This window comes from Corylus avellana, chromosome ca7, assembly GCF_901000735.1.
Source record: "Corylus avellana chromosome ca7, CavTom2PMs-1.0".
Taxonomy (NCBI): Eukaryota; Viridiplantae; Streptophyta; class Magnoliopsida; order Fagales; family Betulaceae; genus Corylus; species Corylus avellana.
In genome coordinates, this window is record NC_081547.1 from 6014625 (window position 1) to 6084460 (window position 69836).

Genomic DNA, 69836 nt, shown 5'->3' on the forward strand with positions numbered 1-69836 from the left:
AATAATATCTAAAATCCTGTTTATAGCCTGACCAAGGATACCACAACATCATCGCAATTCACAAGCAAAGGCTTGACTCTTCAACCCACCTAACCCAACAAAAAATTATCTAAACTGCCTGGAAGCTAGATAAATTCGCAATGCCAATCTTCTGTGTAAAACGCTCAAAGAATCTTAAGGACTAAAGTTCATAACCAAATGACTAGTGGTCTCACACCACCAATCTACCAGACTTTCTCAGATTTCAAAAGGATTACATTTAAACATAAGCAAAATAATGGCTCCACAACATGTTACTTCAATCCTCATCATGTGTGGCAATAAAACAGGCATTCCCCATTTCCTTCACTTTTCCCCTACAAATTTCCTGTCGCATTTTAGCGCTTCTTAGTTCTCACAGCATTTATCCCTCTAATATTCTATTTCATGACGAATCTTAATGTGCAAACAAGTGATCACACACCAGTTCTATCAGCCAGCAAACAAAACAACTGCCAATCCTGTCAATGCTCTTGAACTAGCATTGCGAAGTCAACCGAGAAAATATGAAATTAAAAAAAATAAAATTATAGTTTCATACAACAAAATTTATGACTCAACCAGGCAAACCAACATAAGCCATACTACCCAAGACTTTATTTTCTTCCCTTTAGTGGCATTCAGGAAAAGTAATACATTTCAAGTTGAAGGCACTGAAAATTCAAAATCTCTTCAAGGAGTAGCCAAGGATAATTGTGAATATGAGTTGAATTCAACCAAATAGTAGAACAGAATCAAGGCAGCCAAACCAAAGAGCAGAAATTAGGGCTTTGTTATCTTGAACATTTTTTTTTTCATCAGTATTCTCAGGAATCAAACATAGGGTAATAAAACAAACTCAAACACAAATCAATGCAAAATGATTGTCTGGAAAATCCAAATTCCAACTAGAATCAAATTCCAATGCAAAGCTTAATTATCGGCAAAAACATAGAATTAAACCCTGTACTTATCCACACAACAATATCCATCGAAACTCATAACGGAAAAAAGAAAAACAGAAAGGCGGGATTATTATGAAACAATTAAGCGAACAACAACTAAAGAGACAAAACGAATCCAAAAAATGAGGACCTGAGAGTGATCGCGCTTCATAAGGTCCATAAGGGTCTGGGCGGCGAGTCGGAGCTCCCGATCCGAATAGCGGACCACCGATTTGATGGCCTTGAGGAGGCGAGGGTCCACCTCCGGAGCCGTGGAGTTTGTCGCCTTCTCTATCAAAGCCCTTACCTTCCCTCCCTCTTCTCTCTCCTCCTCCATTTGCCACCAATTACTCTGATTATTCCAAAACAAAGAGGGATCGACTTTTATTTGAAAATCCCCAATTTATATGGCTCTAAACCTTTGGGGGGTTAGATGGTAAATTTAATTACATGAGTAATTCTAATTGCATGTAACTATGTAAGACACGTAGCATATAAATGTAAATCTGTTTTACGGCTGAATAAGCCGAAAGTTATTAACTGTTATTCTCATAATTGTACGAGAATGGGGTTAGCAAAATTACTTTAACTATATATATATATATATATTTGAAGAGAAATTCATTCTGATTTCATTAATGAATAATCAAGAGCATAAAAAGCTCTTACAATTATAGAGTATAAAGCTCTAAAATTCTTAACCGAAGCTAAAGGAGTATACGACATAAATGTCAAAAATAAACAAATCTTATAATGAAATCCTATGCCGTCTATACATCTGCTAACCCATGCCCAATCTTTGGCTTATAGAACAAATCTGCTCGGTGCGGACTTAATCCAGGACATAGATAGCCATTTTCTAGGCATGAGCAAAAGCGCCACACCAAAACAAGTCCTTCTCAACCCGAAAGGTCAGAGAATTATTCACGTCTTAAGCACAAACATCAAGGCAACAAAACAAGCAAGGAAATACAGGGAAAAAACAAAACAACAGAGAAACCCACAAATACAGCAGCAACCATCAGAGCAAGGAGCGGAGGACTCTACCGATAGTGCGAAAAAAGGGCAATGAAGAGATGCGGTGGAGATCGGTAGCATAGTGGAAATGGCAGGGCAGAGTCACGACAACCGATGTGCTATGGGGCACCAAGAGAGAAAAAAAAACTCTAAGCAAAAACAAAACAAAAGGGAAAGCCGCACAAGCGGGTAGGCTTCCTCCCTCCCCCAAGCAGGGACCTACTATTTTCCTTTCCTTGATTTATTTGTGATTTCAAAATTACTTTAACTATATCTACATTAAGAGAAATGATTTTTTGCATTTTCCTAGTATTCTTCAAGGTTATTTAGTTGATGTGGTATACTCAATCCATTTTTAAATCAATCTTAATTAAAAATAAATAAAAAATCAAAGCTGAATTGAGCATGCGAAGTTAACTGAATATGCTGAAAAAATATGAGATAAGGGAAAATAGTATTTTTAGTAATAAAATTGAGAAATAACAATAATAAGGTGGCAAAACTATCCTTATTGTGCTTAAATAGAAGTTAGAGATGCAACTTTGAAAAAAAAAAGAAAATTACAACACTAACCTTTATTGAAACAATCACAAACTCGCTCGAGTTAAGTTTCTATTCCACGATTATCGCAATCTCACTTGATGTTCCTTCACTCGATTGAACATCGAGCAAACTTAATGTTTTTAATCTCGCTTGAGACCAACAAAAAAAAAAAACCCAAAAAATACAAAAACAAAAACCAAAAAGGATAGTTGTCAAACCACCTCTAAAATTGGCCGTCAAGGAGAGCGTAATAAAAAAAGAGGTGGCTAAGCCAACCCAGGCATATTCATGCATGGTGGGGCTTTATTTATTTGTCGATCCAAGATCTCATTCGCAAGTCATAAAGGCCAAAATAAGGATTTCTCTGTAGATTTGGGCAGCATACGATGATTCAGCTAGCCCACGTTCCAATGTGACATTTTGAGCCTGTTATGATATCCATCTTAATTACGCCATTCCTTGAGCTGGGCCCTAATTCTTCAGCCGTCAAAGTTGATCTAATTCATGTTATAATATTATTGTCCTATTGTCATACGTTACGGTATTAACTATTACAAATATATTCGGAATATTTTATAATTTTATAATTATTATATTTTCTTTCTTTTTCTGTCCTCATTCCACTGTAACTATTCTATTTTCTTCTTTTTCGTTTCCACAGTGATTTCTGTTGTCTTTTTCATCAATTTAGATATCACGGCTACATGGGCCAACCAGCGTCAATTATTGGATAAAAAAATAGGATGTAGGTTCCTGCCTACCCAAAATAATAAATTATTCAGAACATATGTAAAATAATGGGTAGCTTATACTCCTCTATGATATTTATAAAGACAGATCTTCTTTTGGTCCAACTTGTCACGGTCACAATAGGACAGCCCATGTTACATATATTTGTACGTTGTCGTTTAAGATTGCAACATTCTGTGTAACACACAAGTTATATATATATATATATATATATAATAATTTAATTATATTTTTACAGCTAGAGTCCACCCAACATGTGGGTAAAGAAGACACCTGCTTTGCAGTTTCCCAGGTTAACGCTACCGAGACAATTCTCACTGTGCTGCATTGGGATGGTGGGAGCCCAGTTTTTTTGACTTGGCGCTCCTGACATGTGCGTTGTTTCTTTTAATTGTGGTCACAGTGGTCACCGCCATGCGCCATCTGGGCTTCCTGCTTTCTGATGATTGATTCAAAGTATTTGGTAAATTGCAATTAACTGAAATTTTTATTTTTATTTTTAGTTTTTGGTAAATTGCAATTAATCAATTTGGGCATTTAGTTGGAAAAAGAAAGAAAGAAAGAAAGAAAGAAAGGGCAAGTGGGCAGTGCGCTTACACATCAAAAACAAAAGGTGGAAAGACTGCAAACAATGCATCATTGTCATCGACAAAACAACGTAATGATTTCCTTCGGCCCTACTATGCCATCGTCCTTGCATTTCCCAGTTAAATGTAAAGTTAATAGGTAAAAAAGTTGCATATTGTTCAACAGAATTAACTTAAAAGTGAATAAAAATTACCCCTGTATTAGAGTAATAATTATGATGAGATACCGACAACAAAGACCACGTGAACCCTGTAGCAGTCTCCCATGTCCTATCCTCTCTCTTTTACTAGGATTAAAAAAATCCAAGAAAGATTTTTCTTTTTCAACTAAACAAAAACCCAAAAAAGAAAAAAAAAAAAACAAATGGGAGGGGAAAAGCTTTCATATTTCCCACTACCGTCGCGCACGCCGCTCAGCTCACGCGCACCCACGCGGGGCAAACCCGATCCGAGAACCCGCCAAATCGTACACGACCCGGAACCCCTGCTGCTGGATATTCCCAAGAATCGACAATCCGCTCAACGTACCGGCAAACGCAAAGCAGAAGGTACCATCAGTATCCACCGGGATCAGATAATTTGTCGCCGGCAAAGACAAGTCAGCGCCTCTAAAATGCAACACCACCGTCGGTACCTTCACCTCCGTCATCCCGGACAGGTCAAAGCACGTGTCGAACAATGAAAACTCGGGTCCCCGCTTCAGATTCGATGCTCCGGCCCGGAACGCATCTCTTAAGGCTATATAAGCGGGTCGGGTTAGGCGAGTAACGGATGTGCCCGAGTCGATGATTACCCCGCCGTTTCCAGAGGGGTCGAGTTTGAACAACGAAGCGCTGATGCCAGGGATGCGTTTCCCGCCGACGCTGATCCCGAGCAGTTCGAGGTAGTAAAAGGTGTCGAGCTTGGGGTTGACGAGCAAGGAAGTAAACCGGGCGGTCCGAGAAACCGCCGAATCGCCGAACACGACTGAGGACGGCCTGGATGAGGCGGAGCGGTCCACCAAACAGTACGAGAACTTCCGGTTAAACCGGCGACCGGTCTGCGAGGGGAATGACAACTTCCCCCGGCCGAGTCCCAACAGCCCCGCAGCACCGACGAACAAGCCCTCGTTGTCGTGGCCACAACCGACCGCCACGCGCGCCACCCGGGTACGACGGAACGTCAGCGTTTCGGTGGAGAAATCGCCGAAAGTGAATGATCCATCGCCGTAGGAGACTTGATACATACAAGTCTTGCGAGAATTGCAGCCCGCAGAGTCGAGCTTGCGGCACAGTGGGGACGCACAGGAGATCCCGGCGTAGGATCTGGATTTGGTCGGATCGAAGACCGGGTCGGCCTGGGAGTAGCATTTCTTACACGGAGCGCACTGGAGCCAAACGATGTCGCTCCCAGTGTCGAGCACCATGTACATGTACTTCGGGGGTGTCCCGACGCCGATGCGCGTGAAGTACTCGCCGCTGCCCTGGGAGAGCCCGGAGATGACAGAGCTGCTAAAGCCGCCGCCCGGAAGAGGCACGCGACTCCGGTTCACGGCGGATGCGAGGGAAACCAGGTCCTTCACTCTGACAGCGTCACGTTGGAGCCTGAGGTTGAAGAGTTGCTCCGGCGTTTTGTCGAAGGACAAGGAGTCTATGTGGTGCAACTGGAGGGTCGTGGTGGATGAATCCGGGTCGGTTTCGGTGAAGTCCGGCATGAAGGAGGCCGACTCGGCCCATGAGAGGGTGTGCTGGGTGCTAAGGAGCGGGTTGAGGACAAGGGTTTGGTACTGAAGTGGTGAGGCTGAGGAAGAAGCGGAAAGAAAGATGAGAATGGTGAGGAGAGAGAAGGCAGCATTTCTTGGTGGGGGTTCCATTGGAGAGAGAGAGAGTGAGGGTCTGAGAAAGAGTAGGGGGTGAGGGCGGCTTAAATAAATAATGGAAAAGAGCGAGCGACAGTGGTGAGTGTGGAGAAAGGCGGTTCTGGAGTGGAGTTAACAGATTCATTTTAGCATCGCAGTTGTCGTTTTGGGTTTGGCTGTGATTGTGTACGGTTCTACCGGTTATCGTGCTTCCGTGGGTGGGGATCCACTCTACTCTCTTGTGAATCCTCCATGCCACTTCACGTTTTGCCCAATTCCCAAATGACCAACTAGGCGGCCAGTAAGTGATTGAATCATAACCGTCCGATTTTTGTATATTTGTCTCTTGCTTTTTTTTTTTTCTCGAAATGTTTGTAGTTGGATACAAGGAAAAGGAAAGAATCTTATAATTTCACGATAAATCACGACTATGCGATTTTTATTTGTTAGAATATATATATATATATATATATATATATATATATATATATATATTACTCACTATGTTAAAAATAATAAAGATAATGTAATTTTATAAGAGTAGTGAATGTAAATGTTTAATGCCAAATTACTCATAATTTTTTGGGTTAAATACCTAATACCCCATGGAGTTTAGGAACTTTATTTTTACTTCCTTAGGATTTTATTTTTATCACAGGACCTCCTGGGGTTTTGATAAAGGACTAACTTAGTCCATTCGTTAGTTGACTGTTAGTTGATCGTTAAGACTGACACGTGGACCAATCAGATGTTGACATGTGGCACTTATTTAATTTATTTTTTTAAAATTAAAAAAAAAAAAAAAAAAAAATTGGGGTGGCTCGGCCACCCCCTTGGGCTCCAAGGCCACCCCCAAATGGCCAAGAGCCACCCCCAATTTTTTTTCCTTTTCTTTTTTAAATACATTTTTTATTTTTTTTAAAAAAAATTAAATAAATGCCACGTGTCAACATTTGATTGGTTCACGTGCCAGTTTTAACGGTCAACTAACGGATGGACTAAGTTAGTCCTTTATCAAAACCCCAGGGAGATCCTGTGATAAAAATGAAATATCAGAGAGATAAAAATAAAGTTTCTAAACCCCATGGGGTATTAGGTATTTAACCCTATTTTTTTTTTTTCTCTTCCGCTATAATTTTTGTATTTTATATTTTTTCACAAATTTGAATATTGTATCATAGCTTTATTATATTTTGACATGTTCACACAAGGGAAGGAGGAGAAAGAATTCAAACTAATGACCTTCACTTCATAAGGTGTGTTTCACAGTCAATTGAGCTACCCCTTGAAGACTAACTTTATTATATTTCAATATTATTTAAAGGATATGTTTTGAGTAGAAAGTGCATATTTTTAATTAATATTTAACTAGTTATATCAGCTTACTTGATTTTTAGTGAAATTAATGATTTGGCGAAGCCTAGCCGTCATTTAACAAGAGTTTCATCATTATTAACTCATTCTGTTCATATACACTCATATTTGACATTTTTGGATTGACATGCTCTTTGATAAGGGCTTCTGTTCATCATTTTGGAGATTGGACAAGAGAAAATGTCGTTAAAATTTTATTTTATTTATTTTTATTGGGTTAATAATATTTTTGGTATTTGGGTTTTGAAGTTTTTTAACTTTTCTCCCTAGATTTTAAAATATGACAAAATTAATACATTAAATTTTGAGAAAGACCGAAACACTACTTTCAGTTTGAAAAATTATATGGGGGGTGGTTAAATCACCCCAGCCACCCCTAGTTTGACCTTAAGGAGCCACCCCCAAGGCCGGTCTGGGGGGCTCAAGGGCCATGGGGATGGTTTCGGCCACTCCCTTTTTGGCCCTTTTGAGCCACCCCTAAGGTCAAACTAGGGGTGGCTCCTCATAGAATTTTTCAAATTGGTTTTTTTCAAAATCTAAAGTATTAGATTTATATTTTTTAAAATCTAGGAAAAAAAATAAAAACATTAAAATTCAGGTACCAAAAAAAAGTTATTAACCCATTTTTAATATATATACGGTCTAATAAAAGAAAATAAAATCTTTACTATAAGATATCTAATTTTCATTTCAATTAAAATGAAGAATGAATAGACCCTTACCCCCACCTGGATCCTCAATTTCAAATAAAATAGAGAGAAATCAATTGTTTTCAGAGAGACAATTTTGTTATTTTCTTTTTACAAAAATATCTTCTTAAAACAAATAAATTATTTGAAATGGATCTTCCATTTCAAATAAAATGGAGAGAAATCAATTGTTTTTAAAGAGACAATTTTGTCATTTTCTTTTTACAAAAATATCCTCCTAAAACAAATAAATTATTTGAAATTAAGACGATATTTCTCACTTACCCTCGTATCATATCATAATTAGTACCAAAATTGAGCGGCTCAAATTTTTAGGAAAGGGTTGGAAATGGGGGTAGCAGTGGATGACAGAAATGCCCTTGGGCTCATGTGGAAGGACAACTATCCTATTTTCCTATCCTTATTTATTTGCTTTTGTTGGTGAAAGTTGGGTTTGTATTAACTGTAATGAATGCTAAAATCACTTGGAACTCGGGAGTTGAGCTGGCCGCTAAGATCCCGGGAGTGAACGGTGAAGTGATTTCCTGTGTGCCATCTTTGTTAACCATGCTGTTCCTTTATCTATCCTCCGACGGCCAAAAACATTCTCGCGATAGTAACCGTTGATTCAGAATTATGTGACAGAAGATGTGACGTGGACGACAACCAACATGTGTTTGTTAAAAGTATTATCTTATTTGGAGGATATGGAATTTATTATTATTATTACAATAATAATACGAAAACATAATTCTAATATAATATCCACAACCAATGAATGTTGTTAGCACTAAAGCAACTTTGTTCTTTTCCTTCAATCAAGTTTACTTAATTGGTTCGTTTTAAATGCCTTGCAAATAAAGAAAGACTGCTTAAGGACTCAGGAGTGCTCAACTTTATAAAAATTTCCCATCAAATTTTAGGCTGATAAGCCAATACAACCCTATTTAAACATGTACAATGAATAGTTAGACCGGAAGTAGAAGACAAAGACATCAAAGAACATGTAAATTACAAATCCTATGTTTTCCTAAAAAGCCATAACCACTACCTAGTATTTTCCACAATGCCTCTCTTAATTACCAAATTATTAAAATATTAATTTAACTATTTAATTAATATTTTAATACTCTAAAATACTTGACTCTTGAACAAGTTGACTTAAAAAAAAAAAAAAAAAAAAACTTATTCTCGAATCATTATTTATGTTGCCCTTTTTGGATGAATCAATTAACATATATTGATTGCCACTAATCTCGCACGCGTTTATTTGACTTAAAACCATGAGAATTTCCATGTTGCCATTCATTACTACTGTATATTATATGGGGTGTCCAAAAGTGACAGCACAGAAATCAGAATGATAGAAATACGGATGAGTTCAGTGGAAAAGCATGCCCCTTGCAATACTGTTGATGTTTCTCCATGACTCCTGTGTACCATTTGCTATGATTCCTATCTTCCAACCGACCACCCAACTCTTGTGTTCTTTTTTCCTTTTATTTCTTGCTTTTCAAAAAGGTTGTTTTAATGTTCTGTAACATATTTTTTTAGACTAATTATAATTCCTACCTTAATTAACACAATTTAGCACATAGGTTAGTGTAAGGTAATGAGTTTAAGACTTGCTATTCCTTTAACTCTTGTTTATTATTTGTCCAACTCTTTTAAAAATTTACTATTGAATTTGTATGACAGATTCAATAATAAATTTGAATATATATATGGAGTTTGATCGGGGTTGAACTCCATTAGTTAGGCTCAAAGTAGCTTAATAAAATGAATCAAAAGCCCATAAAGGGATACTTAGGGGTTAGGTTTGAATCTTTATAAGTTAAAAAAATCCTATAATTTTGCAATGATTTCGTAAGTGATGATTTTAATTAAGGGAATTTTTAAGAATAAAAACCCTAGTTTCACAAACTCTAACGTGGTTAAGGTGTTATCTGTTTTGGCACGTTGACTCGTGGATTTATCTCAAAAATATTCTTAATTTTTTAGTAAAATATAAAATAATTATAATGGCTAATAAGATAGTGTTGCTAAGTTCAATGGATGGAGTATATGTTGAGCTGCATTAAATTTCCGCAGAATGCGAATTCCTCCGGATTTTGATGTAACTGAGTAGGTAGGACATTAGTGGATGTGGATGTATACAAAAAGAAAGGTAGTACATTTATGTGAAGCAGGTAAAATAATCAATTATACAACCTGTGTTAGGTCCCGATTCTGAAAGTAGATAAGGTAGGTAGCTAAGCATCACTTCACATTATGGACAGAATGAATTTGATAGCATTGGAAAAAATAAATGCAAAACTTCATAAAACTCTACCAAGTTCCACTCTTTGTGATATTATTTTTCTTAAGTTATAACTCTTAATTAAAGGTATTAAATTTTCAATTTTTTTTCAATTACTCTATTTTATTAGGATTTTTCGTTAATTTTTGTCAAAATATTTAAAATACCCATATTTTTTTAATAAAAAAATTGCAAATATGTTTGTTATATATATATATATATATATATATATATATATGAATCTTTACAATTTTTTTATAATAAAAAAACATTGGTATTTTGAGAATTTTGACAAGAGTTTTGACAAGAATTTTGAGAAGTTCGATACCCTTAATTAAGAGTTTTTGAACTTATAAGAGTACTTTCAAAATGCGTAAAAGTTTAAGAGATTTTTGTGAAGTTTTCCCAAAAATAAACAAATAGGGTACAGAAGTGTTGTCTAAAACTCACCATTTGAATAGATGGTTGAACAATTCAAAATTTATTTAAGCCGATAAATCTCATATAGAATCTTTCACACTTTACCAACCCAATTTATTGATAATTAATTTAAACAACAAATTACTTGGATGGAAGTTTGGCGAGCACTAAGTACACTGAACACTCTCCACCATGGAGTAAAAGAGTTAGGTGGAATGGCAAGATTATAATAGAAGCCTGTTTCCTAAACCGTGTGGGGGCAAGCAAGCACTTTCCAAAAGCAACAAAAAGAAGAGAGAAAAAAGAGGATTCATCAACTGGAAAGAGGATTAAAGTAGCATTACAGAAATATAGTTAAGGTAAAAAGAAAAAGTCATAAAGATAGACCCAAATTATAAGCTACAATTGGACAAGAATTACATCATAAGTTCCCCACTCTCATGCCCAAGTCAACATCACCAATTACCAAATTCAATCTCACTCATGCTCTTTACTAGCTTTACATTTTTCTATATATATATATATTTGTTTGTTTTTTCTAATTATAGTAGCTTTACCTTTAAAATGGACTGCAACTATTTACACTTGGTCTGAGTGGGTACAAAATTTTCCTTCTATATGTCTATGGAGTTTTAAAATACAAAGGTTGGAATTTATTGAAGGAAACATACTCCTTTATATGTTCTGGAGTCTATTGATGAGAAGGGGTTGGAAAAAGCTTGAACCAAATTTGGATAGTGATGAATATAAAGGGTAATTGAAATTCTTAGGAAGAATTTTTTTTTTTTTTTGTTGTTGGAAAATTAACTACCAAACTGAAACAGCAACTTTGTTAGGTTCTGAAGGAGAAAACAGATGAAAATCTTTTAGATTTCATCATTGAATACAAATGGTAACAAGTAAATTAAGCATTTAGAGTTTTTCTTTGAAGGAAAAACAACAAAAATGAAACATGGGCATCTGCCAACCCCATGGATAGAAATTTGATTGCGACAGTGAAAGAGCATGTAAGAAGAACTACCGCGCACGCTTTCATCACCAGAACCTTTAAAACATAACGTTAAAAAAATAAAAAATAAATAAACGAAAAAGGAAGCAACAGTTGCGTCACTAAATAAAATCCCAACAAACGAGTATGTGTTGGGTGGAGTTTTAAGACTCATGCCAATTGCCATGAGAAATCAAATTCGACAAGTTCATTAATATTCCACCATACATATGGAGTAGTAATGTGGACTGATGAGAATGATCCATACGTGGGGTCCATCTTTTTTTTTTTTTTAAGCAATACACGGAAAAAGGGTCTAGGGACGGGTCTTTGCTGCTTTTAATTGGACATATACAATTGGAGAAAAATGAGTAAGAATGCTTATGAATATTTGGTTGAAAGTGACCCATTTAATTATTTGGTGTGTCTTAGAATTGGCACATATGTAGATTTTAGTTGCCGTCCAGCTCGAGAAAAGCTAAAGCTGTATGTCAATAATATCCACATAGGATAAGAAGAACACGAGGAGAATACCAGGAGAGCATCTAGCATTTTCCGGAGATAATGAATATATCACTACAAAAATTAGGAAAAATAGTAACATGTAGAAGGTGACATTTTAAGCCCAAACGACCTTTCAGAGGGGTTGTTTACTGTTCAAACGACCCCTCCTTCTGAGGGGAGTCGTTTTACTATTAAAATGACCCTTGATAGAGTTGTTTTGTTAAAACGACCAAATTCAAGAACGTCCCTAGCACAAAGGTTTTCTGTAGTGTATGTACTAGTCCTTTAATGGCGAGAGAGACCACCGTGGAATCCCCTTCAACCTACAGAGGTTTTTTTCTCAATTGAGGCAGCTAGATTAATTGCTAAAAGGGATGCTTGTGCTTCACTTGTGTTTGCATCCACATGTGAGAGCCGCTTAGAGAAGTTAGTCGTTTGGTTAAAAAACTCAAAAAATATTTATTTGAATTTTTGCTATAAAAAAATGCCAAATCATACTTTTGAATATATATATTTTTTTATTTAAAAAAAGTTATATTTTCTAACGCAATTTTAAACCGGCTCATGGTGCAAATCCGTAGTATGTCACTTTGGTCATCACTTATAACAGCAGCTGCAACAGTAAAATTAGGTCTAATAACCACATCATAATTTTGCCTTGAGATGAACAAATGGTCCATCCAGAAGAGTTGACAATTGAATAGCGACCACTTAACCAACTATGAAGTTGAAAAATTTGTTATTAGACATGGCGTGTATGTGTGTGTTTGTTGGAAGACGGAAACAATGGGAATGGCTTTAGTTATGAGGTTGGAGGTGCCCATAGAGGAGAGCATCTTTAATTATGGGTTTAATTTGTCGATCTCAGAGTGCGGTTATGATTGAGGTAACAATCATTGAATCGCCTTGGCACAATAATCTATCCAAGCCCAGAAGAATTGAACTTTTCATAGCCATGAGGACAACTTTAAGAGCTTGTATCTACAAGCAATTCTCTTGTTTACAGGTTAGACATTAGAAAGCTAGCAAACAATCAAGCAAGACTAGAAAATAATAAATTTTGCAGAACAAAAAATTATGTTTTATTTGTATTTTGCAGCTACTTTGCTAGTTCTGAAGTGAATTTTAACTTTATGTTGAGCTCGTAATTAAGAAGTGTACAGAACACCTAAAGGATGCTCTGGCACGGATTAGCAGAACCATGATAACCGTCACTGCCTTGTCTCTTTAATTTTGTCTCAATTTTTTCTAACTCCTGAACAAGCTTAATGTTTAAGATATCCACCAAGTATATTCCAATGCACATAGGTATAAGGTACTCAGAAGATGCAAGCCACTTCGATACATGTTAGGTGAACGAGCAGTTTTAATATGTAACAACTCAATTTGTACATAAATATTGCCTTCAAGTTCTGAAAGTAAAGAAGAAAGGAGTAGCACTTTCATTTGGCTTACATCCTGTAAATTTTTCAATGGAGATCTCCTGTTAAAAAAATGAACGGGCAAGATTGCTTCCGGTGAAAAAATAAGTAGACTTTTTCTCCAATCTTGCAATATTGTCCATTCATTTTTTAACGGGACATCTCCATTGAAAAATTTACAGAATGTAAGCCAATACTCATTTTTCGTTTCCAATTGGATAGGTAAGCATCCACGAAAAACTAAGCTTCAAGACATTTGGAAGAGCATTTTGCACTATAATCTTCTTCAAACACCCTAACCCTATCACTCCTCCCTGGACCAGTCCCCGCTCTTCCCACCAGTTTTGCGCTCAAGTCGTATATCTGTAATCTGGATATCCTTAGAAGCAGCCTTGCACATATCATAAACTGTAAGAGCAGCAATGGTCACAGCAGTCATTGCTTCCATTTCAACCCCAGTTTTTCCGGTAGATGCAGCTTCCCCTTCTATATCCACACTAAAATCCTCAGGGTTCAGTGTCAGATCGACACGAACATGAGTCAAGGTTATGTTGTGGCATAGTGGGATGAGACTGCTAGTTTCCTTTGCTCCACTTATTCCTGCAATTTTCGCCACACTAAGGACATCTCCCTTGGCAATTTGGTTAGCTAAGACCAAATCAAACACCTTCTTGCCAAGAATTACCTTACAACTAGAAATTGCAGTTCTCTTACTACTTTCTTTGGGAGAAACATCTACCATTTGGGCTTCACCCATACTGCCAATGTGGGTCAGGCCAATTGTGCTTTTAACTCCTTTATGAGAAACGAACTGGGTTTCTTCAGCCTTATATTCATTTCTTACAGAACTTGCAGGTCCATCTGATGGAGGTTCACCAAATACAGATTCCATTTCCTGATACGAGGAAGTATGCTTTGATATTTGTTGAGAGAGAAATTTCCAGATGCATACTGAGTTGGGGGAAGGGAAGGAAGTTTTACAGCAATTATGTCATATTTCTTGGAAGTGAAATTAGACTCAACCTTTCCAAATTCTAACATTGGTCTAGCAACCATGAGTCTAATGAAAGATGATGACTTCTAGCATCTGAAATATATGTTTGGAACACTACTTTATAGTATTTAAAATCAATGCTATTGTTAACTTGTACAGTTCACACTTTTTTTGCTAACCTTTTCTTCAATTTTGCATATTATCTTGAGTTCTTATCCTGCATTGTTCTCTCCCCTTTTTGAGTATCGATTTCATTATACAGTATAAAGAAAGAACACTGCCACAATTTTCATGAAAAAATGGCAATGCGCCTTTATACCATGATCTGGCACACTTCATCGTAAGTAGTAAGCATGTTATTGACAATTCCACATACTTAACATTCTGGGGTGATTGTTCAGTCCTACAGAACAGTGGATTTAGCATTTCTAAGCAACAGAATCTTACCTTATTTAGGGCATCAATGGCGCTTGCAAGATCATGGTTGCTGTTACTGCTAAAGAACCTTCTTGAGTGAGGAAGCGCCACTGCAAGTCGCCTGAAAAACATGATCCACAGATCCCAAATTGTGTCCTACAGCTACAAAATATTGGGAAAATATTCATACTCTATTGATTTACTCAGGAACTGTAAGAACATCACTTGGTGAGCATTCTGAAACTACTTTTATCACTTTTGGAAGCAAATTTTGCTACAAGTCTTGCTGAAACAAACAATAACTTTGCTCTCAGATGCTAATAATACAAGTATCTAGCTTGGTTGAAGCAATATTCTCACTTTTTCCAAACTATACAAAAACAAGACTTCAAACTTCACTTTCTTGCTTCTTCCTTCACTTTCTCCGACACCAAAACGGAGAAGCAGACCCTCATAACATGAAATTCAATCCAAATGCGCGAAAAAACCAAAAATAATAAAGAAAAAAGAAAGCACGTGAAGTTAGAAATATTCTCGCAAAAAGAGAGTACTATTCCAAAACCAGTTCTCACAGGCATTTCCGCAAACATGTTGAGGTGATGAATCGAAAAAAGCAAATGAGCAAAATTCATACTTATGCAATGATTCGGCTTCAAACACGGCAAGATAGAGAAGTAACGAAATGAAGTTTTAGTGCTTTTGCAAACCTTCGAAGGGCGAAGATTGCAGTCTCTGAGTTGAAGTTTGAACCTCCGAGGCTGACGTTGAGCGAGGCTGCGAGAGACAGAGAGAGAGAAGAGTTTTGGCTTCAAAAATTAAGAACCCGGAGTCCTTTCCGGAGGGGCAAGAAAATCCTGGGCCTTACCATGTCTTATGGGCTTCAAGATTTTTGGGCAGAATGGGCTTCAAACTCCAAACAAGGACGTTCGATTGTAGTCCCCCAAAAAAGAAAAAATTAGAGAGCAACTATGGCGCTTGGACGTTAGTTTGGTATTGTCACGAATGGCCTACAAGCATCATCGAATCAGGTTAAAGAAAAGCAAATTAGCTGACATTTAATGTCTCATTGGACACTATAACATAAAGAGAAATGATACTCAAGACTCCCAAGTTTTACTTCTTTGTATAACAGTAAAAATTACTATTAAATTTTAAATGAATCACCATTAAATTTTAAATCTAATGATAATTTTTATTTTTACGTAAGCAACATTGGGAAGTATAAACTTAGGCGTCTGCGTAACATTTCTCTAACGTAAAACTGTAAACTCTAACCTAAAACACAGGTACCATAAGAAAGAAGAGGTCAATGAGATGTGAAATTTTACCTGTTGCAAATAAGTAGCAACAAAAGAAATTGAAGAGAGTGCTGATAGTCATAACCAGCAAAAGTCTTTATACAAAATTATGACATAGGTGAGCCACAGTTTTTATTTTATTTTATTTTATTTTTATTTTTTAATTATAAGTAATGCATATCACTAATTAATAAGTGCAAGGGTGCAATCCTAATACACAAGATACATACAAAGGTAAACCCCCTTTAAGAATTAAAAAAAAAGCACAAAATCAGAAAAGTTAGAAAAGTGAGAAATAGTATATGCCCATGTCCATATATATAATATAGCCAATTAACCAATATGTTCTTGAGCTATTTTATTTTAACATTAACTATTTTATTTCCTTAAAAATATTATTGTACAACAGCATAATAATAATACTGTGGTTTTGCATCTTCACAAATAGTGGCAGGAAAACCATCCGGTTTTATTTTTTGGCCCCAACTGGTGCTCCTAGTTTTTCCTGTATCTGGTTTTGGCTCCAACTGGTGGTCTTAGTCTTTCTCTTGGTTCGATTTACTGCAAGAAGCAATTGGGTCAGTTTGATGATTGATGATGACAAAATCAATGAAAACAAAATGCTATATAATTGCCACCGGAATTGTATATGACAATCAGGTGCTACTTGATGACATAACAAACGAGCATGATTTTATTCTGAATCAAATAGCAGCAGTCATATATGAATCGGGGTGTACACATCCCCATCCCATGGCTGGCATTGAGTTGGATCTCATCTTTCAACGGGGGATAAATACCAGTTCTATAAAGGCCAGCGTGATAACATTAACGTTGTGGGTAAATCTACATGACTTTTACTTCAGTCTCTTACTAAATTTATTACATTTTTACAGGACTAGTTGAAACTTTGCACGAGGTAATAACAACAATGGCCGTAGTAGTGTATGATGCATAATGTATCAATTAGCTTCATTTGGAAGTAGTAACTTTGCACACAAAATGTTGAAGATTGAGAATGTAACTCAAAACTAGAAATTAGATTCTCAATCCATGGATGCTTAGCCATGCTAGGCCGATTGTTACCATAGACTGACCCATGCGTAGAACTAGGTGTCATTACCATAGCAACTCTTTGGTGCCATTACCATGGCAACTCCTACTACTTTCTAGCATAAACAAAGTCATAAAAATGGCAGCATATACTTCAAAAGCAGAGACATTTGATAAAACCAATGCAAGAGATGAAGATGCATACATGGATGAAGTCTGTTATAGAGAGGAATGGTTTTGTGACGGTATCTTGAATATCTCCTGCCTTACACAGAGATTAGGGTACAAGAGATGCAGACAGCTCTCTCCGATTGTGTAATCCATTGGGCCAATGAGATTCCAAGGAAAGTAGACAATAATTCCATTTGATACAAATACAAACCTTTCATTTCATATCCATCAAAATTTAAATGTGACACTTTCTAGTACCGGCGATTGTGTTTCAGATCAACAAACAGATCTTCCTTCGCCTCTCCATCAAGAAACTAAATAAATACAACACCTTCTTATTCAAAATACTATCGCCTCAAGTTACCTTACTCTTCTTCTAATCTAAGAGGTAATGGTAGGTACAATAATAGCGAAGAATATATGTTTTGCCATGCAAGAAAGTAGCATACATATATAGATACATACGTGTATATATATATATATGAAATAGGTACTTCTTCTTTTTTGACGTGAATGAAACAGGTACTTATGTATGTGTACATATGCAAAACACAAAACTCCAAGCTGGTACAATTGTGAAAATTTTCAGTAACCAGTGAAGCAATTAGCAAACTGGCAATTCTTTCCTCTAGATCTGTTATATTTACTATTAAATTGTCACTTATTCCAAAAACTTAAGCAAAAAGTAAATTGTGCAGTTAATCATTTTATTATCTTTCAAATACTTGCTAAATATAGAGGTGAGCATGGGATCCTAAAACCCAACCAACCCAATTGAAAACCAATCAACATCGATCAATTTCCAACTTTTGGTGGATAGCTTTTGGTTCCAGGGTTCAAAACTCAAGATTGTCAATTCTGATGTTGGAGGAGGGTATCGGAGATCCTATGAAAACTACCCAATGGTTATCCACTATGTAAAAACCCAGACTTTCTCACACCAAACATAGACCCTCTACTTCTCTCACCTGCTAAACTAACACTAGCCGTTTTCACTCTACATCTCTTACCCATACCCTACACAATCTTTTTCGCCACCCCTCTTGGGCCCTAAATCCCTATCACTCTTCATTTCCCAACGTGCTTGTCTGTTTGCCAACCTCCCTCACCAATCTCAAGTCCGACACCAGATGATATCATGTACCAAATATTTTTTCTTAAAATCAAAGCTTTCTGCAGTGACAGATTGAAAGAGTCAACAATCCAACCGCCATTCTCAGTGTTGGCATTCTGGTTCAGAGAGGACTAAAAGAGCTCGAAGTTTCTCTTGGTGAGTGAGACGCAAGAGGTCAAACCTAGGGTTTGTGATTGTGGGTCTGGTGGTTTGGGACTGCAGAGAAATTGAAGGGGCAGTACAACATCGTAGTAAAAAGCACAATGGACCCAAGTGGCCGAGCCAAAACCAAATAATTTAGGCTAGAAAAACAATGTACCAAAAGGGTCAAGCCAAAACAAACCAGCCAATCAACAACTGGCCGATAGCCATTGGTGCTGGTGCAAATCAGTTACCAGCATTGGTTGGTTTAGTTTGTGGGCAGTTTCTGGCAGCCAACACCATAGGTTCAGTGGCTGAAAACTGACCATTGGGGTCAATGCTCACCCCTAACTAAATGGAGCATTAAAAGGGGGGGAAAAAAAAAAACTATAATTTTTTTTGATAAGTTTTTAAATTGGATTATAGATCCACCCTGAATGGTGGGTAGCCTTAACCGGATGTGTGGATAACTGGAAAGTCCGAAGGCTGTTTCCGTCCCTGTCAGGGGAGATGCCAACCATCTCTCCTTTCTACGAACACAAAAAAAAAAAATTATTAGCCAAACAGCCACGTAATCTTCGCACAATAACCCCCATGAAGTGTTCTACATCACTCTCTCTCATCCAAAGAAAACAAAGACTAGAATACCAAAGTCATAAGGCCTTTTATCTGATAGATATCATATTGGGCTTCAAATATTAGCAGCAAAAACAAAATCATTATAAAGGGATGAATCTTACTCGAGATTTGACATGAGACTTTTGGCTTCTCTCACAGCCCAACTTACAGCATATAGTGTCATCTTTTTAACCTGCAAGTAAAGGAAGAAATTTAATAGAGCCAGAAACATGGATAACATGAATATTTATTATCTATGGCCTATTTGATAGCCATCCCTAAGTAGGTATATTTCAACCTAACATAAATAGTTAAAGCCTCCATTTCATGTTGTAGTCAACATGAAGCACATATCTGCGATGAATTTAGCTGCCAAACTTCTTCCATTATTCAAATTGATCGTGCTATTAATCAAATACCAAATAGATGCCATCCAAAAGTACAATATATAATTTTTCAACTTTTATAGATGTACAATTTTTAAAGCCTAGTTCTGACATTCATAACCCTTATTAAGACACATACAAGTGGTTATGGGTCCATTTGACAACGTTTTTAAAAATGCAGTGCTACAATATTTAATATGCATAAATACTATTTTATTACAGAATGAAGAAAAAAGAAACTTAACATGACAAATAAATGATTATGAGTAACAAAAAGGCAGAAAATACAAAAAAGTACCTCCAACTTGTCTTCCTTAGCTCTATGGTTCTTTGGGAGCAACCGAAACTCTTCAGTTAACCGGACACATTCTTCAACATTTTCGGGAGATACAAAATCAAGTGCGACCTTTATACAAGACTGAAAAAATGACCCGAAATAGAATCAAGATAAATATTGAAAGACTAACAAAGATAGAGTGAAGGTCAAAATTAAGAAAATTAATATTTGTAGATGGGCAACAAAGGCCCAAAATAAGGAAATTATTTGAAAGCAATTCATTTTGGCTGTAGGAAAATCCGTTTTTTTTTTCCTAATTTTTCTTGTGTGTTTATATTACCATAATTCAAACAAACTAGTTCCATGCGTCCATAAAATGTATCAAAGTTACAATGTAATTTAATACACGCTTTTTTGTCGTATTTTCTTTGATAGGTTAATAAAATAAAAATAAAAGGGGTGGTTTCAAAGAGCTCACACGATTTTTAAGCATCAACCAGGGAAATACATATCAACAACTAGAAAAAAGCCCCAAGTATTTTGATAAAGATGTAGATCATTCATGTCTAACTTATGGACAAGCTCGTGATTAGCTGATCAATTACTTGTCTATTTCTAACTTGATGAGGGCATCCTGCTGGAATAAAAACAGCTTCACCAAGGTATTGCTCAAATGTCCAAGGTTCTACATCTGTGTACAAAATAAAACATAATTAGTACTGTAGCGGTATAATGTAACTCTGCAAGACTGACTCGGAGAGATATAGAAAAGATTCTTACTAAACTCCTCCTTCAGTTGTTTCTTATGTCTCTCATTCAAGAAAAAAGTCTGATCATGAATTGGATGAATAACCTGAAACAAGCACATTATAAGCAACTCTATTCTCTTGTACAAGGACATAGTTAATAATTATCAGCAATGATACTCACAGATTTTACACGAATATTGTTGATGTGGCGAAATTCCTTCTTGTGCCTTTCCAAGTATTTAATCAACTTAGGAACATCTTTCCGACGGAAGATGTCCCAAACAGCACCACCATGGCCAATCTCCTGTTGTTCATTATTTTCAAGAGAATCCTTTGATGAGTCTGGACTCGACTCTTTTGATCCTGGATCATTAACTCCATCATTTCCTGGAAAAGAAATCCCTAAAGCTTCTTTCTCATTAAGCTTCCTTGTCACTTTTTCATTAGAAGATTGAACACATTCTTGAACAGTTGTATCAACTACGCCTTCATTCTCAGCTTCAACTCCATTTGCTAGGCACCGAATTTCAGCAGTAGGAGAAGAGCTTGTACTGACCCTATTACCCAAGGGAAAATTCCTTTCAGCAACTTCAAGTTGATAAGATGAGCAGTATTTTTTCTCTTCAGATTGATGTCTGCCTTGTGTCTTTAACTTCCCATTTGTTGTACATTCAGAAATAATCTCATGTTCACGAGTTCGGTTAAGCAGCTGTCCTTTAATTCCATCCCCAGCCTCATCTATTTCACCATGAAGTTCATGAAAGTCCTCAACTGCATGTTTCTTCCGTGTGTTCTTAACATATTTGAGTTTCCAGGAATCAATAATCACCTTAGTTGTGTGTGTCAGTACATTAACCTAAACCCAATCAAATGCCCATCAGGCAACATTGTCAAAGTCATGATATAGAATATCGTCAATAGAATCAAGCGAAATTAAAGAAAATCGTTAACTTTAACAAAGATGAAACTGGAATCATAGTTTAGAAACACAATTTTTTGCAAAACCTTCCACTTAGGAATTCCACATACAGGCTTCATGTGAAATAATTTGAGCATACAAAATGTGTATTATAAGTGTAAGACATGATGAGATGAAAGTATAAAATAAATCTAAAGTGAACACTCTTAAGCTCCCACAACTTGTGCTAGACATTAAATTATAATAATTGATGTAAAAATGCTATAGAATGCATAAACAAAAATATTAAATAGCTTGGCCCATAATGCTTGCAACACAATTAACTAAGCATTGCCAGAAAAGTAACAACCAGTATGTGCTCAGGCACAAGGGTGTCAAGAAAATGATTTAAGAGTGGAAATTTTAATTTATTAACACTTTCAGAAGGAAAAAAAAAATTAAAAGATGAAAGCAAAAACAATCATTAACGACTCAGAGAGGACAAACTTTATCATACTCTTCCGGTTTTTTAATATGCTACATACTCCAGCTCATTTTTATTTCCCTTTTTTTCATAGGTTAATGAAATTAATTAAAAAGAAAAGAAAAAAAATAGTCAAATCTCTCAAGCAAGGATTGATAGGTACAACGAAATATTTCCCAAGCATAACAACGTTACCGCATCAGACATATCACAGTGCAGCTTTGTCACTGAATCACCTCTACCAAGCTCTTCGGAAAACCCATATGCAATATATGTTTTGGGTCCCAAATCAGGTTTCAGCGAGTCATCAGGAAGTTTTGTAGCAAGGTTCAGAAGACCTGATTTTGGATCAGTATAGTCACTGTAGGGGAGTGCCGCTATAAATTCAGCACCATGCCTGGGCAAACGCTCCCCAAACAATGTTGATGAGGGCCAATCCTTCAATTTCAACATCTCAGGCCAGCCATCTTTATGCACACGGCCCTCTGAGTAGCCCATGAAAAATTGGTGAATATTAATCTCAACCTACATAACAATGAGATCTCATCAACCCAAAAATCTCATAGGTGCAAATATGGTAGAAGTATTCAGACATTATTTACCAGAATAAGTTCGATAATTAAGATAACCAACCTCACACCAATCCAAACAATCAATGGCCTTCACACTTCTAGTCTCTTCTTTGAACTTTACATTACCACCTGTTTCTCTAAAAGCCCTCCACATGACCATTGGTTCCCAACTAAGACCAGATGTCTTTTCAAGAACATTTCTGACAATCACAGGTTCACCCCTCATCCAGTGTCTCTGAAAATGATCAATTTCATCATATGCCATGTCAACAGCATTCGGGCAGTATAAGAAGTTATCATCACTGTTTTTCCTGAACGCTGCTTGTCTCAGATCAGAAATTATATCCTTGTTCCCACCAGAAATATTTGACAGGCATGTAGAACATCCTTGAGATAAATCAGAATCTGGCGACTTGTAATTACTAGTAAGATCCTCTGCATTCTCTAAAAGCTTTATTATCCAGTTAGCTTTAAAATTGCGTTTCAACTCTAGTTTTGCAGTACCACAACCTCCACGCTCTTTTGGAGGGCATGGAATGCTACCATCAGTATTAGCTCTCCAATCAGGAAAGTGACAGGACATAAGAGCTTTAGAATCATTAGAAGCAGGGGTCTCTTGGCTCTCACCCCCAAGTCTTTGCATTTGTGCATTAATATAGCCCTCTCTCCCAGTAACTTGAGAATAAGCTTTTTCTAGACACTGTTGTTGAGATGTTTCTGCTTCATTACCTCCAGGCTGGTGTCCTCCCCTTAGTTCTTTACAACAGTTGAGACACAGTTCATAAGAACAACTAGGGTTGGGGCAGCTTCTGTGGAAACCAACAATGGATGTATTGCAATTGTCACTGTCATATAAGAAAACACATCCTGTCATAACTAAATTCAATGAAGAAAAAACACACAAGTTTTAATGTGTGGCTGTGTAAACAGTTTACAGATATATATGAGCAATTATATCCATCAAGGAAAACAAAAGGCACAACCACTAAATCAGACAAAATATACATCTCACGCAATAGTTAGACATCTAGTAATAATCCCACTTTTCATTCAAGAAAACGAGCATTGATGCATTAAGGATCAAGATACACACATGCAGAATAATTGTATCCATGTATCGAATGTCACAAGTCTTATAAAGTTATGACCCCTTGATGCGGGTTGCAACAAGAGTTAATTGGGTCCAGTAGTTTTATTAGTTAATTGGGTTATTAGCTTTAACTTAAGTTTTTATTTAATTTACAAGAGTCAAAAGTTATTTTTGTAATTCAATAAATGGGCGTTGCCCTAGAATATTTTAGGCAATTCAATAAATAGGTGTTGCACTAAATTATGTTAGATAAGTCAATAAATGGGTGTTGCCCTAGGGTTTAGTCGTTAGTCGAGTTAAGCGTCTTTTGTACTCCAATGAAGGTAGACTTTGATGGAATAAAATTATGAGAAATTGATTCTCTTTCCTTTTCCTCCCACCTCTTCTCTCTCTGTCTATCTCTCTCTCTCTCTCTGCTTCTCTCTTCTCTCTCTTTCCAGGCTTCTCTCTTTCTAGCTTATTCTTGTACAGCCTCTACACTGTCAGAATCAGCTGGTTGTCAAGCTTAGAGGGGTGGCAGACAGAAGTGAAGTCACTGGACGGGAGTGAAGAGTACTGAGGGTTGAGATTTAGGAAATGCAAACCAACTTTGGAAGGTGTCTGATAATGGAAACACTGTTTTCATCCTGTTTGCTGGACTTTAGAGATGATTTTATAAACACCACCCACAAGACTAATGGACTGAAGTCCTTAATATCCACAACCGCAGCTTTCTCAAGGATGCAGGAAATAAAATTTGCATTAAGGTTTTTTTCAACTTCCCTCAAAGATGAAACTCTTGGAAAACATTTATGAAATCCTCTTTAATGACCTCCAAACAAGTCTGGAAAAAAGCCACGGAAAAACCATCAAGGCTCAGGGCCTTACCACCATTCAGGACACTCACCACCTCAAAAACCTCACTCTCCTCAAAAGCTCTCTCCAGCCACATAGCCTCAACACTGATGGAATTGAAAGAAAGACCATCCAGCTTTGGTCATGAGCTAAATATAAATTAATCTACCAACCAGGTTTTGATGTCTTCCTTTTTCCACTAAAGGACTCTCACTACCTTCCCCTAACTTATAAATCTACTCCATTGGATTATATCAATAGCTTTACACCCGAGCATCCATGTTTCCTCGAGAAGATCAAGAACATTCTTTCACTAAGAACTAAGCTTACTATGTTTTGATCTTGCAACCACAATGCCCAAAAAATTACTTCAAACTACTGCTCAAGTCTTTTATTTCAAATTTACTAGCAAGATAATTTTTTTAACCTTCGTATTTCTCCATCATCATTTCTTCTCAATACTATATTATCGACATACACAATAAGAGTAGCTACCTTTCCTTGTGAAGAATGTCTATTGAAAAGTTTATGGTCAGCCTAACTCTGCTAGTAAACACATCTTCGCATACTTTGAGAAAACCTCTCAAACCATGCACTAGGATATTATTTCAAACCCTATAATGCCTTCTTCAGCTTGCACACTTCAATGTTGGCTGAAGGAAATTCAAGACTAGGAGGAACCTCCATGTACACTTCTTCCTCTAGGTCTCCATGAAGAAATGCATTTTTCACATCAAACTGGTAAAGCGAACAATTTAAATTGCTGCCAACAAAAGTAAGACTCAAATAGAAGAGTTCATTTTAGCTATTGGAGCGAATGCTTCCTCATAGTAAAGCCTTTTGCAACCAATTTAGCCTTATATCTTTTCATAAAACCATCGAATTTATACTTTGCCAGTAAACACCCACTTACATCCTGCTGCCTTTTTCCCATTAGGTAATTTAATGAACTCCCATGTATTATTTTTGTGAAGGGCTTTCATTTCCTCCTGCGTTGCTTCCCTCCACTATCTCACTAAGAGCCTCTTGTACTGAATACAATTTGGAAATAAAGGTATAATATGAAGGTAAAGATGCTCATAGGAAACAAAGTTGGATATGTTGCACCAGGACAAATAAAATCTAAAGAAAATTAGGAAACTAAAATAGTGGCATAAATTTTTTATATTTTTTATTTGGCACCGGGTATCTGGAGCTTCGCTCAATCCCGGGGGTGCAAAGGCCCTCGGCAAGGAGTATAGTGGCATAAAATATTAGAATAAGCATATGTGGATGATGTGTAGAATTAGGGATATTCAGACAAAACATGGGATATTAAGTCAGAACCTAGAAGTTGAGGTGAAAGGAAACTCAGGAGAATAGAAAGCGAATCGTAAATAGGAAAGAGGAAAACCCTAGCCACCCAAGGAAAATAAATATTCCCTAAATTAGCGGAAAATAACTTAAAATGGTGATTTGGATGGGAAAATAGTGAATTTTGAGCCCAAAATAGCACTTCGAAGCTACGCTCAGTAACCACATCAAGTGCACCGAAGAGAGCTTTCCAGATTGGGGTCTTATGCGTGATTCTGACGCATGTAGCCCAAGTTACGCCCAATTTACTGCCACATACACAATATTGCTCGATCGGATTGAGTACAATATGGAGTTGGGAGTGATAAGACAAAACGGAACGAAAAACATAGTAAAAAAACACAAAATTAAGGCTAATTGCACTAAGCTCGATCGACCGAGGGAAAATCAACTGACAGATGACACTTGATCTACCAAGAAGGTGCTCGATTGACCGAGCTGCCAAAAACGGTTGAGCTTATTTGAGTCTGACGCGATTTTCACTCGCATTAAATGCGAGTCATGATGACTCGATCGACAGAGAGACCAGCTTGATTGACAGAGCCATGTGTCACGTAACCTATGACTGAAATGGAATCACTCAATAGGCTAAGCTACACTGAAACCGACTAGAGAGCATTGTGAGGTAGCGAAGCTCTGCAAGTTTGAGCGTGGAAAAGGAGGTACTCGCAAAGCAAACCTCGGGAGGTATAAAACTCGCTTTCTCATTTTTTCCATAAACTAGTGATTATAGTGTCATTGTATTGTCCAAATATAGATATATACATAGTCATACAATAAGTAACATTAACAATATTGAGATAATATTGATAGTATTAGTATTTCGATAATGGAAGTGATAAACGAAATGTTTTCAAAAATATTATGATAAAAGTATAAGTATGGGCTTGCATGGCGAATGGAAAATATGCATTAATGCGTCGTTGTATTGCCCAAATTTAGTTAAAACTATCGGAATTTGAAAGTGGAGGTTTTTTGTAAAAACTAAGGTTTTATTTAGGATTCAAAAGTTTGGAGGTTTTGAACGTTTTCAAAGTATATTAATATATGGTGTTCAAGTACTAGTTGGAATGAAGAGTGGTTAAAAAATTAAAAAAAAAATTAAAAAAGGTGGATTTTTGTGGTGTTTTCAAAAAATGAAAGCGTGTCAGAACCCCCTTGGTCGACCGAGTATTGTGCTCGACCAACCGAGCTTGAGATAGAAACTTCCAGTGTGCCCTAGTCAATGCTCAATCAAAGCTTGATCAACCAAGCCTGGGTAGTGTGGTAAAAATAAGGTTTTTCATGGGCTAAACCATAATTTAAATGTCCTTAAAGGTTCAAGGAACATCTTATGACTTAAAGGAAGATTAGAATCTGACAATTAGATGTAATCTGTATGTAGAGAAAACACGATTTCAAGCCAGACAATTTTAAACCAAGGATTAGTGAAAGGGTAAGTAAAACTATCCAACCATACTGAAATGTTTTACATGCCATAAATTGTTGTGCACAATTACTGACTCTGAGCCCTATGATTTAAAGTATGTTTCATATATGCACTGAATGTTATACTAAGTTTTTCATTGTTTAAAAAAAGGAATTTAATGCAAAAATGAATTTTGAAGGAACAAGTAGTTTTGAAAGGAATTAATTTAAAGGAAAGAATGGTTTTTGAATAAAATGGAAAAAAGAACATTTTGGAAATGTTTTATCACAACCCAGGGTTGAGAGGGGGAATACGCTCGATGATCGAGTGTCGGGAGGAGGAGTACGACTTGACAACCTAGTGATAAGTGGATATGCGCTTATCGACCCAGTGCTAGGAGGAATAGGACTAGGCTGACTAGCCACCCAGAGTCATGAAGGCTAATACGACTAACCACCTAGTGATAGGAAAGGTAACACAACTAGCCACCCAGCGTTAGGAAGAGGAGTACAACCAACAACCCAGTGATAAGTAGGGTAATACGCTTATCGACCCAGTGCTAAAAGGGGCGCACGACCATCAATTAATGAAATGAAATGAAAAGTAAAAGTATATGTTGATTTTGATATGCTATTATAAGTGTGTATGCTGCATGTTTTGATTTAACTGTTGTATTTTATTATCAACTGAATTTAACTACTATAAATAGCTATACACTAATGTTTTAATATGGAAAAAGATAGCGTTAAGTATATCCGTTATTTATAGCTATACAGTGCTAGAAGGGCTCACGTCACACACTGTAAATAGTTAGCTAGTACTTACTTACTGAGTTTGGGCTCATTGTTTCCACCTGTAAAACTGTGGAGTTTTACAAATACAGTCAAAGTAACTGAGGAAGAACCCTATTGGAATCAGGATTATTATCCTCGAGGATCTGCTGGAGGCCTCAATCTTTGAGGTATGGCTGAATTTTGTGGAGATCAGCCATAAGTGTTACTAGTTGCCATAGTGGCATTTTTGTAATAGTTTGAACAAGGTTAAATATATTTTGTAATGACATTTGATAATTATATGAAGTTGTCTAGTAAAGCTCTGGTGTTCAGTTCATTGTGTATATAAGTGAGTTTGTAGTTTCAAAAAGAAGAAAAAACATAGATACATGCAATTTCTGCTAAGTGAATCAGCGTAATAGTAGCGCCACATGGAATATGTGAGTATTCCGCGTCTATCGACTTATATATTTTAAGCTAGGGTGTTACATGGGATGTTGAGTACATGAAGTGGTTCCTTTTGCATTGTGCAATAGGAAGGTTTATGTGATTAACAATAGGTATTGAAGAGGTTTATTTATTTATTTTGAAGAGTTTAATAAACAAGGGATTTAAGTAAAATTACCTGAGTCAAGAGTTGATGCTTGGCAACGAGCAAACAACTAAAGTTGGAAGCTCATCTGGCTCATCAATAAGTGCTGGCAAAGTAGCAGGTACAAGCAGAGGACTGATAGCATATTTCTCTTCACTACTACTCTCCCCTTGAGGAGAGGTTTGGGTAGATGAAAAATTAGGTTGTGATTCGAAGAATGTCAAATCCATAAACACAAAACACTTCCTTAATGGGGGATGATTACACTTGTTCCCCATTTGAATGGGCGAATAATCCAAGAAGACACATTTATGGGCTCAAGGATCCAATTTACCTTGAGCTGGACCATGAAGGTAAACAAAACAAACACCCTAGGGGGAACAATACATGCAGAGGAAGACATAGAGGGTGACAAAACCTCAATAGGTGTCTGGAAATTCAAGACGAGATGGCATCCGATTGATAAGATATGCACTTGTGAGCAAGGTATCACCCAAATAAGATTTGGAAAAATAAATAGAAATCATTAAAGCTCAGGTTACCTATAGAAGATGCTGATATTTATGCTTAGCAACTCTATTTTGTTGAGAAGTGTCAAGACAAGTCGTCTGGTGGATAATGCGATGCTCAATAAAATATGTGCAAAGGTCACTAGATAGATACTTGCCCCCATTGTCTAAACGAAAAAATTTGATGGAGGCATTAAACCGAGTTTGAACCATTTTGTGAAACATCTGAAAAATTGATAATACATCACTTTTATCTTTTAACAAATAGACGCATGTGGTCTTAGAATAATCATCAATTAAAAAATCCACCAACAAAATCTAGATAAAGAAACAACTCTCTGAGGACTCTAGATATCAGATGAACAATAACAAAAGGCTTAGAACTTTTATTTAAACTAGGAAGAAAAGACACCCAATGGTATTTGACACGTTCACAAGTATCATACTGAAACTTAGAAACATTATTGTGCAAAAATAAAGAAGGAAACATGCATCGTAACAAAGAAAAAGACAAATGCTTTAGAAGTTGATGCTAGAGCCAAATCATTGTCGCAGAGTCATCAGATGACAGATAGACGGCGTGATAAGCCTATTTGAGTTGACCATGTGTCCGGGGTTGAGAATAAAAGTGGTAGAGACCATCCCTCAAGTTATCACCCACAATGAGGAGCTGCCCCCACCAAGGAGGTGGCCATGGCTCATAACACACTCTTCTAGCCTAATTCTTCTTTTGATGACCGATTCAACCTCTAATAAAAAATATATACCTTTGTTATATTTCATCTCTTCCATCAACAACATCGGCTCTAGGAAGTCAAAATTGAATCTTGCTATTGGCTTTCCAAAAATTCATTCGTGAATAAGAATTCAAGGGCTATAAGCAAGCTCTTCTAGTTGTTTTTCCTGCTGCTTATTATGATGGCTATGTCCAATTATCCACCATGACTAAGTCCTGGAAAAAACAATAATAAGAATAAGAGATAACTATGTAATTCAAATCATGGGTAATACGTGCAATAGATAATAGATTAGTTGCAAAATCGGGTACATTGAGAATATATGAAAGTGACGAAGATAGCGTTACAAAAATAGAACATTTACTAGACATAGGTTATAGCGAACCATTAGCTATTCTTACCTTGTCTCTACATGAGCATAGATTATAAGAAGAAAACGGGGGAAGATAAACTAGTCATATGATTGGGAACCCCTGAATCAATGATACAAGGATCATCAGATTCAATGGTGGATGCATTCAAAGCATAGGCTAAATTACCTGAATAGGCAAAGGAGGAGGATGCACTAGTGGACATTTCTAATTGAGACATAAGCCGACGGAGTATTTCTAGTTCTTCCTTATTGAGTGTCCTGGTGTCGGGAGTGGAAGGACCAAGAGTAGGCATGGAAGATGCTATCTCTGCTCTCCACTATCAAAGGGTGATTAGCCCGAGGCCAAGTACATTGTCAAAACAACCTTCTCTACCTAGTAGGTTGACCATGAAGCTTCCAACAAGTCTCGTATGTCGAGACCTATTACAGTGGTCAGAAAATAATTTGTCCTTCTCATCCGTATACCCATCCGTTACTTTTCTTTCATCACAACTCCTATAATCTCCTTGTTGTTACATTGGGATGGAGTAACTATGGTGAATCGGTCATGTGAAGAAGAATGTAGCATAGCACTAGGACGACTCTCCTCATTTTGAACATATGCAAATAACTCCCCTCAAGAGGAAAATGCTCCTTCCCCAAAATTAGAACTCAAACTTGATCAAACTCAAAATTTTAACTGGTAAGAAATTCAAAGATATGCCCCTCGTTTATTATTCTTCAGATTTTAACCGTATACACTGCACACTCGATCTAAAAGATTTGGTAGTAATCCAATTCCTGTCACAAACCACGAATCTTATGAAATAGATGGCAACAAACCACTCACCTTGGGTTGTCCCATGAATCTGAAGCTTCAGCTCATAAATGTGTTGCATTCCCCTTCTTAGAACAAATTTGCATTGTTACGTTCCAAATCTCCTTTGGAGTGTAGAGAAAAAGATAACTCTGACTAATCTCCAATTGCATAGAATGTAATAACCAGGACATAATTGTTGAATTCTATAGCTCTTTCACAAGTATAATTACCTAACCGGGGCTTTGAGATTATACCATTTAGATATCTCATTTTCCCCTTAACACTTCATAAATAACATGGTATATTACGACCAAGTAAGATAATAAAGCCCGTCTAATTTCACTATTGTGATTTGGAGAGTTGGATTTTCAATCTAAGAGGTCACTTGTCTCTCTATTCCCCTTTTGTGATTTTTTGGTATATGCCTCACTTTTAACATTTCTAGATAGACATCCAACTAAATAGCTCTAATACCCAACCACGAGGCTCAATGAAGTATCGAATATAACATTAAAACTAAACTAGGCATCACACATCATACTTGATTAAATATGCAAACAACATAGGTATAGTAGCATCTTTTTTTTACTCCTCTAAACAACTTGTCGTTTAGTGTAACTTACCGCTCGTTTAGTGTAATTTGTCATTTGGTTCTGAGCTACACGACTTGTCGTTTTGGCCCTTTAAACTGCCGCCTTACACAGCCACTAGAACAGTCATCATAGCCACTAGAAACTCGTGTTTTCTTTATAAATCAACGCAGATCATACCGCTTAATCCAATCGCCCTCATAAATCCTCTTACTCGCAACAACAAGGATCAAAACTGAAGAAAACTGATTGGCACCACCAGTGCTGGTTGTGTTCTCCGCGTTTAACCGAAAAAACTTTGATCGATAATCTTCTAATAAGCACAGATGCAAGCAAAGACCAAGCTTTTTCCTTTATGCTGATGTCAGCATATGTATAGCCAGCATTTCTCTCCCTTTTTTTCTCGATTTTCCTAGGAATCGACCGCTTTGATACTAAGTTGAAAAGAAAAGAAAAAGTAAAGAAAGAAAGGAGCAAAGAAGGGAGAAATTGTATGATTTCTAGGTTAATGAGCTATATATTAAAAAAAAACAGGAATGCAACCTATTATGATATAATAATAGAAACATAATCAGAGAATAAAATAAAATCAGGAAATTAATTGTGTTTCCTAGCGTAGCACATAAATGATAACAACAGATACTAATAAAACTCAACATCTAATATTCATCTCAATTTTAGCATCAGAAAGTCCAAAAAATGTACCAGTATAGACGCTCGTTTTTATCCAGTTTGATTCTTGTTATATCCATTTCTGTCAATTGAACACCTGAGAAAACAATAAAAGAATACTTAACACGGTAAAAGAAAGTACAAGCTTTATTTACTTATATATCACATTTTACCTCGTATATTGGATTCAATTTCTAGTTCAAATATCTGCTCCTTATGAATACATCTGAGAACAGGCAGAACTTTATATAGCAGGTACTGCAACCGCTGTAGTTTCACAGTGACATCTAGTTCCTTATGGCAAGGCTGTCAGAAGAAAAACAAGAACAGTGAGGAAAAAAAAAACAAATGTAATCTATCTCACAAACTTCCCATAATTGAGATTAGAAAAGGGGGAGGGGGGAGACAGAGAGACAGAGAAGGCATACCTTCACAACCAGAACCTCCCGCAAACAAGCTTTGCAATTGCAGTTGCCACAACAAAATGGACATGCATCCTCAACTTCCTCTCTTGTCTTCCCAGGGTACCTATTTCATTACAAACTATGTAAAGTCATTGCAGATCAAATCCCTCAACTTGAGAGCACTGTATTAGAACAAGGCTCATATTAATGCTGAGAGCTGGCTGAATTAGAATTGGCCAACACCTTCGAGCATATAAGTAATCCTTGGAGCATAAACTCGCATAGAAAAATGTACTAATAAAACTTCTATCATTCTTCTTACCACTTTTCAAGGCACTCATAACAATAACGCTTCCTATTACAGTTGGAACAGAAGACGACACCACTCTTGTCATTTCGCTGACATTGATGACACATTAAACTCCCCTTCTTGTTTTTATTGGACTCATCCTGCAGCGGCTAAGCTTGTTAAAATGGAAGACAATTCATTGCTGAGTAATACAGGAATAAAAATAAATCAGGCATACAATACACTTTCAATTGATGCAGAAAATGCGAAACAAACATCGCACTCTTGTTATAGGGAGTTGTAGCATTCAGAATAGAGATCTCGCTGCAGTATTGATTTCGCCAGATTACCGTGGTTTGTAGTGGAATTATATTTTTTTCCAATAGAGTTGATATTATTGTATTTTTTCTAATTTTTTGTGAACTCAAGTTCTGGGCATAAACTTGACAGTTGTAATCTATATTTTATTATGATCGAATTTGTCCCGACTGTAGAGAGTTTTCTACGTAAATTTGGTGTGTTCTTGTGTGTTGCTCTCTTGGTGTTTGATAGTATTTCATATTAAGTGCTTGTGTGTGGTTTTTTTCTTCTACTTTTTGCTTGAATTATTAATTTAATTCATTCATTGAAGGTACTTTGGCCCAAAAAAAAGCATATAAAATGCGAAGAAAAAAAAACTGAAAATCTAAGAAAGAAAGACATACAACCATTGAATTTACCTTCTCCAGGGCTTTACTCTCGGACTTAGCGGGCCTCCATTGTCCTTTATCGGAATTACTCTTTCCTTCACCGGAATTACCATTTCCTTCGCTGGAATTACCCTGTCCTGCACCCTTATTGAACGTAGACAGAGATTGTTGGGAATTAGTTACGCCTTTATCAACTTTCACTCTCTTATACGCAGAGAAGTTGTTCTTCTGCTCTTTGGTCAAAATGTGTTTCAAGTGGGAGTCGGACTCGCTCGCTTCCCCAGCCAATCCATCGCTCACCTCCTTCTTGTTCATCTTCTTCTTATTATTATTATTTGATCCGCTGGCGTCCCCTCTCCCGCCTAATATCTCGCCGGAATCTCTATTTTCGTCTCCGTCTCTCTGATTCCTCTTCTGCGTCTGCTGCTTCAGCTGGACCATGTGCTTCTCGCAGTACGACTTTCCCGGCGACGACGTTTCGCTGCACCGCCATTTGTTCGGTCCCGCGCTTCGCTTGCAGCGGCGATCGGACGGCGTATCCATGAGAAACTGGCTACAATCGACGGCTAGGATTGCATTGAACTCGGCTGAGATTTGTTGGGTGGTGGCGTAAGAGATATTCGGACAGGGCGAACTTTGTTATGAAACGAACACGAATCTGTTGTATGCGAATGGATGCTTATGTAGGGATTGGTGCGAATTGATGCGTTGTATGATGACGTGCATTAATTAAGTACGAAGTTTTCCCGAGCCGATCCAGAATTAATTGTTCTAGGACACGCGTCACTAAGTCGAAAGAAAACTTTCTCTGTGCTTTAATATGTCCTTCTTTTTTTCTCAAGAAAAAAAATGTCCTTCTTTTTATATCAATTTTATAACCACATTATACCTAGAAAATGTATAGGCTGAAGATCTTGATAGGATTTTTTTGTTATTAGGCTATTCCAATTTCATACTTTTAAGAGAGGGAAGTTACGGACCTACCTACGTCTTATTCAGACTAGGACAACTATATCAGATACAAAAAATGATTAAAAAAAAAAAGTGGTGCAAGAACGCCATTAGTAAAAGATAAATCAAGTAGGGCTAGAAACCCGGATCCTCTCCATTTTCTTTAATAAAAAATACAAGAAGTGGAGTTGGAAATTCGGATCTTTTCTATTTTAAAGAAATTGGAAAGGAACCGGTTCTTTATATTACAATGGTAGAATGATCAGTTTGCTTTTTTTTTAGATCATTCTATCATTATAAAAAGAAGGATCGACTCATCTTCATTTCCTTTAAAATAAAAAAGATCCTTTTCCTCGAGTCGGAGGGTGGCCAGTGTAAGCCATGACCCCCAACACAAGGTAAAAAAAAAAAAATTATAAGGTAAAATTTTATTTTTTTTCTTTTGCCTTTTGACCTTTACGCACTAAAATTTTTGGCCTTTTGACTCATGCCCATACCAAACTCTGCCTCCGTTTCAAAATACAACCGATGAGAGCATTTTTTTTGGACCAAACATACTAAGAAAAAGCTTTTGATCTCAAAACCATAATATTTTTATTTCTTTTCGACAATAAAGATGAAAGCCATTAGCAAAAATTGGAAAAATTGGATACTTGAATGGCTTTATATCAATCAAAGGTACATATGACCCGCCAACCGTGGTCCAGCAATGGCCATCAAGGGTTGGGCCTTAGGCATGGTCATCCCATAAACCTCACTTGTATCTATATCTTCAGGCCTCAACCCTTCCGGTGGGGCCCATTCAAAGCAGTGAAAGAGCCGAGCCAAAGCCATCAAAACCATGGTCACTCCAAGCGGTGCACCAGGGCACTTCCTCTTCCCAGCACTAAATGGCAATATCTTGAAGTCGGCTCCGTGGCTAATCTCGACTCGGCGCCCATCGACCAACCAGTGCCTCTCAGGCCGAAACTCCTCTACGTTGTCCCAGAGCTTGGTGTTCCGACCCAACCCATGAGTGTTGATGAAGACACGTGTCTTGGCCGGGATGTAATAGCCGTTGATGGTGGTGGCGCAAAGAGATTCGTGTGGGATGAGAAAGGGCCCAGCTGGGTGCATACGGAAAGTTTCACGTACGACGCAACGCAAGTAGTTAAGATGGGCCAAATCAGATTCAGAGACCATTCTGTTGGGTCCCACGACGGAATCAAGCTCTTCTTGGATCTTTCGAAGGACACGTGGATGCTTGATCACCTCGGCCATCGCCCACTCATTGGTCACAGCTGAAGTGTCTGTAGCAGCGGCTATCATGTCCTAAAGTGCCATAAACCAAATTGGTCAATTAGTGTTTCATTGAGGTTTTATGAGCACCGGACGGACTACAATTTAGAATGTAAAATTCTAATTTTTTAAAATTTTTGAGGAAAATATCAAGTTCGCCCCTAATGAGCACCATCATTTTATCATACTACCAACAATTATCCCTTAGTTGAGTGGCATTAAGAATGTGTATTGTCTTAAAAGAAATTGAAGGATCCACGACAATTTCCCAAATTGCTACTAACATGAATAGGTAAGGTGAGATATCTCATATGTTATTTATCTATTTAAAAAGGTGATTAGATAGTCCAAAAAGTATTTGGGTAAGTGGGTCTGATAGAATTAGATCCATAACAATTACATGTCTAAATTCTAGCAATTTTAGCAAGTAATGTAAGAGACTATGTAGGATCCACTTGCCTGGGCAGATGACTGGACAATGCAAAATTTATTTCGGTAGGATGGTCCTATATAGGGTTTCTTATATTACCTGCTTAAATTGCTAACAATTCAAACAAGTAATTGTTGTGTATCCTTATTCGAGTCACATATGAGCTTTCTTACATTAATTATTTGTTTAATTGCTAGCAATTCAGACAAGTAATTCCTATGAATCGTAATCCTAAAACAAAGTAATTCAAAAAAATTGAAGGAAAGTAAATAGACAGAATACTGCAATCATACAGTTAAAAAATATATATCACCTGGATTAGAGCTTTAATTTCTATATCATCCATGTGTTCTTTCCCGTCTTCACCAGGCAAAGATAGTAGGACATCAACAAAATCCAATTCTTCATCATCACCTGCACTTTCCTTTCTCTTTCTCTCTCTTGCCCTCCTATGTTCTTCAATGATCCTCATGTGAAAATCATCCACTCTCTTCTCCACATCCCGCATCCTCTTTTCACACCCATAAGGGTCCACGCACCTCCAAAACGGTAGATAATCACCCAAGTATATCAAGCCCAAAAGCCAAAACAACTCATGGGTTATATCCATGAACTCCATAGCCTCTTGAGGGCCAGCTGATTCAGCACCAAAATATTGCTTCCCCAGCAACATCCTCGTCACATTGTTCATTGAGAATGCACCCAACACTTCCCTCAAGTTCACCGCCTTTCCGGTTCGAGCCCGCTCCCAAATGTCTCGAACAAGATGTTGGGCTTCCTCGGCGCGGTGCTTCGCAAATGACTCGAGTCGCTTTGTCGTCAACAAGTGCTCCATGCAGATTCTCCTCATCCGCTTCCAATGCGGCCCCAATGGGGCCAGTGCCACGTCTCCGCACCCATAGGCTAAATGAATGGCGGCGAGAGTCCGTGGCCTGGAGGCAAATACATCGTCTTGACGAACCAAAATTTCGCTTATGATATCAGGGTCGGTGGTGGTGATGGCATGAACGCTGCCAAGGCGGAGGTAGACCAAGGAGCCATATTTGCCACACAGAGAAGCTAGGTCCCTGTGGGGGAGTTGGGTCAACTGGAGAAGGTTACCAAATATCGGCCACCTTGGTGGCCCCGGAGGAAGTCTTTTTGTTTGATTTAAGGACTTCCGATTGAGCCACTGGTAAATGATCTTGGCGAGGAGAGCTGCACAAAGAAGGGTTGAAGCAAATGTGACTAAATCCATGAATGGTACCAATTTTTTGGACTTTTTTGTTGCATAATTTCATTAAAAATTTAAGTTTGTTTAGACCTTTAAATACTTGCTTATTGCATAAATAAATAATGCTTTATTATTAATCATAATCTTTACATGCAAAAGGTCATAATTGTGTAAATGGTGTGACACATCTACAATTCTACATAGTTGAATCAAACAATTGATTATGAAGACTTTCATCTGTAGGTTGTTGGGTCGATGAGACATGCTCTTTGTGATGGTCACATATGGACTCCTACTCTAAAGAAATGAAATTTGCCTTTCTCCTCCTACTCATGGTAGATTGAAGAGTACAACATGCATGGCCCCTAGTTAGGTAAAGATATTATAACTATACAGGCTGCTCAAATTGATTCATTTATTAAGACAACTAAGGTTACTTTTAGTAGGTAGAAATGGACCAGGAATGGATCGGGAGTGACTATAATAGTTATTTTATTATTTGGTTGCAAATCACTACTATAGATCGAATAGCTATTTCCATAAATGAGAAATAAATATTCCTCTAAAAGATTAGAGACATAGCTATTTTTCCTGAAAAGAATTGCATTTTCCTTTCTTTTTCTTTTTTTTTCTAAAAAAAATACATTCTCCGTGAGTGGAGGGTGATTGGTACCTAGAGCACAACACTTGGTCGTTCGATTAGGGTATTTGGCCACCATAGGGAATTAACCTTTTTTTTTTTCCCAAAAAAATAAAAAAGAAAGCTTTTTTTGGCAAAATCATTTTTAGAACTAGGGTACGTTTGAAATTTTGATTTAGCTATAGTTACAGTGAGGAAATTTTATCATTTGTGTGTTATCACCAACGAAATAATAGAAATGGTCATTCTATTACAGCTTAATTATTATATTCCTAATAATACTCATTCCTATGCTTAAGAAATCATCGTTCTAGTGTATCAAACGTGCCCAAGAGACGGTGAATTAAGGAAAATGCTAAATATACTAGTGCATCTTTATTACAAATTTACAATACCTCTACAAAACTGAGGTGGAATCTTACATGAATACTGCTAAGTCAATAATACTAGAATTTGATTTCCAAGTCAAATTTTTATTAACAAATTCATATGTTTAGAAATTGAAGGAAAAATAAAAAAACTTATAGGATCAAATGCTCTTCCCCTCTCTTCTCCATCTCATACTCAAAATCATTTCATCTTTTATAGTAATTTTTTTTTTTTAATAAACCCAAACCCGCTCAGCATTCTGTAAAACCACCCTTTTTGGTGGTGTTAGTGGTGATCCTTAGGGTTGTTCATTATAACTGACCTGCCAACCGATAACCGATAACTGATAACCGCTAACCAATTTCATAGTTGGTTATTAAAAACCGCTAATAGACTAAGTCGGTTGCAATTCGCGGTTTTAGGGGTTAGGAAAAGGCGGTTATAACTGATAACTGACTATATATATGTATAATAATATAAATATTTATATTAATAAACTATTAATCAAAACATCCGGACTTGTTGAGTTGTTGGCCGTTTACTAACTTTACTGCTCTACTTCTCCAGATTTGAGAATTTATTTTTTCCAGATTTTGTAATATCCAGATTTGGGATTTGTCAATTGTTGGTTTTCCAGATTTTGTAATATCCAAACTGAGTGATACTATAAGTCTTCCTAGAGTCCTCCTGGAGCCATCCAAAATGTGATGTGGCTTTTAAAATCATCAATAGATCAAAAGTTAATAAATCACATCACATTTGGGATGACTCTAAGAAGACTTATAGCATTACTCCTCCAGACTTGTTGTCTTTTTTGTCTTTTTAATTTTTTTCATTTGAATTTGGATTAATGGATTTAGGCTATGTTTTTTTAGCCATGTTTTTGGGCTACAATTTATTGGGCCATTTTTTTTCATCTTTTTTGGAATTTTTGTCCCAAAATCCTTAAAATAAGACCAAAAATTACAAATTAAAGGCCCAAAACACTTAAAAAGCCCAAATGCCCATTTAAAAAAAAAAAACGGTTATAACCAATCGGTTATTGAATTGAATAACCGATAACCGCCAGTTATAAAATAACCAATAACCGACAAAGTCAGTTGCAGTTACGGTTATAACTAATAACTGACGATTATAACCATTTGAACACCCCACTCATCCTGCACGCATGTAACATATGACTTTCAAATAACAAAGCATAAATGAAAATATCTAATTTCACATATGAGGTTACAACATCATAAATAATAAATTTCATAGTGTAATATATTTTAGTTTTCTTTTCAAAGATATGACTCTCACATAACACTTTAGAGCTGGTAAATAAACCTATTTAAATGAATATTAACTTTATGGTCTTACATTTCAAATACCCCCATTGAGCTAGGTTAAGTTAAAATAGCCGGCATACAGGTCATACAACGGTTCCATGGTCTAGTGGTCAGGACATTGGACTCTGAATCCAGTAACCCGAGTTCAAGTCTCGGTGGAACCTATCTTTTTGCGCCTAAATTTCCCGACCGCTAATTTGTCAAGCCTCAAGTCCGAAACTCTGGAATCTGAACTATGAAACACATACTTCAGTTCAAACTGTCCCATATTTGTCGTTGCCACGAGGCAAAACACTATCTAACATTCCTGGAAAACAAAAAATTTCCGAGAAAGTCGTTTACTTTTTTTCCGGCAGGGAAATGGACTCTGAAACTCGACGGAAAATCGAGGAAACAGTGCTAGACATACTGAGGAAAGCGAACGTGGAGGAGATGACCGAGTTCGAGGTCCGACTCGCGGCCTCGAAGCGACTAGGGATAGACCTCTTCGAACCCCAGCGCAAGTTACTTGTGCGGAGCGTGGTGGAGAATTTCCTGCTCTTGACAATGGAGGACGAAGAAGGAGGAGGAGGCGACGGCAAGCAGGCCCATTCGAATGTTCGCGAGGAGACCAAAGAGGTGGTGCAGGAGGAGGAGGAGGAGGAGCAGGACACAAGGCTGAAGAAGGAGGTGAATGACGGCGGAGACCGCGTTGTTTGCAAGGTGACCAAACCCTAGCGCTCTCTTTGAGACCAAAAAAAAAAACAATTGAAGTTATAGGAAATTGGGTTGTTCGAAAACCCTAGTTTCTCTTTGTTGCTGAGAAAGCCGAGGAAAGGGAAGGAAAACTGAATTGATTTTAAATCGAAGGTTTCTCATTTTCTTGGGGACCTCACTGAAATGACCTTAATTAACACAAGGAAAAGTGAATTTGAAGATTATCCTTTTTTTTTTTTTTTTTTGTTAATTATCTTGGGCTTTAGAAAAATGGAAAAATAAAAGTAGTAAATAGTTGTTGGTTGATTCAGCTTTCAAACAAGAGGAGGGTGGTAATTCAAGATTTCAGAGGGAAAACTTTGGTTTCAATTAGGGAATTCTATGAGAAGGATGGAAAGCAGATTCCTACGGCCAAAGGTGAACATATATGCATACTGTTCTTTTTTTTTTCACATTTTCCTCTTTAGTTCTTGTGTACGTTTTGCTTTATAGTCTTTGCTTGTTGATTTGTTCGATTCAATATAATTGTACTTTGGGTTTAACATTACTTGCCTGCTTTCTCTATTCTTGTCTGTATTGTTGCATTTCAGGAATTAGTTTGTCAACTGAACAATGGTCGGCCTTCAGGAAGAGTGTCCCTGCTATAGAGGAAGCCGTCAGTAAGATGGAACTGAAGTTAAGGTGAGATTACTTTGTTGGAGTTTGAAAAGCTAGCTTTGACATGGTCTTTTGAATCTACATTATGAATAAAACTCACTGAAATTTCGCTTATATTAGATAGAGAAGCTACACGCTTGCATAAATTAGGATTAAGGTCCGTTCATATGTGTACTAGGGTTGTGCCACTCTGCTCTTTTTTTTAACGGGATTGAATTACTTATCAAAATAATTTTCCAAGCAAATAGTATTATTTGTACTCGCTACTTATAATATGTCATGCATTAAAACCTTTTCTTGATGGTTAAGAGTATGTAGCTGAAAGATTTACTGATTTGAAATATTTACTGAATAAAATGTAGATCCCACCTTGATGGTAAACAAACTGAAGATGTATGTGATTCAGTGAGTGATCTTGCTTCCCAAGAAGTTGTTGCTATTGCCACCCACCGTTTTTATGGGAAGAATTACCATTGCTGGGCACAGCAAATGGAAATTTTCTTAAAGCAATCAAAGATTGGATATGTACTTACTGACCCATGCCCAAGTGTTTCTTTAGGCCCGGAAGCAACTACCGAAGAAATTGCTCGAGCCAAACATGATGAGCTAAAGTGGGTGAATGATGACTGTATTTGCCGTTGCAACATCTTGAGCTCTCTGTCTGACCCTCTCTTTTACCAATACTCTAAAAGAGCTGGGAGTGCTAAAGAACTGTGGGAAGAGCTGAAATTAGTTTATCTTTTTGAGGAGTTTGGAACAAAGAGATCTCAAGTGAAGAATTACATTGAATTCCAGATGGTTGAAGAAAGACCTGTAGTTGAACAAGTCCAAGAATTCAACAACATTGCAGACGCTATTGTTGCGGCCGGAATGTCGATTGATGAGAACTTTCATGTCAGTGTCATCATTTCCAAACTTCCACCATCTTGGAAGGACTTCTGCATCAAGTTGATGCGTGAGGAGTATCTACCTTTCAGGAAGTTGATGGATCATTTGAGGATCGAGGAAGAGTGTCGCAGCCAAGAGAAGCAAAGAGAATCTTCTAATCTGTTGGGCGATCACGACGTCCGGAAATTTAGACCACAGACCAGAGATCTGAAGCCACCGGGCATGCGATGGAATAGACGAGAATCAGAGATGGATGGAAGGCCCAAAATCTGCCACAATTGTGGCAAGAAAGGGCATATTTCGCGCAACTGTCGTGGGAAGTTTGTCAAGGAAAATAATGAAAACAGATATGTGGACAATGGATCTATGCCTGCAGTTACAGAGGTTTAACATGGCTAAGGAAACAAATGAAGTAGCTGATTGACATGGATACCACCCAACTCAATTGTAGTGAGATCTTTGCCTGTAGTTGAAGAGGTTAAGGGAATCGTGAAGTAGCTGATTGGCTGATTGCCATGGTCACCATCCATCTCAATTGCAGTGACAACATGTTCAATTCGTCAAGATTTGGTCTGGACAAACTGAAGACTGGGCTAGCTCAAGCCTTCTCATACCCAGCAAAACCCTCTATTAGAGGATACTTTCTTTTTGACTGTATATGGCATTGTGATCAGTAAATAATATGCTTCCCCTCCCCCACTTTGTTTCCCCCTTTTTCCCTCAACGTATACAAGTCTGACCTGTCTGAATCTTTTACAAGCCAACATGAGATATGAAAGTTCTAGAATTTGTTCATAAAGACGATGCAGCTTAAACGAATGCATTGAGCAAGGCCTTCAAAAAGAAAGATTGAAAACACAAAACAGAAGGTAAATGTGTTGTCTGAAATGAATATGTAGCTGCAGTTGCAGCCTTCAAAGGAGGAACAAAACAAGAGTATGAAGTGCTGAAGAAACTAATACTTATAATAAACTTCAAGACATTAACATGAGTTATGGTGCTTGATAAAAATTGTTTCACAACCCAACATGGTGACCTCTTAACAGAATGAAGAGGAACAGTAAATCCAACCTGACGAATAATGCTAAAAATATGAGTTTCCTTGTCACGTAAAGTCATGGATAACAAGAGTTAATGCAATCAATTTGTAAAAATACTAAGCAAGCATATGCAGTCGTGCAGAGTTAAAGATTTTGCACATCAATTGCTAGATAAAAGTAAATACCATCGTGAATAATACAAACCCGGTCTTCTGTGTTCTATTCAACGACAAAGTCACAAAATTACACGATGTTAATCAAGCCACATAAAATTCCTTAAAATTCCTCAGCCTGAATAATGTTGTAATTTCCAAACCTTCAAGGTTGAGAAAGGCTGGCTAAAGTTTTGGTCATAAGAGGTTATAGTACATTCCCACTAGACAACAAACAAAACTACTGCAATAATAGAGGCCAGTCACATGACTTCATTATACTTTGCTAAGATGGCCTGGAAGGCAGTACATCATCACATCTGCTAAGCTTCCTGTCCGAAAATTTTTAAGCATGTCTTGTGAAGTTGGCATGGTCCAATAATTGTTGTTCTCTTTGCATATCCTCTACAAATTTAGATCTTTCCCATTCCAGCTTCTTGATCATATCTTCAGTTTGGATGTAGGTCACTGGTGCATTCGACTTTCCAGAGGCTACGGGAAATTTTACCTCTACATCTTTCCTAAAAGCAGAAAAGATATTCATTATCATGCTTTAATTGCTACAATGACATCAGATATCAATAACAAGGGAATAATTCTTATTTATATTCTGAAAAGGAGGGGCCTGCATATAATATACAAAGGATAGAAGGATATAAATCTGATGGCACAAAGTCGTTCATGCAAATCTTCAAATCCAATAAACTGTATTTGAGCTGTAAGCGTCTAGGTTAAAAATCAATGGTCTATATTGGATTGCCACATAGCAATTCTCAAGAATTACAAAATAGTTTCATACAGAGACACACAGGTTAAGAAAGAAACATCAATCTATAAAAGATGCCGTGAATGTACGATATAATTCATGTTGTCTAAATCTGATACTAACCGACTGCCAAGGTCAAATACACCAGGTTTCTTAATCATCCCACCATCTAAAGACAGTGCTCCGTCAGTTATGCATGTGAGAGCAAGTAGCATCTCGCTTCTGGTTCTGTATATTTGCAGGCGAGAGAAGAGGCCATAGAATAATGTCTCTCTCAAACCATGTCCACTGGCAGTAAGACAAGATAAATTTCTCCTATCCAAATTGATCATGTTCACTGCATAATCAAGAAAGCCAGGCGGACACTCCCCATTCTGTAATTTTGGCTTTGGAAGATCAAGTTTCCTTTGCTGGTCATCAGCCACAAATCCACCAGCATATGGTCTGAGAAAAAACACTAGTTAGAGTCTTTACATAACAAATAATTACTTGAACAAAAACAGGGCAAAGGTAGGGTACTCTTGCCTTAAATCTTCAAGACAAATGACAAGGAACCGGCCATTTATTCTTTTCCCAATAGAAGATCCAAGCAAATGTAGACCGGTTCTGCTATTTACTATGCCTTCCCCATCATACTTCTCCAAAGCCTTAACACCTTCAAATGTCTTGGAAACTATTGCAAGCATAGTCTCTAATCCCAAGTACTCTGAGAGAAGCCTGTGACCAACATGTAGGATTAGATTAAAAATTTCCATGTATCAGTCTTTTTATTTGCCATCTCTGAAAACTATTCTATGACCATCCCAGTTTAAATTAAATCAGAATTGCGGATAATCTTTTGAAATGCATTTGGATAAGTTTCTAAAGGTGTTTTTGTATTGTGTTTTTCCAAAACTAAAAGGGGAAATTACTGAACCACTTCCTGAATTTCAATGTCTTTATCAAATTGCTTCCTGGGTTTTAATTTTTATCTTTTAACTCATTGCGTTGTTCCCCATTATTAAATTGATCATTGAATACAATTCTGTACAGATTCCATCAATTGTTTTTTACGGAGCCCATGGAAAATTACAATTATACTCATTTCTGAAAAAGGAACAAAAAAAAAAAAATCAAAAAACAAATCATGGGTGGTGAGGAGTGGTCGCAAGTCACTCCTCTGTTGGTGGGGGTGGCCATGAGCAACCCCTATGACAATGGGAATGGCCGTGAGCCACCCCCTCTATCAGTGTGGGTGGCTGCCCTCTTAGGGGGCACCCACCTCCCTCACCTCCAGTGAAGAGGCAGCCTCCACCCTTAGAGGCCAGTCTCTGCTTTTCTTTTCTTTTTTTCAAAAGAGGTCAGCCTCCACTTGTTAGTTAGCATGAAAGATTGAACCATATTTTCAAAGATGTTTTGCACTTGTTTTTGAAAAAATGAGCAAGCATTTTCAAAACATTTTTCTACAAACGTGAGTAAATTTTCTAGAAGTATTTATATTTTGTTTTCTAAAAAGTGTTTTATGTGTTGTGTTTTGAAAATGAAAACTAAAAAGTGTTTCTGTGGGGGCCACACCTGAAAACTTGTTTGAATAATTATATCTTAAAAGTGTTTTTAGCGTTTAAAAAGTGAAAACACCTTTTGAAATGCCCAACCAAACATGCTCTTAGTATCTAGTAGAACCCCATAATGAGTCCAGATGTCCATCTGATCATGAACTTTGGGGTTGTTAGTAACAAAACCAAGATTTTAGAGTTGTTTGTGAAAATGATATGAACTACAGGATCAATGGCAGTAGCAGAACCAAGAGTGAAATGAAAAACAACTAAGTTCCTCATAACCATAGCTATTTCAGAAATCTTAGAGCTTTGGTTGATCGCCAAGAAAAACAAATTTCATTATCAGAAGAAAAAATGATCTGAGTAAACATAGTCTGACTAGCTGTTGCTTTCAATTGTTGGGTGACATAGGAAAGGTGTGAAGGATGAAAACTGCTGACCTACTAAGGTTATCATCATCAACTCTGGCAAGATTAGCTACAACACCCAGAACATCCTTGGTTAATGGCAAATCCAATGCCTGACTTAAATGATTAGCTTTCAACCAGCAAAATACACCAGCTGCAGAGTTTTCTTGCTGCAATATCTGTCCCATTGTTTCCTCCTCAGTGTGAGAAGAATTATCATTAGCTGTTTCAGCCACATTTGCTGAACAATGATACCTTCCAAGACTCACTAAAATCTATGTCAGCACAGAAAAGATTTCACAGTATTATATAACTAGAGCTTTAACTGAAATCAAAAAAAGAAAACCTACTGTACTAGAAAGTCAGCATGGAACAACCCTTGTACTTAAGCTTGATATGCATAAATACCCCTCCCCCCAACCCAAAAGATAGAATATACCTTGTAAATCACGTATAGATTCATCTAACTGGTTTATCTGAGTCTTCAGAAATTTAAGATTATCTTCATGCTGCTTGTCTTTTTTCTCCAAGCTCTCTGAATTATCCTGAAAAGTATGCTGAAATGAACCAATAAGAAAATTGTCCTTGAGCGTAGATTTTGGTATAACGCTGCTCAGTTAAGTCAGAGCAGATTTCGCAACTTACATAAAATTCTAAGTTTATGAACATGTATCCAATTTGGCATACAGTCAATAGCTATGAAACTTGCCACAAAAAATCCCTAAAAGCTAGAGTCTATGATACACATTATATACACATCATGGAAACTAAAATGCTATAAGAGTAAGACGTAAATCTGTTATATATGCAAATAAGCAATAGGAAGAAGAAAATCTTCCTAAGACTATTCTCTTCCACCACCCCACTCCAAAATAAAACGGGAAAAAGAAAATCCCCAAAACACCACTAAATAGAAAGGAAAGTAAGATGACATATACAAAACTAAAAGCGAAAGGACAAATTTTTTAAAGGTCATCCTCCACTATTACATCATTATAGTAGAACCCATCCTACAAAACTGAGAAGGCATGTTATTGTGGAGAGACAGCGCATTTGGCATAGATAAAAGCACATCCAGGTTTCTTTCCTTTTTCTTTTTTCTTTGAGGATTTCCCTTCACAAGAATTTCTTCTATGGCACTTAAGAGTATCTGATAGGACTCTCTCTATACCTTTTCGGAAGACTTCACACAGGTGATTTGCTCAAGGCACAAGGGTCAAAATGACTGTCTATAGGTGTCAAATTAATAAGATTGGCATACTGGCTAATAAGAACTGTGGTCCTAATTAAGAAATTTATTCAGGATAAGCATTCAGCTAAACAATTCAGGATAAAAAAAATATATTAATTAAATGAGTAAATTCGTCATTTGAGCATTGACTTCACGGTTTTCCTTTACTCTCGGTTAGAATTTTTAGTTCGGAATATTAGAATATTAATTAAATGAGTAAATTCGTCATTTTTTATTAACTTAAATCAATATTCGTGAATAATAAAAACTTCAAAAATTCATTTCCAATTTAGCGCTACAGAAACCAAAATTAAACCTTAGAATATATACACTCCTATCTGACAAACTTAGCACTTAAAAAACTGAAATCTAATTAATTTCCAATGGCCTAGAGTGTTTGATTCACAGAACCATGGCAGAAAAAGCTATGAGATAGTATAAGCTTGTACTTAAAACGTGGAAAATGCAGCTAAATTTTCCATGCAAGAGGCTTTAAAAACCATAGCCATGGGGGAATGGTCAAAAAGCTTATATACAGTCAGTTTCCCTCCCTTTATTTTCCTTCAAACTCACATTCATTGGGCCATGTAATTAGGTTAAATTTGGGTAGTTCATTTTACAGTCGGTTTCTAATTGTTCTTTGAGCAATGAAGATCACTCAAAATCTCCAAGATTCTAAAGAGAGAGAGGGAGAGAGAGGAGAAGAAGAAGAAGAAATGGAAAACTCCCATAAACCAAACGCGCCCTAAGTAACAAGAATGTTCGTTATATTTGAATCAGACAATTACAAGCGGTAAAAGAGAAGTGAGTGGTAATGTTGTAAATACGAGAGATATAGAGAGCAGAGATCGAACCTGTCGGTTAGGCTGATGCATGGCTGAGAAGAAGATGACTCAAAAGAGAGTCGCTGTCTTTCACTCCTCACTCAGCTTTGAAGATCGAGGGTTGAAATTCAAAACGGAGTGGCATTTGCGTCAATTTGTGGAACTCCGTTGTCATTTTGTAATGGCAATAAACCATCTGCAATTCAATTGCATGTCCACGTGTCCCAATTTCCATAATCCCCTTTTTTCTCCTTTACTAGAAAGTGTGGCCCACGCGCTCGTTTGAAATCTTGCCGTCTTCACTGTTGAATGAGTCAGCGAGAACGAATATAATTTTTCTTGTGTGATTTTTAAAATTAATAATAAATTAAAATTTAATATTAATTTTTTTAAAAAAAATTACTTTAATTTGAGAATACTCCTCTTTCTTGTTACTTTCTGTTCCAAGTTCTTTCTATTTTTCTTTATTTTATTTTATTTTTGTTATCACCACCAATTATTTTTTTTCTTTAATAGAAAGAATATTTTCATCAATTGGCAAAGTTTTTTTTTTTAAACTGGGTTAAAAAAATTTTCTTCAACCTAATCTATAAAAGTGATCATATCCATTTTTTTAATAACATATGATATGCACGTGAATTTTTAATAAAAATTATTTCAATTTTGTCTCTGCTATTAAAAAAATATGTACATCTCACATGTTCAAGGGATACATGTCACTTTTATAAACTAAATTAAAAAAAATTCCTCCAAACTAATTTGAAAAAAAACTTTATCCCCAACCAATTAATACTCATCCAAACTTATTAAATAAAATATATTTCATGATCACAAATCACAATGCATATTTAGGATTCATATGATTTAATTAGTGTGAATGCAAGCATGGCATGTGCCACTCCCATTTATTTATAAAAAGAAAGAAGAGGATTTTGAAATTTGCGAAAAGTGCTTGAGGAAGGACGTCTTCCTTCCTCGACCGCTAATAAAATGTTGGCGTTTATGTATAAAGTGTGAACAAATTCTGACTTTGTTGTAAATATGGACGTGGAACATTTGCTTTGAGTGCTGGTTGATATAAAAGAATTTTTTTTTTTTTTAATTTATTTAGGTGTTTCGTGTTTGGCTGTTACTTCCTTAACCAACAGGAAAAAAGAAAAACAAAAAACAAAAAAAGCAAAGAAAAAAAAGTCAAATATTCGTGCCGAAAGCATGCTGACTGACAGCATATTGTAGCTTGGTCTTGATTAGACCGGAATGGTCAAGGTTTCGATTTAATCCACATGATCACGTGTCAGCCGTGACAAATCTGCCCACATATACAGATCTACTATGATTTGATTTAATTTACAATGGGTTTCATGCTGACCACTCAACATACCCACCCACCTATAGGCAAACACACCCATATATATCTTGCGATCAGAAGGTTCTCCTATGTCCTTCCTATTAAAAGGAAAAAAGAAAAAGAAAAAACGCGTAAAAAAATTTTGGCTTATTTAGAAAATCAAAAGCTGGTTCACATGTCAAAATACTATGCGGTGGCGGGCCAGTGTTGAGAGCAGAAGAAAAAATCTTTGGTCTATTGAAGATGCTTTGAAATTGAACCACACGCCACATGTCAAAAAAAAAAAAAAAAAAAAAAAAGTTCTACGTGTACGCGAATTTGACACGGGCTTGCTCAGTGATATTTGTCATACTTTTTCGGCTCAGTTTTTCAAAGCACTTACTTTTACTTTAAAAGGCAACACATGCACCACATGATTTTTGTCACTCGCAAAATTCAATGGTGGAAAAGACGTAGGCCACATGAAAGAATTAAACAGCCCTCATGGTGCGACGCTGATACCATTGGACCACAACATCGTATGTTCAATATACTTATTACTTGCACCCAAGTTGTTGTTGTTGTTGTTGTTTTTTTTTTTTTTTTTTTGTCAAGGTTGGAGATACCTCAAATCCCTTTATGGAAAGGAGAAAATATTAAAAGGATGGCCTAAGATTTGAGAAGAGGATCTATTCTTTCATCATTTTCATGTAGCATGTGCATCTACACAAAAGCACTCCATTTGGTTGTTAAGACAACACAGGGAAAGGAAACATTCCAAGGATATGCCAATTTCCAGTTTCCATCGTTTGTTTGTTTGTTTCCCTTGATATAGAAGGTATCAGTTCAGCATGAGCGTGTTTTGTTTAATGCGTGTCGAGTTAATCACTTTTTTAGGAACAAAAAAAAAAAAAAGAAGTTGAGACCAAAATAGGAAGTGCCCCCATTCCATGGGAAGGTAATTCTTACATTGCCATGGTCAAGACTCCAATTTCTTGCCCACATTACAAGCATGCTGACAGCTAGATTGACAAGAAACGGCTGCAATTCTAGGCAATAATAAGAGGAACAGAACATGTTTGCTTTATGCACAAAGCAAAATTAGAATATGATTATTATGAAGGTAATTATTGGATAATGCACTGGAAACCCCCCCTTTTTTTTATCTTTCCCTTTCAGTAAGGGAAATAACTACAAAACCGCATTCCCATGAAAACAGAACTCGGATATGGCAAGCAAAAGCTATTCAACTAAAATTCTTATCTCATAAAAGTGATTAATTGAAGCATAGATTTATTGACGACACACTAAACAAAATAATTGTCTGATGATACATTTAACCAGAGTCCAGACATTGCTATTAATGTCATTACAGAAGAAGTAAACTGCCTTGCAAAATTGGGAACCAAAAGTAGACCATCACATAGCTTGCAAAGGACAAAGGAGACAATAAATAAGAGCACAGAAAATAAATGCCAAAACAAATAACTCATTATGCATCAAATTCATATATCTCATAAAACTTTGATCCCTCAGAGGGCACAAGCAGCAGTGGGTTTACAAGTAACATGCTGATTCACAAAGAACTAGGTAAATAACTAAAACTTTGAGAAACTGGCATAAAAATGATAAAATTAAAAAAAAAAAAAAAAAAAAAGAACAAAATTGTCTGATACTAATAACCAACAATAATACAGTCATTTTAACTGACAAATTTGATTCACCTAGCAAGAATACTTCCCTTATAACAGAATATGTATACTATAAACAATCACAGAAAATTTGCTGCCCTACTTAGTCAAGAAGTAGTAATTGTTCTACTTTAGCCGGCACTGCATTCCCTTATAGGATCCACTGCTGTATATCAAAACCTGTAAAAGAAAGCTTTTAATCTGGTTCTCCACTACGTATTACCTATGGACTACACTAAATCTGATTCTCATACTACCCAACTGAAGACAATGGCTGTAAGGAGTTGGATTCCCGAGAAAATGCTGCAATCAACTTTTCCTTTGTCAATTGCTCAGATCCTTGAGACTTGATTACAAATGTATGAAACACAGTGTCATTTGCTGCGGCGATTTTCGACTCTACAACAGTAACTTGTGCATCTTTGAATGCTTGGATGACTCTTGATGCAGGGTGTGAATCTAAAGGGCAGCTCACCCTTACAATAACCTCATCATGGGCAGCTTGAATATCAACATTAGGAGGTCGATATAGGTTTTCAGTGTTCGAGTTACCCTCCAAAGTTGATGCATCTCTTGAAGTGCTCCCAAATCTTTCCCTCTCTACTTCCATGACCTTGAGCTTTGCCTGAAGCTCATTGATGTAAGCAATGGCATCTCCCAACAAGGAGGCTTTGTCCATCTTGGATATATTGGGCACAACAGCTCGTAATGCATAGAACCGTTGATTAAGCTTCTCCCGCCGCTGCCTCTCCGCCTCCACATGATTGAGCGGTTCTTCTCTTCCATTTGCAGGTTTTCTGCCTCGTTTCCTGGGTCTCCGTTCCTCCGCTGCACCTGCTCGCTCTTCCTTGCACGAGGCTTCGACATCTGAGTGCTCAGATTCAGCACTAAACGGCCGGGACATCACAGAAGGCCTTGAGGTGGCCCCTGAAAAATCAATTTGCATTTGCACCTGCTTTTGTGGCTGGTAGTGGTTTAGCCGATATTCTTCCATAACCCCATTAACACGCTCCTGTAAGTTATTTGGGGTCTGCGAACAATAAATTTCTGATGGACTCCCTTGTTTCCCACCATGAATCTGTCCCCAACTTGAGCTATGGAGACCATTTCGTGGGCTGGGGTATGCAATCTTACTCCTATTAGGATAGACTTCCCATGGCCTCTCTTCCATCTTTCTAACAGCAAGTTTCTCCCGGTAAGGAGGACGAATCAAGTTACCCGAGTTCAAATCCTGCCCAAAGATCTTTGGAATTCCTTCCACTCTATCCACCATCCCCAAATTCACAATAGGGGCATTTTCATCTTTCTTCTCACTCACCACCGGCAATGCTGGCACTAGCTTAACCTTTGTTAGTGAGGGATGTGCCGAAAATGATGATCTTATTGACTGCAACAATTCTAAATTTTCACCCACAGATCTTACTGAACCCAACTCAACCACACCCACATCAGTTGTGACTAAAACAATGGTCTGGATTCCAGCAGATTTTGCAAGGAACGACCGGACACAATAATCAGACTGCGATTTCAGAGCATCCGGGAGCCACACATGCTTCCCGGACGCAAAGCACTTTCCTGGACCGCCCTCGCCTCGAGGGAATGAGAAATACATCGATGCAAGAAAGAACATCTCCGTATCGGTAACCCGGTCCAATCCTAAGGCATAATTATCCTCATCCGATCCCCCAAACAATTTGTGCAGCTTCTGAAGCACCCTTTTCCTCATCTTCTGCTGAGTCTCATCCCCCAGGCGAAGATTAAGAATTCGCATAGCTTCAGGCTCCTCCCCCTCCTTAGGCTCCCTACAAGACCCATCCCCCCACCCCAAAACCCAATCCCCTGACTTGGACCTTGAAAGTTGCCAAAAGATTGCATAATTCCAGCTAAAGTTCGAGGCGTTCGGGCTCTCCACGAGATCCGAAAGCGTGTTTTGCAAATGCTCATCACTTCCCACAGCCATTAACAAATTTTCATTTGGAACCGAGCTCGATAGCAAGTAATCGAAAGCCCGAGTCCCCAGAACCGCCGCAACCATGGTCTTCTCCTCATCATTCCACACCGCACCACCCAAACCCGCCTCAATCTTCATCTCTCAACCCCCAAAAATAAATTACCCACAATAAAAAATCTCTAATTTTCAATACCCAGATCAAATCTCGGTCCCCAAAACCCTTTAAGCAATGAAAAATCCCTGCTTTTCTAGCACTAAGCTCAAATCCAATACGTTACAATAGACCAAAAACAACAAACCCCACATCATTTTCTTAAACCATAGCTACAAATTCAGATCTCACAAGCTCTAAATCTTTAAGTACAAAGAAAACCCAGGAAAAGAAAGAAACCAAAATTGAGCAAGAAAAAACAACAACAATAGAGGAATTGAGAAAGATAATACACACCAGTTTTGGCTAGAGAAATGGGATCATGAAGCGGCGGTTGGTTAAGACAGCAGAGTAAATAATAGTCTCAGTGTAAAGATTCCCGGGTAAGTGAAAGTTCAATTGGGGATATAAAATTCTTCCAGGAAAACAAACAGGCAGTTAGTTCACAAACAATAACGAGAGCGAACGCCTTCTCTTTCTCTCTTCTCTTTCTAGCAAAGTGAAGGTCAGACTGGGAGGAGGGGAACAAATGGGGTTTTTCATTTTTAATTTCTTTGATAAATCTTAAACTTTCATAAAAGATATAACCATGGTTAACAAGGTTTTGGCGTTGGAAATTAACTATGGTTAATTCGTTGGAGGTTGAGAAGTAGTCGGCAACAATTTTTTTTTGTGTTGGTTTGTTTGTTTGCTGCTGAGCGACACAGTGGGAAACAGGCGAAACACCTGATATACTACTCGCAGTCGCAGATGATTATTTCATGTTACTTTTTTTCTACTGTTTATCTCCTTGATAATAAATGCCTTTGCTTCATAATAATTTCTTCTTTATGTTTTTTTTTTCTTGGACAGAAAAGGACATAAAAGGCTTTGCTTGATAATTATTATTTTTTTTTTCTACTTTTAAAATAACAAATATTAACAGATAATTTAAAATAAAAAAATATTTACTAAACACTTAAAATTACTTTTATTTTTATTTCCTATGTAACACTTTTTCTAAAAGTTCCAACAAATGGAGATAAAAAAAATTTGGTAATTCTCTTGCCAAGAAGAGGTTGGCAATAATTATTTCTTTCAATAAAGAAAGGGACACGATAACTCGGTGCACATGTATAACATGTGACTCTTTTTTTTCTGAGCCATACAGGAAAAAGTAAGTGGAATGTACAACATGTGACATGGTTATTCTTATTTTTCCCACTTTGTTTCTTTTCTTTCGGAATAAAACGCAGAGCCAGAGTACTGTTTCCTCAAATTATATTTTTAAAAGTTATGGAATTCTAAAATTTTCCAAAGATTTTTTTCTTACTTTCATATATATATATATATATATATATATTACACATTGATATCAAATTAAACAAAGATCCAAAGTTAGGTAACGAAGGTACAATTATTTTCTTTTTCCACGAAATCATTCAAGAGAAATGTTTTGACTGTCCATCTTTCAATATTCAAAACTATAGTACTCACTTAACTTTCCAAAATGTTGACCGTTTCATTGAAATTTTGACTTCCACTTTTGGTGTTCTCCTTATTAGAACTTACGGTTTAGGGAAGAGAGATGAGAATTAAATTTTTTTTTAAAAAAAAAAAAAAAAAAAAAACTCAAGTGAATTAAAGTTGTTCGGCCAATTGCATACGTCTACACATCAAAACTTTTTTTTATAACTAAATTTTTCCTTGATATATTTAATTGCGTACAATATTCTATTTATATATAAAAAGTATGAACTTTACAAGTGTTTTATACTTTTACATTAACAACAATAAAGTTAATTTATCATTTATAATTCTTGTCTCTTGATTTATTGTAACTATAGTCTATTGATTTATTGTAACTCTTAACTCTCGAGTTCTTTGTCTCTTGAGTTATTGTAACTCTTGTCTCAATAAGCCTTCGCAAACCTAATGGTAGATCACGTATATTGAGGTTTGGGCGAGAAATGGCTTATATGGCTTGAATTATAACATCAACTGCTATGACCGAAACATGGACTTCGGTGACTCTTGGCCGACATCAACTACTATGGCTGTACTTGAACATCAGCAACTTTTTGGCCATGATCAACTATTAGGGCCGGAATAGAGCCAATTGTTAGCCTGAAATTGACCACATGGGCCGGAATAATAATAAATAAATAAATGTTACATAACATAAAATCAAAAGGTGCAACATCAAAATGGCTAAACTGGAAAATAAATAAACTCTGCGACAACTGCTTCTTGTGAAACAACCAGTCTATAGGCTTCAGCTAGTGACACGTAGATCCTACGATTCTACCATATATGTCTTTTTCATTCCGTCGAAAATCGATTTTACGAATGATGGAGTATTCGTCGAAGCTTCGGAGGATGAATAAAGTTAATTTATTTATAGAGAAAGAGTATGAACGTTATACTTTATACTTTTACATTAACAACAATAAAATTAATTTATCATCTGTAACTCTTGTTTCTTGATTTCTTGTAACTCTAAACTCATGAGTTATTTGTCTCTTGAATTATTGTAACTCTTGTCCCAATACTCATCATCCTACGTGAAAATTGTTTTCTAAAAAAATAAAAAATAAAAAAACTTAATCCCCTCACAAAGAAGATCTATGAATATCCCTATCAATAAGTTTCATTCATGCTTTCTTATTGCTTATTTTTTAATTCATTTTCTTAGTCTTTAGATTCGTCATAATTTATCCTCTCTCTCTCAATCAAGTGCAAGTGCTGTGTTTGTGTGGAACATTTGTAAGGTTTATTGTAGGCAAAATAAAACGAGGTTGACCGCGTGGGTCCAAAACCTTAAGAGAAGAAAAGAGATACAACCAAACGATCCTATCGACCATTGGTTTATGATTTATTCTTCTTAGGTATCATCATTTTGAAAGTTACAACAAAAAGAAATCCTAGGAAATCAAAAAAGTTAAAGGGAAAAAGAAAGAAATCTGATAAGTTTGAGGTTTGAAGCTTAATAAAGATTATAAAACTACTTGGGGCTGTAATTGTAAAGCAGTTGGTGGCCCTTAATTGAGTAGAATCAAAGGCAACAAAAAAGTTGAAAGTGATTCCAACCCAAAGATGTGTGGCCTCATTTTCACTCTTTTTTTAAAAGTTGGGGTGAATTCATAATTAACAATTTTTAAATAATAATAATAATATTTATATCTATGTAAAATTATGGAAAGTAGTAGGATGAGGAAGAGAGAGTAAATCGGAAATTACCAAAAAATACAAGTCAAGCGTTAATTATTATTATTATTATTATTATTATTCATACATCACGCACACCGGTCGAACATCACGCGTTTTGGGCGGCTCCATCATCCCCATTGCAGAAGAAACACGTTTGGCACTGCAAGCAAGCGCCACGTGTTTAAGGCATGTGGGCCTATTAAAACGTGTCGAGATGTCATGGATCCTCGATTACATCTAACAAATTAAACCGATAAGAAACTCGCCCGAGAGAGAGAGACTGAGAGAGCACTAAAAAACAGTGAGGAAGCTCGTGAACAGCATGTGAACGTGAACCTAGGGATGTGTGATGAAGCACGTGATCTACATTTAATATTCTGCTTTTAAATATTTCCTGTAACGTGTTTGGCGTGTGTCCCTATTTTTCTATTGCCTGACGTGGCATTGCCTTCTTTCTCACTTTTTTTTTTTTTCATTTCCTCAGATTTTTTAGTTGGTTATGATGCAACTTGCTGGTTTCGTGTAGTGTGGCACTAATAACTACACCTTCATTTTATTTTCGTTGAGTTGGAGGATTATTTTTCACGCCAAAAAATAAGTTTTGAGAATTTTTATGTCTTAGATTTAGTATGTTCATATTAAATGTGTCTCATAACTGAAGTTATACATGAGTTAATAGAATCTGATATCAAAGATATGATTTGATTATATTTATGACTTTTTAATTTCATAGTATTTAGTTATATTTTATCATAGATAAGAGACTTTATGCTCTTAATCTTTTCTCAGATAATTCCAAAAGATTTTTGTTGAATGATTTGATGTCGTAGTACTTATTAGCATTTTGATTAGAAGATGGGTAAAAAATTAACTCAATCTTTTTTGATAGGGCCGCAAAAAGTGGTATAGGAAGCAAAGCCTAAAAACATGAGAAGAGAAAGACTCATAAACCATTTTCAAACCCTCACTGGCAAGCAAGTCAACAAATACTAAAATAGATGTTGAAGAATGAAAGGCACTGAATCGATCTACGGCATTGACTCAATGGGCCATCATCTCATTGGCCCGTTATTCAAAGCGACGTAGTTTTTATATTTCTTCTCCTTCTCCTTGCATAGCTTTTAACTCGTGAGTTTTTTTTTTTTTTTTCAAAGAAAGGACCACATTTGATTTACATGGCCACAGAAACTTGGGCTTCGCCATCACGGAAGATGATAACAATTCCACCCAACTTAACTTTTCTATCCTTAATCCTTACACCATCGAAATTTGCTTTTGTCACAGGAATCCTATAATTGGAGGGTGTTGCACGTGTAGAATGTGCGTAGTGTGTAGTGTGTGCGAAAGTGCGTAGTACTGTGTCCTACCCTAGATTTTGCTACTTTGCTTCACATGGTCGGTACATTGAATTTGGCCAAGTCTTAATTCAGGCGTCCTGAAAAAAACTGTCCATTTTCAAGCTCTTTTCATGTGGTAAAACTTCCAATATAAGTTGATTTTGACCTGAAAAAAGAACATCACTTTTTTTTTAAAAAAAAATTCACTAGTGTCAAACCCTAATTAAATCTCCTTTTAGAGACTGATAGGGTGCTTGAGTGCAACAGCCATAGGTTTTTAATTATGGTCTCTCCCTCCATTGATTAATTATGGTACGAAAAATGAGTAACCGCAAAACAAAGTCGCTAGTCGTTAGTCACTAGTCGCTAGTCGCTGACTTCTTTTAAATTTGTAATTAGGTTCGACAAACTCTGATGATTTGAGGAAAAGCTCAAAAATAATTTATGGTCTATTTTTTATAAATAATAATAATAATAATTTTATGAAAATTAAAGACCAATAATGTTTTTGGTTTGCCAATTATTTTCACGAAAAAATATATATATTTTTTTTTAAAAAAATAGCCTTAGATTATCAATTCTAGCTATTTTACTACGTCTACATATAGGATAGGGCAGTGATATACATCACACAGGCGTGCATGAACAGTCATGCACGCCCGTGTGATTTAATTATAAAATATAATTAAAATATTATATTTTAATAGTTTAATTATAAAAATTAAAAATTAAAAAAATAAAAATTAAACACGGGCGTGCATAACTGTTCATGTACACTCATGTGATGTATATCACTGCTCTATAGGATAATACTAGACATTTCGACACTTTTTCCTAAATTCCTTTTCTCAAATGATCTAGTCCATTTAATAAATAAATAGTTTTATATATATTTTTTTTTTCTCAAATGAATGTGGGATTCAAATTATTTGGAAAAAAAGTTTTGAGATGCTTAGCAGCCCTCTATATTCTTTAATTTTGCAGTTTACGTACATAGTGACATATTCAAGCTATTGATCTAATGACAATAATTTAATTAGGCTACAATATTGTTTATAATTAACTTACACGTGAAATCCAGCTACTATTTTTATAAAAAAAAATATTACCTTGATTCTTTCTGCTTCCAATTGTTGCATGCATGAGATCATAATTCCTATTTAACTTTTATGAAGTCACGTAAATAATTAACATATTAAGGAAACATATATATTAGTGGAATGCAATTAATATTTAAAATTAAAAAAGCATTGTAAATTTGTTTGATCCACATTGATTGTTTCAAAGACGTGACTAAGGTTTTTCTTATGATGTTTTAGAGGAACATGTAGATTTATCAAAAATTTGTTTGTTTCTTTTAAAGGTTCCTCACAAAAATAAACAACCAATCTGTCTTTGATATTTTCTTCCATATATACCTAAGAGGCATTGGTCTTAATTAGATATCTTAGGCTCTGACCCTAGTGTTAATTTACACTCATCATCATCATTTGACCTTTTACATGCATTTGATATACCGATTACCTCAAGGAGTCAATGGTCTTTCATGAATAACTTTTTTAACTTTTTTTGTTTTTGTCGGTCAGTGAGTGATGTTTAATTGTGTTGTGATTGATATCGATCACATGCATTTGCATTAAACTGATGATTAAGAAAACGGTTGTTAATTTCTTTTCAGTCTCTTCCAAAGAACCAGCACCCGAAATTTTGTTAAGAAAAAAATAAAGAAAGGAGGAAATAGAGGAATTGTTTAACTCAATTCCTTTTCCGTCCATTTCTAATGGGCATGGGCCTACGATCCAAAGCTTTGTGAAGCTCAGTTTAGGCAATATTCAGCCATGGGCCATGGCCCATAGGCTTCAATAAAATAGATAAACACCGCTCTTCTAAAACGTTCAATTGTAGAATGGGTTTAAAATCACGTCACTCATTATTCAAGATAATGACTTTATCTTAAGTTTAAGACAATGAAATATATCCAGAAAAATTGTAGGAGACAATATTTCTTCTATTTTTTAGCATTTAATATTTAGTTGAATTGGTTTCTAAATAAAAATGTATATATAGACTTTTGAGTAATAGTAGGGACCATCTTTTTATCCTCCTAAAGCTGATATAGCTTTTAAAATTACCATTAAATTTTAGATGAATCATGCTTGAATTTTGATCCAATGATGATTTCGAAAGCCACATCATCTTTAGAAAGATAAAAAGATGGTTCTTAGCATTACTCTATACTTTTTTCTTGAAATTGGTGCTTACTGAAAGGGTCGTTTTCAGATGAGCCTAATCATAATGTTGGCTGTTGTGCTAACTCTTTCAACCACTATTATAGAGCAAACATTTTAGGTTATAAATAAATACCATTAGACAATAGTTTTTTTTTTTTTTTTTCCTAATAAAAAGGATAGGTCGGAGAGACCAATTGTGACTATCCTACCTGAATGTGACCAATTGTGGCTATTCTACCTTAACATAACCATATGCCTGGCTTACTTCAATTGCCACATGTAACACCTGATCATTCAACAGCCAATTGATTGCTATTGGAGTTACGTCTCAATGTCACTCCAAATGACAAAATTGTAAGAAGTCATTTAGTTTTAATAAGTAGTTTCTTTTTAATTTTAGGTCATCAATTTTGTCTACCAATTATATCTATTCTTCTTCTTTATTCTTCTTCTATTTGGGAAAATAGTCATTTTTATGAGAATGATTATTCTAAAGATAGTGTGCAATCAACCAAGATTTATTCCGCATGCCAAACGCGCCTTATGCGATTCAATTACATTCTCAAGTAAGAACTCATTACGAGGTAATACAATATAGTAAGCAATATTAATCATGAATATAAATAGTAAAATCCATTATTTTACTCCAAGTTAACGATTGATGAGAAGGTTTATGCTTGCCAAAAAAAAAAAAAAATTGTGGCCACTATCAATTATCAAGTCACTGTCCATGCAATGGCCGAGATTATGTGCCCTCAGTGAATGGCCATCTCGACGCGTGGGCTTTTGCCCAAAACAAAGGAACAAAAAACCCACCATGCACCAAGTAGCATGTAGAAAAATCTGCACGGGAAAAAGCCCAAGACAAATAAAAAACAAATTCACCAAAAGCCCGTGCTACCGTCCACCGCGTGAACCACACCAAGAGAAGCATGTAAAGCAAGAGCCGTCCTACTTAAAAGGGTTTTGCCAAGATATCAATCTTCCAACACTCCGGGAAAGAGACAGATACTGATCAGCTCTGCACACTACGTACTCCCACTCGCCCACTGCTTGCTGTAGGAATCACGACCAAACACCACCTGTACATTGTTGGGACCAAAAATCTTTCCAATTAATGCACTAGATATATAAGGCTACATGCACATTGCAGGAAGCCCGCTATTTCACAGTTTTTTTTTTTTTTTTTTTACCGATTGAATTTTTTTTTCGTTAGAAGAAACGACAAAAAGTATATATATATATATATATATATATTCGGACACGTATTTGTACTTGTAATATTGATCTACACATATACTTTTATAGAGTTCTTTCTATCTTTGTTTGATAAGCGAGTTTAGCAGTGACAAGAGTCGAATAGGTGTCGGGTATCCTGATCTTGCTTTCCTTCCCTTCAAAGGATACTTCCAACGACTCATTTCTTTATCGCGCTGAAATAAATAGATGTATAGTATTTTTTATACGGTTGTGACTGTTTGAGAGTGTAAGTGTAAGGAGAAGGGAATATGGTATATACTACCCGGTGGAACAGGCCTAATTAGAGCTTTCTTTGGGCCAGCAAGCTCTCTAAAGGATCCATTAGGCCCTCTAATATATGGACATTAGAATGCACCTGTTTTTTGTGTGATTATTTGCTACATGATCAGCCAAAAATTGAAATTGACTAAGTAAGATGGGGAGCGCTGTAACACAACGGAATCTTTCCCCATCTTTTGTATACGTTGAAAATAAATCTTGTGATGATAAGGGGGATTTTTATGGGGTCAAATTGAAATAGCCAATCATGTCTGGAATTGGTGGGACCCCCACGAGTGACACATTCGTCACGCGCTATAATGCCGCGGGGAGATGGTTCTCTCTCACTTGCTCAAGCATTTACGTAGAATAGGACCAGTTGCTTTAAGAGGGTAGAAGAAGCTGAGTATACGACGATTCTACAGAAGGGTATATCAGTACTTGCGCGTCCACCTCTTCTTGTAACGTCTATCACGATTCACAGGTATAAATGCGTATAGGCACTCGAAGCCAAGGGATTGTACTGTAAATGGAGCAGCCACCATACGCAGAAGATGACCTGACCTCCACCTCAGCCACCCAATCTCACCGCAAATCAGACTCCCAACGCGGCGGCACGCGCCACCCGGTATTCCGCGGCGTTCGGAAGCGACGGTGGGGGAAATGGGTGTCGGAAATCCGGGAACCGCGCAAGAAGACGCGCATTTGGCTAGGCTCTTTCCCGGCGCCGGAAATGGCAGCCAAGGCGTACGACGTCGCTGCTTTCTGCTTAAAGGGTCGTAAAGCGCAGCTCAATTTCCCGGACGAGGTCGACCACTTGCCTAGGCCGTCCACGTGCACTGCCAGGGATATCCAGGCCGCGGCGTCGAAGGCCGCGCATGCCATAGTTTTGGAGAAGAAGAAGCGCGACGTTGATGCCGTGTCAGGTTGCGACGACTTTTGGGGTGAGATTGAGTTGCCGGAGCTGAGGGTTAGTGAGTGTTATTGGAACTCGTGTGGGTGGTCGTTTACTGCAGGAGACGCCGCGGGGCTGGACGGAGAGGTTTCGCAGCCATTCACGGCATGTCTCTAGCGCGTATTGTATCATTGATAGGTGGGTATATATGCTCCATTTATGTACGTATGTACATATATATATATCACATCCGGTTGTGTTGCTACTCTAATGTACTTGTGATGTATGTATATCACAACCGGTTGTGTTGAATATAGAAGGGCCTATATTATTATTTTGCAAGTCGTATGGAGTTTTTATTATTGTTATTATTATTATTATTTGCCACCCTATTTTAAGCAGTCTAGTGCATTTGAGCTCAGTTTGATGAGTTTAAGCTATTGAATTTCTGCATCTTCTATCAAACTCAAAGCAATTTCATTAATTAACTAATTGGTTTATATAAATTTTATAGAGGAATTAGGTGGCGTAAAAATTATGAACGGAAAAATTATTGTACAAATTATTATTAACTTTTTATTATTAACAATTATGAACGGAAAAATTATTGTACAAATTATTATTAGCTTTTTATTATTACCATCGTGGTTGGCTAACATCCCACGATTGTGATAAGGATATTTATAAAACTTACACTAGGTAATTTTGTACGTTTGGAATTTTTTTAAAAGATAATTAAACATTACATAATCTTTATATATTAGAGTGATTTTGGAAGAAGAAAGAGATCGAGGAGATGTTCAAGCCGGCCTGTGCTGCTGTGCATGTAAAGCCAAAAAAAAAAAAAAAAAAAAAACCAAGTCTAATCGTCGTACAACCACCCAAATAGAATTACAAGTACTTATGTTAATTAAGAGATCATTATCATATGCTAAAACTATGACAAACCCTATTTGTAGAATCAGTTGACATGTTTTAATAAAAAAAACACACAAAAATTAATTTAATGACTTTTATTAAAAAAAATAAAAAATCACTTTTATATCAATGATTTATCCATTCTAATTCGTTTAAACTTTTGAAATAAATTGTGATTTAACAACTTTGATGGAACGTTTAAACATAAAAGAATATGATATAACATCTTAAAATTTGTGTTATGGAAAGCTATTGGCTAACAACAACATAGCTAGCCCAGAAAAGGATGTCTTCCGATCGACTTTTGTCGGCAATCAACTCTTTATCATGTGTATTATGCAGCAATGAGTCCATTTCGTAAAAGGCCTGTAATTTTCTCGAATAACGAATGCATCCAAACGTTATTCCGCATACTTTTCACGGAAGATTGTAAACGTGCCCCGTCATTAATTTGTTTATATTTCTTTTAAGTAAAATTGACCCTTTTTTTTTTATTGGGAAATAGGGGCACTTATTAAATAGGATATTTCTTTGAAAATTATGTGGTGACGAATACGTATGAGACAGTTGAGTGGGGTTATGTGGATGAATACGTATCAGACGTGCATTTGAGTGGGACAGGTTGGTGCAACTTGGTAGGCATCGTATTAAAAGAATTAGGCGGCCCGGTTGTTTTCGCCCTAAAATATTTACACCCAAATCTTGCGTTAAATTTCAAATTTAACAGTCATATGATTCGTCGCATTTCTCATTGCTTTTCGTAAAGGCCATATTGATGGATATATATATATATATATATATATATGGCAACTGTTAAAAGAGAGTGACCAGGTTAAAGCATATTTGGTATTGCGTTTGAGAAATAAAGTTTTTAAGTTAAAAAGAGTTTTTAAGCAAATGTTTCATTTTTAAACTTTTGACAAGAGTATTTTTTAACCATTTCTAGGCTTTTTTGAGCTTTAAAAACGCTTTTAATTTTTTTACCAACGAGTATTGTTTTCTTCAAATTGACTTTTTGAATATTAAAAACACTTTAGACCTCTCAAATAAATCCTTAAACTTTCTTCTACCCCAATGTTGTGGTAGCTAATTCATTATTAAAGGTGCCATGACTATAACCTTTGGATGCGTAGAATAAGTGAAAAAAGTTGGATTTTTTTTTTTTTTTTAAGCCAAAAAAGCAAAGGGAGACTAGAATAACGACGTTATGCAGTAGCATTTGTCTGTTGAAAATCAATGATAAGAAGGGCTTAAACATAAGGAACCGCAAGCTGTCATTTAAGTCCAGTTGATTCATAACCTTACTCAACTTCGTCGAGACATTAGTATGGTTTACACTAATCAATTATGCATGATAATTCTCATTATAAGAGTCAAACTCATGTCTTAATATTTTACTTAACCACATAGAGATTACCTTGAAGCTATTAAACCACCACCCTTGACCGGTATATACTATCTTAGATTGAATGCCATAAAAGTGCTAATAGATTATTTCTCCCAAAGTGGATTGAATTCATGCTCTTGTATGTCTTAAGTTTTCTTTTCTTTGTTTTTTTGATACAAATTTTATGTAAAATTCACTCTTAAAAATTGACTTGCAAAGAGAAGATGTCCATATGATCGTTATAACATTTTGTAAGACAAAGTTTACTATAGAAATTGGAATTCAGCACGTACAATTGTTGGAAGAGAAAGATCAAGAAAATGATTGAGTGGTGTAAGAGAGGTTAGAAGAAGTGGATGCAACAAATGAATACGTGAATAAAATTAAAAAAAAAAAACAAAAACAAAAATGAATACGTGGTTGGACCACGAGGCAATTGAGCTGTATATCACACTATAATAAGCGTCATCAATGTTATGACTTATGAGTGTGATCTGTGAAGGTTCGATCTACAGCACTTGGTCCATCTCACCTTTTTCCTCGCTCTTGGAGCTTTCAACCCCAAAAATAGACCAGTGGCTACACGTGTCCACCATGGACAACAACACCGTGTAGCCCACACAGACAAGGATCACTAAATGAGACAACTCAAACAAGACACGCAGCTATCTTATTGCTAAATAAAAAGTGGGCCTATCAATAAATGACAAACTCTTAACCACTACAAATTATCAAATATATTTTTCCTTTTTTTCTTTCAAAGTTTTTATCAAATATCTTGAATCTCACAGAATCTGAACTACTGATTCAGTTCGTTCACACGAACTGAGATAAATAGTGATACCAATGGATCCATTGACACGATTCTTTGTGCAATGGACTTGTCATGTTGTACCTTAGTTAGCACTAACAATCTCATCAATCATTTAGCCCCTCATAAAAGACACTCAATTATTAAGGAGAAGATTCTGATAATTACGTTTGAAAACTTTTTTCTTTTTCTTTTTTAGACCACTTATTATTTTAAAAGTTTAAGTTAAGAACAAGAAATTAATTTAATTAATTTAATCAATACTTTTTTTAATAGGTAACATCTCAACACGTGAAATATTTAATTAAAATAAAAAGTGAATTAACAAAAACATAGTTCAAACTCAAGACTTTACTCTAATACCATATTAAATTAATACTTACTCCAAAAGCTTTAGTGTCGGTAGGATTGAAAATATTAATTTAATTATTTAATTAATACTTTAACAATTTTAGTTAAGTCTCTGACTTTAATTTTGACAAATGAATTCTTAGGCTTTTTCTCTGAATTCAAATGAGTCCTTCCATATATATATATATATATATATATAAAGGGAAATCATTCCAGTCTTATTAATTGATAAATGATCACGAGCATAAAGCTCTGAGAAAATCATAGTCGAAGCTACAAGATTACAAGATACATACATAACAATCTGACATTCAAGACCTATCTATGACGTCAAAATCCGCTAACCCATGACTAATATTCAATTGTAACAATAAGTCTGCTCCAAACAAACTCAATCCGATATATAAGTAGCAACATCCTTTAGCCGAAACTCATCCTCATCGACTCGCAAACTAGGAAATTATTCATATCTTTAACCCAACAAGTCAATACCACAAAATACAAGGAAAACGGAAATACATGAAAAAAAAAAAAGAAAAAGAAAAAAAAAGAAGAAGCACAAAAGCCCACAAAACACTACCAGAGGAAGGCTGTCGAATGATAAAAAACCATGCGCAGGCCCGTGCGAGTCACGATCCGTCGTGGGGTTACCCGAATCAGAAGCGGTAGGTGCCGTTGGAAGTAGGCGAGACGCGTGTCGAGGTGGGTCTGACGGAGGGACGTAGATCGAGTTTTGAACTGTCCGATCCAAGAGCCTCATTAACCCTGAAAAAAGACACAATAGAAATGGTTGACGAAGTGACATATCAAACCAATCAATTGCTGCATGAATTTCATTTTGACATATATGCGAATCACATGACAAATTTATTTTAAGTTTCAAAAATACCCTTAATAAAAATAAAAAAAATAAAAAATAAAAATTTTAAGAGAGAGAGAGGTGACCAGTGACCCTAACTAGTGAGGTAAGCCTCCTCTAAATATATAGAAAGAACTAAGAAGCCACTACTCCTCTAAGCCTAAGGTTGTCCTTCATAGTGATGGGTTCCCATGACGTTGCCCCCTCACACGAGAAGGGTGGCCACCCTTTTAAGCCTACCTTCCCAGAGGGAGAATGACACATGTCTGAGTACACCTGTCCACCATCGATTATGGAGTTTTTAATAAGAGTACATTAATATACATAGTTGAACACAACTCTAACCCAAAAGCCTAAGTTAATAGGCTAAGGTCCACTTAGCTATATTAAGTATTCTTTTCTTTTTATATTTTCTCAATGTGGGACACAACACTCACAGCACATTTCAAAACATTTTTTTTTTTTTTTTACATTACATAAATTAAATCTACTACCGTTCCAGTCCACTCATTTTTTTAAATCCTTTGCCAAACACACCCTATATGTTCTTAGATGTTGCTTTAACCCTAGCTAGGTAATCCTAAGATTAACAGTTTAGTAATAAGTAACAGATAAAAAAAACGAAAAATATTCTTAGTTGTCACTGCTTGTTGAGCTTGAGGGTTTTGGGAGGATGGAAGAAGACGGTGGAGAAACAAGAAGAGAGGATGTTTTGGTACTACTCGCTCTCCAGACCACATAAGTAAAGATACAAAATGAAACACGTGAGGAAAATTTGATGTAGGATGTGAAGTTTGTGGCCGTGTCTGTTTCAAATGTCAGATTATATGTCTGTCAACTGCGCATGGGCCGGGATGGCGTTTGATTATTATTCCCCTTACAGTGTCGTTTGTTTGAACCTCGTTGCTTAAACGACAGAGCAGCAGTACTTGTTAGGTGGACCGCTGCACCTGGAGCTTTCACCCATTAATCTCTCCCCCTTCTCCGGGGGGTGGGGGGCTAGGGTTTTGTTTGTGTATAGTATATTTCTTTTTTTTTTTCTATCAATAAGTGTGAAGAGCATATTCTGTTATTGCAAGTACATCGGACCAAACACGCTGAAAAAATAAAACCAGATCTTATCAAACACTTCTTAAATTTTGTGTGTGTCTTTGTAAAATGATCATATATACCTAACGCCAATTAGGATATGCAAACTCTACCAGTCCTGCCAGCTCGATGACAGAGTCATGTGCTTCCTTTATGTCGTGAACACAACAGTGACATGGTGTGGTGTCCTTTCATGTCTTAATGTATAGGACATGTACATAAATTTCTTCCGAACAGGTTTTGAAAAAAAATTCTTTAATTTACTCTAATCTAATAACCATTAAAGGTCATTTCTCACATTATTTATTATCATTCCACTAATTTAAGAACTTAAACATTAATTTTTTAAAAACAAAAAAATGTTAAATGACAGTTGTCATTTATTAATTAGAGTTTTTTTTTTTTTTTTTTTTATCAAAATAAGTGCTTCTCATTAGAAAATCACAGAACTAAAGTAGATTGCTCTAGTAATAACGTGTCATGAATACAAGCAGGAGGCATATCATGCCAAGTTTCAGAAATACAGTTCATCAAAGCATACTTAGCTAGATCATGAGCCACTTTGTTGCCTTCACGTTTCACAAAAGTAAGCTGCCAGTAACCAAACACCTGCAACTCCATTTTGATGTCGTCAATCATTTGCCCCATCCAGCTCCTATCAGCATCCGTGGAATGTATCGCATCAATAACCCCTTTGGCATCACCTTCCAAGTGGACGTTGGAACAACTCAGCTCGTGGCACAAGTGGATGGCAAGTAACAAAGCCAAAGCTTCAGTGCCTGCCAGGGCAAAATTCCCCGTTCGTGTTGCACATCGCGCCGCCAGCAAATTCCCCCGGGAATCAAACCAATTTGGAGAAAATTTGTGTCCGTACGGTATATATATATATATGTCCTTCATTTTTAGCTTGTTTAGAAAAGTCTGACTAATCAAATGCTTTGCATTAAAATGAAAGCAATTTGAAAAGCACATCTTGTCATGCCATCTCTGTCTAGATCTGTGCTGTCACTTTAAAATGATTAGTTAATTTGAACTTTTTTAAAAAAATTATTTATAAAGCTCAGTTTTATATAGTAAGTAAGTAATATGTGACTTAACAATGACACTCATGAGTGTCTTTATAAACCATTAACTCTCAATATGGGAGACTGAGGTGTTATACTAATAATGTTGACATGACACCCAAATCAGCCATTGGATTAATTCTTATTAATTTTTTTTTAAAAAAAAATGTAATAATTAATTTAGAGTGTCACGTAGGTTTTTAGCTCAACAATATTGTGAGGTCCATTATTCTCTCACTTTTGTTTGTGCAAATCATTGAGAAATTTAATTAATTAATACTTCTGATACTTAAAAATATTTTTTTCCTTTATTTCCATAAATAATAATTATAAGAGGATCAACTATGATGTTATACAATATAATGAATATATCAATTTTAGATGTATCTAAAAGAAAAGATGAATAATTAAGTGGTCATGGTTCGATTTGCATCCAATAGGCGGGCCTAGAGGTATGGACCAAGCCTGCTAAATTTGACCCCGAAGATGACTCTGCGTATGATCAAGTCCAAGGTGTCAGAGATTTAAGCCTGGGCTGAAGTATTTCCACGCAACCCGACTAGAGTCGGATTGCGAACAATTTGGGCTTAACTGTAAGCGGTTGTTTTTCGCGTGAAAAAAAATTAGCAGGCTTTTCGGCTAATTTTGGGCTGAAGTATACCTTCTTTCCTTCTCCTTTTGGGAGTGGGCTGAAAATTGGGCTTTTCGGCTGAGGCTGAGGCCCACTGAGCCTATAAATGGTTTGTGGTCATCACCTGGCGGAGTTAGAGCTCGACGACGATTCGGCGGTCGATTTTAGAAAAAATCTCAAAAAAACGAACGGTAAAAACCTTGCCAGTTGCCAAGTTGCTACAGAAGAAGTTAAATAATTCTTAAAAATTTTAAAAATAATTTAATAAATTGTTGAACCATCTTTTCCCTCAATTTAAGGAGTGATAGATGATCTAGTGAACCCACTCACGAAGGTTTGGGGTGGTGCAA

At 36.4% G+C, this 69836-nt stretch overlaps 9 protein-coding genes and 2 non-coding genes across 13 annotated transcripts in view; 3 read left to right on the forward strand and 8 right to left on the reverse strand.

Annotated features, from left to right (window-relative positions):
- Positions 1-1337, reverse strand: part of LOC132186898 (UV-stimulated scaffold protein A homolog) — a 3531-nt gene extending 2194 nt beyond the window's left edge. Inside the window, exon 1 of the mRNA XM_059601010.1 lies at positions 1114-1337. Coding sequence (XP_059456993.1) covers positions 1114-1299 — 186 coding nt within the window. The 5' untranslated portion in view covers positions 1300-1337. The remainder of the gene's footprint in view (positions 1-1113) is intronic.
- Positions 1338-3986: 2649 nt separating this feature from the next.
- On the reverse strand, positions 3987-6000 carry LOC132187562 (aspartyl protease family protein 2-like). The gene has a single exon (XM_059601910.1). It carries the CDS (start codon positions 5709-5711, stop codon positions 4278-4280), a length of 1434 nt encoding a protein of 477 aa, XP_059457893.1. The 5' UTR covers positions 5712-6000; the 3' UTR covers positions 3987-4277.
- Positions 6001-13294: 7294 nt separating this feature from the next.
- Positions 13295-15794, reverse strand: LOC132187183 (cyclic pyranopterin monophosphate synthase, mitochondrial). 2 transcript variants are annotated; one of them, XM_059601404.1, is made up of 4 exons: positions 15668-15794; positions 15510-15576; positions 14833-14964; positions 13295-14286 (listed from the first exon to the last, which is right to left on the reverse strand). In XM_059601404.1, the coding sequence occupies exons 3-4, from the start codon at positions 14932-14934 to the stop codon at positions 13696-13698; spliced, it is 693 nt and encodes a 230-aa protein (XP_059457387.1). In that variant the 5' UTR covers positions 14935-14964; positions 15510-15576; positions 15668-15794; the 3' UTR covers positions 13295-13695. The 2 variants fall into 2 exon arrangements, with proteins under 2 accessions (XP_059457387.1, XP_059457386.1); XM_059601403.1 differs by lacking the exon at positions 15668-15794 and having other exon boundaries at positions 15510-15647.
- Positions 15795-16396: 602 nt separating this feature from the next.
- On the reverse strand, positions 16397-34355 carry LOC132187182 (lysine-specific demethylase JMJ27). Its single transcript, XM_059601402.1, has 13 exons — positions 33706-34355; positions 33020-33147; positions 32722-32821; positions 32467-32599; positions 32327-32390; positions 22625-23408; positions 22187-22516; positions 20791-21465; positions 20641-20713; positions 20466-20551; positions 19882-20001; positions 19320-19390; positions 16397-16661 (listed from the first exon to the last, which is right to left on the reverse strand). The coding sequence occupies exons 1-13, from the start codon at positions 34216-34218 to the stop codon at positions 16637-16639; spliced, it is 3102 nt and encodes a 1033-aa protein (XP_059457385.1). The 5' UTR covers positions 34219-34355; the 3' UTR covers positions 16397-16636.
- Positions 18990-19119, reverse strand: LOC132188896 (U6atac minor spliceosomal RNA). Its single transcript, XR_009440956.1, has one exon. It is a non-coding gene; the product is annotated as a U6atac minor spliceosomal RNA (small nuclear RNA).
- Positions 34356-35298: 943 nt separating the features above from the next.
- On the reverse strand, positions 35299-37571 carry LOC132187184 (cytochrome P450 703A2). Its single transcript, XM_059601405.1, has 2 exons — positions 36648-37571; positions 35299-35937 (listed from the first exon to the last, which is right to left on the reverse strand). Exons 1-2 carry the CDS (start codon positions 37569-37571, stop codon positions 35299-35301), a joined length of 1563 nt encoding a protein of 520 aa, XP_059457388.1.
- Positions 37572-39979: 2408 nt separating this feature from the next.
- Positions 39980-40051, forward strand: TRNAQ-CUG (transfer RNA glutamine (anticodon CUG)). Its single transcript has one exon. It is a non-coding gene; the product is annotated as a tRNA-Gln (tRNA).
- LOC132187185 (uncharacterized) lies at positions 40005-42852 on the forward strand. Its single transcript, XM_059601406.1, has 4 exons — positions 40005-40589; positions 40895-41000; positions 41174-41264; positions 41603-42852. The coding sequence occupies exons 1-4, from the start codon at positions 40248-40250 to the stop codon at positions 42516-42518; spliced, it is 1455 nt and encodes a 484-aa protein (XP_059457389.1). The 5' UTR covers positions 40005-40247; the 3' UTR covers positions 42519-42852.
- Positions 42853-43305: 453 nt separating this feature from the next.
- On the reverse strand, positions 43306-48230 carry LOC132188802 (protein DEFECTIVE IN MERISTEM SILENCING 3-like). 2 transcript variants are annotated; one of them, XM_059603354.1, is made up of 6 exons: positions 48117-48230; positions 46471-46576; positions 46065-46299; positions 44612-44803; positions 44210-44530; positions 43306-43841 (listed from the first exon to the last, which is right to left on the reverse strand). In XM_059603354.1, the coding sequence occupies exons 1-6, from the start codon at positions 48135-48137 to the stop codon at positions 43667-43669; spliced, it is 1050 nt and encodes a 349-aa protein (XP_059459337.1). In that variant the 5' UTR covers positions 48138-48230; the 3' UTR covers positions 43306-43666. The 2 variants fall into 2 exon arrangements, with proteins under 2 accessions (XP_059459337.1, XP_059459336.1); XM_059603353.1 differs by having other exon boundaries at positions 46471-46588.
- A 2668-nt stretch (positions 48231-50898) lies between these two features.
- On the reverse strand, positions 50899-53831 carry LOC132187615 (transcription factor MTB1). The gene has a single exon (XM_059601982.1). The coding sequence runs from the start codon at positions 53191-53193 to the stop codon at positions 51358-51360; it is 1836 nt and encodes a 611-aa protein (XP_059457965.1). The 5' UTR covers positions 53194-53831; the 3' UTR covers positions 50899-51357.
- An 8085-nt stretch (positions 53832-61916) lies between these two features.
- LOC132187767 (ethylene-responsive transcription factor ERF023) lies at positions 61917-62744 on the forward strand. Its single transcript, XM_059602188.1, has one exon. The coding sequence runs from the start codon at positions 62011-62013 to the stop codon at positions 62551-62553; it is 543 nt and encodes a 180-aa protein (XP_059458171.1). The 5' UTR covers positions 61917-62010; the 3' UTR covers positions 62554-62744.
- Positions 62745-69836: the final 7092 nt, after the last annotated feature.

What these genes read in the sequence shown, in the direction of transcription:
- LOC132187562 (XM_059601910.1), bottom strand. Translation starts at nt 5,711, where the DNA reads ATGGAACCCCCACCAAGAAATGCTGCCTTCTCTCTCCTCACCATTCTC.
- LOC132187183 (XM_059601404.1), bottom strand. Translation starts at nt 14,934, where the DNA reads ATGTTTTTCAGGCGACTTGCAGTGGCGCTTCCTCACTCAAGAAGGTTC. An exon ending in CCATTGATGCCCTAAATAAG is followed by an intron (nt 14,287 to 14,832) that starts GTAAGATTCTGT and finishes TCCTCGTATCAG; the next exon opens with GAAATGGAATCTGTATTTGG.
- LOC132187182 (XM_059601402.1), bottom strand. Translation starts at nt 34,218, where the DNA reads ATGGATACGCCGTCCGATCGCCGCTGCAAGCGAAGCGCGGGACCGAAC. An exon ending in AGAGTAAAGCCCTGGAGAAG is followed by an intron (nt 33,148 to 33,705) that starts GTAAATTCAATG and finishes TAGCCGCTGCAG; the next exon opens with GATGAGTCCAATAAAAACAA. An exon ending in AAAAACGAGCGTCTATACTG is followed by an intron (nt 23,409 to 32,326) that starts GTACATTTTTTG and finishes CTTATATGACAG; the next exon opens with TGACAATTGCAATACATCCA.
- LOC132187184 (XM_059601405.1), bottom strand. Translation starts at nt 37,571, where the DNA reads ATGGATTTAGTCACATTTGCTTCAACCCTTCTTTGTGCAGCTCTCCTC. An exon ending in AAATTAAAGCTCTAATCCAG is followed by an intron (nt 35,938 to 36,647) that starts GTGATATATATT and finishes ATGGCACTTTAG; the next exon opens with GACATGATAGCCGCTGCTAC.
- LOC132187185 (XM_059601406.1), top strand. Translation starts at nt 40,248, where the DNA reads ATGGACTCTGAAACTCGACGGAAAATCGAGGAAACAGTGCTAGACATA. An exon ending in GCAGATTCCTACGGCCAAAG is followed by an intron (nt 41,001 to 41,173) that starts GTGAACATATAT and finishes GTTGCATTTCAG; the next exon opens with GAATTAGTTTGTCAACTGAA. An exon ending in AAGATGGAACTGAAGTTAAG is followed by an intron (nt 41,265 to 41,602) that starts GTGAGATTACTT and finishes AATAAAATGTAG; the next exon opens with ATCCCACCTTGATGGTAAAC.
- LOC132188802 (XM_059603353.1), bottom strand. Translation starts at nt 48,137, where the DNA reads ATGCATCAGCCTAACCGACAG. An exon ending in ATCTATACGTGATTTACAAG is followed by an intron (nt 46,300 to 46,470) that starts GTATATTCTATC and finishes CATAGATTTTAG; the next exon opens with TGAGTCTTGGAAGGTATCAT. An exon ending in GTATTTGACCTTGGCAGTCG is followed by an intron (nt 43,842 to 44,209) that starts GTTAGTATCAGA and finishes TTCTGCTTTTAG; the next exon opens with GAAAGATGTAGAGGTAAAAT.
- LOC132187615 (XM_059601982.1), bottom strand. Translation starts at nt 53,193, where the DNA reads ATGAAGATTGAGGCGGGTTTGGGTGGTGCGGTGTGGAATGATGAGGAG.
- LOC132187767 (XM_059602188.1), top strand. Translation starts at nt 62,011, where the DNA reads ATGGAGCAGCCACCATACGCAGAAGATGACCTGACCTCCACCTCAGCC.